Source organism: Poromitra crassiceps (assembly GCF_964638095.1).
Source record: "Poromitra crassiceps genome assembly, chromosome: 11".
In the NCBI taxonomy this organism is placed as follows: Eukaryota; Metazoa; Chordata; class Actinopteri; order Beryciformes; family Melamphaidae; genus Poromitra; species Poromitra crassiceps.
In genome coordinates this window covers 17,166,523-17,238,611 of record NC_139643.1, presented here as the reverse complement: position 1 = coordinate 17,238,611, position 72,089 = coordinate 17,166,523, and the positions used below count along the sequence as shown (strand labels likewise).

At 43.8% G+C, this 72,089-nt stretch overlaps 4 protein-coding genes across 18 annotated transcripts in view; all 4 read right to left on the bottom strand.

The window, feature by feature from the left end:
* The window catches only part of LOC310785519 (class I histocompatibility antigen, F10 alpha chain-like), a 370,829-nt gene extending 362,488 nt beyond the window's left edge, over positions 1-8,341 (bottom strand). For 14 of the 15 annotated variants that reach the window (XM_083646627.1, XM_083646622.1, XM_083646625.1 and 11 more), the window contains exons 1-3: positions 8,160-8,341; positions 1,499-1,771; positions 1-138 (exon numbers count right to left, since the gene is read on the bottom strand). The exon at positions 1-138 is cut by the window's left edge and continues 153 nt beyond it. In XM_083646627.1, coding sequence (XP_083502753.1) covers positions 1-138; positions 1,499-1,771; positions 8,160-8,238 — 490 coding nt within the window. In that variant the 5' untranslated portion in view covers positions 8,239-8,341. Of the gene's footprint in view, positions 139-1,498; positions 1,772-6,237; positions 6,393-8,159 lie in introns of those variants that run through there. The other variant, XM_083646626.1, reaches the window with a different exon arrangement.
* A 14,873-nt stretch (positions 8,342-23,214) lies between these two features.
* LOC310784864 (LIM/homeobox protein Awh-like) lies at positions 23,215-33,703 on the bottom strand (the record flags this gene model as incomplete). The annotated part of the gene is made up of 6 exons (XM_083645899.1): positions 23,215-24,508; positions 26,535-26,752; positions 28,519-28,654; positions 28,842-28,950; positions 30,588-30,790; positions 33,560-33,703. The coding sequence occupies 6 exons, from the start codon at positions 33,701-33,703 to the stop codon at positions 24,131-24,133; spliced, it is 1,188 nt and encodes a 395-aa protein (XP_083502025.1). The 3' UTR covers positions 23,215-24,130.
* Positions 33,704-36,839: 3,136 nt separating this feature from the next.
* Positions 36,840-63,452, bottom strand: psmb10 (proteasome 20S subunit beta 10). Its single transcript, XM_083645746.1, has 8 exons — positions 63,238-63,452; positions 61,814-61,907; positions 58,523-58,620; positions 54,926-55,066; positions 52,497-52,612; positions 52,278-52,336; positions 38,712-38,863; positions 36,840-37,170 (listed from the first exon to the last, which is right to left on the bottom strand). Exons 1-8 carry the CDS (start codon positions 63,309-63,311, stop codon positions 37,059-37,061), a joined length of 846 nt encoding a protein of 281 aa, XP_083501872.1. The 5' UTR covers positions 63,312-63,452; the 3' UTR covers positions 36,840-37,058.
* A 4,859-nt stretch (positions 63,453-68,311) lies between these two features.
* The window catches only part of tnxbb (tenascin XBb), a gene marked incomplete at both ends in the record, with an annotated part of 99,301 nt that continues 95,523 nt past the window's right edge, over positions 68,312-72,089 (bottom strand). Inside the window, 5 exons of the mRNA XM_083645898.1 lie at positions 68,312-68,410; positions 69,302-70,123; positions 70,207-70,370; positions 70,972-71,127; positions 71,219-71,315. Of these exons, the coding sequence (XP_083502024.1) occupies positions 68,312-68,410; positions 69,302-70,123; positions 70,207-70,370; positions 70,972-71,127; positions 71,219-71,315 (1,338 nt within the window). The remainder of the gene's footprint in view (positions 68,411-69,301; positions 70,124-70,206; positions 70,371-70,971; positions 71,128-71,218; positions 71,316-72,089) is intronic.

The window sequence follows — 72,089 nt, the reverse complement described above, 5'->3', positions numbered from 1 at the left end:
AGCGTGAGTTGGTGTCATCAAAGGACAGGAAGTCATTTCCGTCGTAATTGTACATGTCCATGCCGCGGGTGAACTTGCTGGAGCCGTCAGGCTGGGTGTCGACCACACAGCCGTGCCTCCACTGAAGAACATGGGTGTCTGAAATCAGACAGATTGGTAATTTCAGAGGTAAACAAACACTGACCAATCAAACTAATCAACAGCTGATAATGAGGGGTTGGATGAATGGATAGCTGTAGATGGATAGATACTGTAGTTACACAGTGGGAGTGGTCAGAAAACCTGAATATTTAAATCTTTGTTTACCAGAAAGTCATTGTGGACTTAGGGGCAGAATAAAAGCCCCTTTAACAGAGTAGAACCATGTACAGCTCAAGCTGAGTATGAGCTATGGTGTAGATCGGCCACTAGAGGGCTTCTGGTGGCATTTACAGCTACATTATGCAACCTTTTTAACCTTTTTATGGCATGGCCACAGGCTGTAGCTGAGCTGTCTAGAACAGGGTTTATCTGTATGTCTGTCTGTCTGTGTGCCTGTCTGTCCCTCCCCACAAAAGTAGACCAATCACAGCTCACACTGCTACTGCATGACATCACGAAACAGAAACATGACACCATCGGGCATCAAAGAGCACTGAAGTTAAAGGAGTCACACACATTTCTCAGCCCACAAGAAATGTGAATATCTGTGCAAATAAGCATGAGGCAAAAAAACAAACAAACAATATCTTCATTTAATATAGATGCAAAAGAACACACAATTGGCCTGCCACAAGAAAAGAAAGACAAATCGCCACCCACGTGTTCCTTATCAATAATGTTTTGGATGTTTTAGAGGTGCACATACAGTATAACCATTCAGTATCCCAGAGAGCATACGGTGTGGACCAGTGATGTCATTTGCGCATGATGTCATTTGTGCATGACATCACAGGTCCAAATCATCTCTCAATAACTGTCAAACTAAATTAATGTCTGCAAAACTGTTTAGAGTTTTCGGATCTGTGTGAGATCATGTGCAGAAAGAGAGAAAAGGAAATCAACAAAAGCATGTGCAGGTAGACAGGCAGGAAACCCTATGTGGTCTTATTCTGGGTCTGTACCTCAGCATGTTCTCCTTCAACAGACAGACAGACAGGCAGACAGACAGACAGACAGACAGGCAGACAGACAGACAGACAGACAGACAGACAGACAGACAGACAGGCAGACAGACAGACAGACAGACAGGCAGACAGACAGACGGACAGAGAGGCAGACATACAGACAGGCAGACAGGCAGACAGACAGACAGACAGACAGACAGACAGAGAGACAGACAGACAGAGAGGCAGACAGACAGACAGACAGACAGACAGACAGACAGAGAGACAGACAGACAGAGAGACAGACAGACAGAGAGACAGACAGACAGACAGACAGACAGACAGACAGAGAGACAGACAGACAGACAGACAGACAGAGAGACAGACAGACAGACAGACTTCACATATCATACCCGTGTCATTCTGCATCATGCGTGCCTTCAGGATGTCGATGTTGACTTTAAACCACTGCTCTTTGCTCTGGCGGGACCGTGTGCCTTTATCCCAGTAGTCTGCACCCAGCCTCTCCTTCATCCAGTCCTGTTTGGGAACCTTCTTCTGGCTCGTGCTGTCATAGTAGTCAATCATCCGGTCGTCCAGCATACCCATGGCCGTGAACTGGTGGATGCCAGGGAGCTGGACGTCCTTGGAGAAGGCCGTGTAGATGTAGGTGAGGGAGTGTTTCTCTGAGAGTCACAGAGACAGACAGACAGACAGAGACAGACAGACAGACAGAGACAGACAGACAGAAAGGACAGACAGACAGACAGAATCATTAATATCTATGGAAAAACACTGGGAATGAATGAAGCATTTATTTGAAGGATAGAACTTAGTTTTGACTCTTGCCAACAATTTATGCCAAGAAGATGACAAAGAAAAGTAGTTTCTTCTATGTTTACATGTCATTACTTTTACTTCCTGGAAAACAGAGTATTGTTATTGATGACATCATGCTGTACCAAGAAGCGCAAATACAAATTCCAGAAATAAATCCGCCCGTTCCACCAAATAACGACCTCTCTCTCCCTGACTGATCTCCCATTGGTTGACACTTTTGATTGATCCCTCATCATCACCATGTTATGTCCCGCCCCAATATCCTGTTTCTACAGTAAATACACTTGACATGAATCACATTAATTGAATGAATCAACAGCAGTTGTGTCGTTAAAAGATAATATCACAGTAAAAAATATTATATCTCCATTAATGCCCATGAAAACACCACACCCAGTGATGCATTTGCCAAAAGTCAGATGCCACCGTTGTTTTATAAAATAGCCTACATTATCCATCATTTTAACTTTGTGTGTCATATTTCCCCCCCACAAGTCTTTACAAGACCACAATCATTACTTCTAATCCAGTCAGAAGTTGTTCCATTCTGCCAGAACTGAAAGTGAAGATGATCACAGACTTTTAGTTTCAATGGTTTAGTTTTGCGTCTTCACTGCCACCAATTATTATGTAAGAGTGCACAGTAACAGTGAAAATAGTTTCCATTAAATGCAACAATTAGCTGTGCGGTAAAGTGCACGTTTCAAATGCTTTAGCTGCTTTAACAGGAAAAAGCCATGTAAACACACAACACAAGTGTGTTTTGATGTTTTGATTGCCAGTTGTGAACACAGACAGCAGGGGGCGGTAGATACACAGAGGTAAACTCAAGAGGCCTTCAAGTCCCTTCTTAAAACCCACTGTTTAGCCTGGATCCTATACCTGATCCACTGCTTTGACCTTCTTTTGTTTTGACATGTGTTTGCCTCTGCTTTTAACACATTGACTGCCAGCCGTTTTTTTTTGCTGTAGATAGCTTCTGCCAGTTTTTTTTTTGAGGATTCTAGGCTCATTTTACAAGAGCCGAGGTTTCTCTTCTGTTACGACTTCGTGAACACCAATCATCTAAAAAGAACTAATAGAATGTGTGCTTTCTCTGTCTAAAAGAGTTAGTTTGTAGAGTTAGTAGTTATGTAAGCATTAGCAGTTGAATACAGCATGGTTTCAGCATCAGAAAAAATATTTAGAGATAAACGGCTTTTTGTGAAATTCGATAGAACAGTCACTTTAACCATTCATTTTTGGCATCAGTAAGACCTAAACAATAGTTTTGAACAGTAATTTCCTCCATAACAGCAGTAAACTTCCCTCTGCTCAACTCCTCCCTCCGTGGGCGTTCTTCTTGGCTGCAGCGCCATGTCACAAGCACTTTCCTACCTTTGCAAATGCACTTTCTCATACTCTCGACCTCTCAAATAAATTTCTGAATAGAAATTAAATTACTCTAAATTATAGCGAAAAAGAAACAAAAAAGAATGGGTTGAAAATCCCATTCTAAAAGCCTTTTAGAATGGGATTTGTTTCCAATTTGGTGTCGGACTAGGGGGCAGTCCCCGCTTGTCACCAGTCTCATTGCTTTGCTGCTGCTGTGCGGGTGTGAGCCTGTCTGTGCGGCCGCTCTTTGAGGAAGTCTGGTTGGACTCGCTCGCTTCTTGGAGTTTTGGTTGAGGGCTTTGATGAAGCTTTTGCGATTCTGGTCATATTTATGCTGCGTGTTTCAAAGTGTGTCCCACCCGCAATCCACTATGCAAATCTGCAATCCCGCACCACCAGCAATCAGCGCGAAAACGAAAGCGCCTTCGCCAATCCACCTTCATGAGAATGGCTTCAGTCACACTGCTTTTTGCTTGCCTTCCTCTAGTCAGGAAAGCACTGTCACCACTTAGTGGGTCGGTGGAATGGGTTGTACACGTTGTACACGTCCAATACCTATATAAGAGATGTAAAAGGCTTAGATGCACATCCCACCGTCAAAAAAAAAAATCGATTTTTTTTGACGAGTCAACTCGTCGCTGGCAGTGAACAGCTGGATTGTGTTTGACGACTACACTCGTCGTTGGCAGTCAAGGTGTTAATTCCATTCTTATTTATTTATTTATTTTGTTATCCTGATTGTTACTGTTCTTATTTATTTATTTTGTTATCCTGATTGTTACTGTTCTTATTTATTTCAGTGTGAAATTATAGTTTAGTCAGTCAGCAACAACCTAACCTACAATCTACCCTTAAATATGTTTATTATCTGTCAAATCTTGTTCTTATGTTGTTGTACAACAGTGGAAGGTGATATTAGTCCTCACACCCCCCCCCCCCCCGCCCCCTGATTTTTTTTATCCCATTTCTATCCCCCATTAGTGCTAATTTAATTTATTTATCCTGGTTGCTGCTCCACTCTCTGTCGAAACTGGCTCCATGCTTCCTCCGAGACATGGGCAGTTAGCCAGCCGCTTCTTTTCACCTGACGGGAAGCTTCAGGTGAGTTCCCCTCCCTCCGAACAGGCGCCCCTAACGACCAGAGGAGGCACCACATCAGCAACCAGGATATTGCATGTTTTGGTGAAGGGGGTTCCTATATGAAGGAAACCCCCAGGGGGCACGGGGAGAACATGCACACTCCACACAGAAAGGCCCTTTTGACGAGCCCACCCGGGCGGTGGGCACTCGAGGACATGCGGACGGGCACGCATTCCTTCAGCGCTCACAGCGTCCCAGGTGAGAATCGAACCCAGGACCTTCTAGCTGTGAGGCGACAGCTCTAACACTGAGCCACCATGCCCCCATTAGCTCTCACATTAATGGCAGATTGGTTTTAGGCTGATTTCGGTGACAGTTGCTTGTGAATGGTGCGAGCTACAGTGACGGACCAAAAGTAGTGAACAAGGTAAACACATGTACAGGTAAACACATGTACAGCTATTTTGGTTACTTTGATGTCGTCATTCATGGTGTTTTTCTTCAATTGCACAAATGTTAATGTAATATTGCAGCTAAAGAAACAAAGTGTGAGAGAGTTCTAATTGTGTTTTATTTCATCTAGACTGAACTGCGAATTATTAAATACACTCATCCAGTACCCCAACCTGGGAGCTCTGTAAAGAAACTGAGATGTGAGTTGTCTTACACTGTAGTTGTCATGTTATTGTAAATATGTGTAGTGAGTTTGTGACAGATGTACTAATTGTAACTTATACATGTGTTTGTGCATTCTGTTTTGTCTTGTAGACTCACTTTTTTTTAAATGTTTTTGAGACTTTTGTTTTTTATTTTTTTGATTGGTTTGTGATGTGTTGTGTTCTGACGCCTTTATCACTCCACAGTCACATGACAGCTTCACAGGCCGGCCCAAAGCTGTCAACAGCTAAATCCAACCACAACCCCACCCCCCATCTCTCTCTCTCCCTCGTCCCTCCCTCCCTCTCTCTCTCCCTCTCTGTCTCTCTCTCTCTCTCTCTCCCTCCCTCCCCCTCCCTCTCTCTCTGTCCCTCCCTCTCTCTCTGTCCCTCCCTCTCTGTCTCTCTCTCTCTCTCTCTCTGTACAGGAGAGGAGATCATGTTATTATGCCAATCATCACATAACATCTGGCAGTATAGTCTTATCTTGCTTACTGGCACAGAACATGCTGACTTTTCTGAAAGTGTCCACCTGACTGTCATTACACTTACAGCCTAATTACACCAAAATACACCGCAGGATGCAGAATTGTTTTATAAGTACCTTTTCTTACTCTTCATGTGATTTCTTAAGGTGTTTTAAGACATATAATTTATGAAAAACATGAACAGATAGATAGATAGATAGATAGATAGATAGATAGATAGATAGATAGATAGATAGATACGTAAATATATGAATAAATAAATAAATAAATAAATAAATAAATAAATAAATATCCCCTTATTTTGATAGGGTCTCTTCTGGTACCACAGCTAAGCTGTGTGTGTGTGTGTGTGTGTGTGTGTGTGTGTGTGTGTGTGTGTGTGTGTGTGTGTGTGTGTGTGTGTGTGTGTGTGTGTGTGTGTGTGTACACGCAAATGCGCGCACACACACGCACTTGTTCCTTTTGCGCCCCCCCCCCCCACCACCATTTGTAATCATATTTGTCATATCATATTTCTAAGGATGTGTGAACCGGAATTGTGTTTTTCCTCTCTCTCGGTATGGGATACATTTTTTAAACGGATAAAAACATGTTTTAAATTTCCCATTTGACAATTTGAACTCAAAATATCAAACGAAATACAAATTTCAAAAGACGCCACAGCTGTCCATTTTTACTTTCACTTACGTGAAACGCATGAAACTCTTAACTTACCGCTGTTTACAGTCAGCATTGTCCCAAACAGGACCAAATATGAGATGAAATCCATGTTGAGCACAGATCAGACTACATTCATGTTGTGAAAGTCGGTATTTTAGCGCAGATCAGGTCCGTCTCTCTCCGCTCCGCTTCTCTCTGCTGCCTCGACTTCGCCCCGCAGCAAGTAATTACGACGCATTCAGGTGCTGCTCGTAAATCCGAGCACATCGACTCACATAGGCTACCATAATATGTTTTTAGAAAAGCTGAATTACAGACTTCTAGGACCGTTTTGGTGCTGCTTGGAATTCCATGTAGCCTATTAGCAATTTAACCAACACATTAGAGACATGAAAATGTCTCTATTTTGATTTAACACAGCTACTGAAACTATACAAATGGATAGAAATAACATGGATACAATGACCAACTGTGCTTATTATTAAAGCCTATTGTTAAAATGGGTGGGTGTTGGGTGTGAGTGTGATTAGTTATGTTGTTATTGTATGTTTTTAATTCCATATTATATGTTTATTTTGTAGCCTACTTATAACTGGACAGACCTTCACCAAGAAAAGAGGCACTAGTGAAGTGAGTGAGATAAAAGACTACACATGGGTGATGTGTAGTCTTTTATGCTTTGTAATCATTTTAGAACAACCAAGAGAAACTGATTAGCTCGTCCATTTGTGATTGAAGTAGGACTATTTGTAAAATCTGTTGTTGAACTGTTTGATCTCTGGGCTTTCATGGCCCACAAGTTTACAAACAGAAAAGGATCACTTGAACGCACCACTAGCGCGACTTCCTGATAGAAGGGGATTTTTTTTTATGGCCAACACCAAGTTCAATGTAAAGCAGGATCATAATAGATATAGCCTACCAGCAGCAACTGAACTCACACCAATAAAATAATTCATGCCAGCTAGTTAAGAAAACAAAAACTCAAGATTACTGACAGTGACAATTATAAACCTGATTTTCAATAATTAACGTAAATTTGGATTATTCAAAACATTAAACTACGTTCATGATGTCAGTCCTCTGACTGCCAGTGGAAACCAGACGAGACGTTTATAAAGTGCGTTACCACTACACACCCTGGCTGCATTTTATCGTCAGATAGTTGGATAACTAGACAGTTATATTCAATTTGTGACAAAAACAGACTATAGGCTACTCTCATACTGAGAAAATAAACTAAATTAAGTATCCTGTCAACAGTCTGAAAAAGTTGAAGACGAAATATACCAAATGCACGCCCACTTCCAGTTTACACACCGAGACATTTCTTCGGCCATTTATTTTCCCATAGACATCTTGTAGTAAAAATAAAAATAGTATAAACTACTTAGTCAACCCACACGATTCAGCTATATTTACAAACAGGAGAGACCATGGAACATTTCACTCTTGGACCAAAACGTAAATAAACCGTGGATTAGGTCTATTTTAAAAAAAAAACGTTTTTTTTCCATTAGCCTATTATTATTTTTGATTGTTTTTTGTCTGAGGGGAAATGTTCTATGGTCTCTCTTGATTCTAAATATAGCTGAATCGCTTGGTTTCACAAAGTAAAACTATTTTATAAGCATTTTACGAAATGTCATATTAGGCTATGGGAAAATAAATGGCCGATGAAATCTCTTGGTGCGTAAACCTAAACCGGAGGTGGGTGTGACTTTGTCTCCCTAAACTGACAGGCCTAAAAAAACAAAGCCCCCCTCAGACAGGGAGGCAACTTTAGCTTCTGTAAACAGCCTCCGTCCTCCACACCTCCACCTGGCCAAAGTTTCCATTATAACGTTCCATTATAAGTTACTCCAAAACGCCATTTCACTGGCACATAACACATTAATACAAGGAAACAAACGAATAAACTGCTGCGCCACGTTTTTCACTTCCTCTTAATGTCTGACTAAACACTGTCAACTCACCTCCTCCCGCCGGGTCGGAACCGAGCCACAGCTGCATCAGACACAAACAGAACCAGGCCCGGGGTGTCCGCGGGTCCATGGCCACACAGCGCTGTGATGTTGGTTTACAAGTCACAAGATGGTCCGTTCAAAACACGACACTTTAGCAGAGTCCAGTCAGGTCGTGTTTGTTGCGTCTTCGCGTCCTAGCCTACTGTAGCCTACTTCCCTACTTCTCTACTGACGGAACATCCAATAAAATAATTCAGGGCAGGTTGCTAGGCAGAATACATCGAAGTAGTTTGTCGTTTTATCAGACAGAGCAGTAGCTGGGACTGCCTGGCTGGCTGGGAGTAACATCACATTAGGCTACATTACATTACATTGCATCAGATTACAGATTACATTAGCCTACATCAGATTACATTACATTATTAAATTACACAGTGGTTCTCAAACTTTTTCAGATCAAGGACCTCTGATTCTGAACTGACACAAATTAGACCAGGGGACCCATCTGATAAGATTTTTGCTTTTATTAGGCCTACAGAAAGTGTAAGACCAATAGCAGAGATGGGCAGTATTTTAAATACATGTAGGCCTATTTCAAATACGTATTTCAAATACATTTGTGTATTTTGTAATTTGTATTTGGCTGGACCGAGAAAAATAAGATGTAATTTGTATCAAGATACTTTCAGACCTTGTATTTTGTGTATTTTAAATACATAAAATACTTTTTTCTTTAATTTTATGTCATTTTATTCTCAAATTGACACATTCTTACCATTGACACAGGTTTAAACTGTGGAGGAAAGAAATGTGACATGTCACTTCTACTCTACCTCTGATTGGCTTACCCTCAGAACAAACTCAACCACAAATCAGAGGCAGAGTAGGGTGGGTCTTGAGTCAGACTTCACATTACTTCTTCGTCTAGTAGGGTGAATGGAGGTATTATGGGACATAGCGTATTATGGGACACTTAAGCTATAGAGGCTATATTTTTTTGCCAGATGAGTGAAAATAAAAACTTTTTTTTCTGAGCCCTACATGTGAAACTACACAATCAAAATCGCATGCCCTCATTGGTGTGACATCACATATGTGGGCGGGGCAAGCTTCAAACAGGAGGTTGACCCTCCAGGGAATGAGGTGAGGAAAATGACATAAGCTTTAGCTAGTTTTCATCATAAGGTCATAAAATTCTCATAGCTAATATATTGCACAAACTTTTGATGGAACATGAATATGATGCATGTTTGCAACCAAAAACAAAACAAAAACAAAACAAAACAAAGTTTTATTTTTGGAATTAGGTTGTTTTCATTTTGTCCCATAATACGAAACACGGTTTCGTATTATGGGACAGTATGTTTTGGTATTATGGGACAGTGCTAAAAGGCTTTGCCAATGAACAAAATTATCAACCTTGCAAAAGACAACCATTGTTTATTCTCTAGAATAGATTAGTGGTTACCAACAAATAGGCAGGCAAAATTCAATTCAATTCGTTAATATTAATAGACACCAACTGAATCATCCTAGCCCTAACCCCAACCCTAAACATAATCATCCCAGCCTGACCTTCAACTTAATCATCCTAACCTTAACCCCAACCCTCAACTTAATCATCCTAACCCTAACCCCAACCCTCAATTTAATCATCCTAACCCCAACCCTCAACTTAATCATCCTAACCCTAACCCCAACCCTCAATTTAATCATCCTAACCCCAACCCTCAACTTAATCATCCTAGCCCTAACCCCACCCCTCAACTTAATCATCCTAAACCTAACCTACTGTTAACTCAACAACTAAGGGGATTGTTGTGACAGAGGGCAGGCCGATTGTTGTTTGAATTGTTTACAGAGTTTTAAACATTAAATAAAACAGTTTAAATGAACATGGAGTCTTAATTTATAAAGATGAATAGGAAAAGTAAGATGTGCATGTCAGATTATATCAAAGTATGAATTAAATTGTGTAGTAAATGCTTACACTAGCCTAAATTCATCATAAGGCATCTGTCCCATAATACGAAACATTTTGTCCCATAATACGAAACGTTACAGAAAAAAGGGATTTTGGGTCAGTTCACACAAAAGAGGATGCCATGCCTCCTTGGAATATAATGTAACCTTCATTCCACCTCAGAAGGTTAGGTAACATCTTGACTATTACAGAAATGTATCATGTGTTGGGCTATTTTTTTTAATTGATGGCAAAAAAGCTTCCACAAGGCGAAAAGTCAAAAAGTGTCCCATAATACCTCCATTCACCCTATATGAAGTCTGTCTGTCTGTCAGTCATGATTTTGGGAGCTGGTGGAGCCGGCGATTTCCATAACTGCAGCCATGGCACATCATCTCCAGAGATACTGTTATGTCAGATATCTAGGGTTAACATGGTCAAAGTTCCAAAACTTGAGGTTAACATGTAGAAATGCTGCCTGTAAGTCAAAAGCCCTCACAGAAGGTGATTAACTGCTGAAGTGAGGGAGAAATTAGCTGTGCTGAGAAACAGCTAAAACTGAAATGAAAGAACTGTAATGTGTTAGAGGGTACACAAAGGAGAATACTGTCACAGAGGACTATTAGATGATTTACCATCTAAGGAAACCAGAAAATTTCACATTTGAGAAGCTGGAATCAGAGAATTAGGACATTTTCCTTACAGAAATGGCTCAAAATGATGAATAGATGATCAAAATAGGCAATGAATGTAATATTTGGCAATTAATTGATGGATTGACTAATTGTTGCATCTCTTTATCAGTTTTTATAAAATGAATTTTTATGTATTTTCAAAATACAAAATACGTATTTGTATCTCAAATACATTTTTCAGACCAGTATTTTGTATTTGTATTGTGATACATTTTTTGAGCAAGTATTTGTAATTTGTATCAAAATACTTTATGATGAATTTTCGCCCATCTCTGACCAATAGTCATACAGTAATAGGCTAGCAGAGTCCAGTCAGGTCGTGTTGTTGCGTCTTCGCGTCCTACTTCCCTACTGACAGAACATCCAATAAAATAATTCAGGGCAGGTTGCTAGGCAGAATACATCAAAGTAGTTTGTCGTCTCAGACAGAGCAGTAGTAGCTGGCACTGCCTGGGAGTAGGAAACATTACATTATATTGCATCAGATTACAGATTACATTAGGATACATCAGATTACATTACATTATTAAATTACAAAGTGGTTCTCAAACTTTTTCACCTCAAGGACCTCTGGTTCTGAACTGACCACAGGCTCCATTTGATATGATTTTTCCCATGCCAGGGTCCCCCATCTGATAAGATTTTTGCTTTTATTACTTGCAGAAAGTGTATGAAACCCATAATAATCATACATTCTGTCATGGATGGAATTATAGTGAGAATAAATTATTGCCCTTTTTGCTGGGTGTGGACCCCCTGGAAATTGAAACCCCTTCAAGAACCCCTGGTGGTCCCCAGACCCCGTCTTGAGAACCACTACATTAGATGACTGCATTGGCTTACAAAGTGCCACACAAAATATATTTATCTCAGTGGGACTTCCTGCTAAAATAAAGGTTAAATGGCAGCTACAGAAATTATTTGATAAAAGCACACACATAAGGATAAAAACCAAGCACTGTTAGTAGCCTACATTTCTTATGCATATAGCAGACAGTGATGCTGAGACCTGCCTACATTCTTCCTCAGTGGCCCGCCTCGTCCCCCTAGTGGCCCGGACACGCAGCTGAAATCAGGACCTAAATATCTCCCTGATGTCAATTCAAATCAGCTTCCAAATCTGCTTTAACAAACAACCTTATAGACCCACAAACCCACAGATTTTGTCTCTCAAACCCAAATCAGATATTATTATTTTTATAGTCAGATATAATTTTGACTGGACTTGCACAAAGTCAAATTCCGTTTGTAATCTAATAGCCTACTGAGGCTATTCAAGTGAATCTTGAATCCCATGACTGTATTGTAGGAAGAGAGATAACAGATAAACTATTACAGAAATGCTTCTACATTGTTGTGTTAACTTATTGTAAATTAAATAATGGTGATGCTTAACAATTCATAGATTTTCTGTGGGCCCCCTGGAACCTCCCCGAGGCCCTTTTGTGGTCCCCAGACCCCACACTGAGAACCACTGGTCTAAACCTCCCAACTCTTTTTGCTGGACCCGGAATGGGCACACACAAAAAAAACAGGGGCTGACTGACTTCCATGTTAAAACACACAAACACACATGCGCGAGTGTTGAGCAGCAGCAGCAGTCCCAATCAGGCTTAACTAGGCTTGCCTAGTCTTGTTTTTTCCCCTTCATGATTCATCATAGTCACAGTTCATAACCACAGATAACCACACAAGGCCCTCCTTCTAATATACTATCCTTTATTACCTGTTGGTAGACTTTGGATTTGACAGAGATGCTTTAACATTTATTAATCACATTTGCAGAGAAGCGTTCACATCTCACATGCTGATGCTCTGGCCGCTGTGTGGACCTGGTCTTCTGGCCAGCCGTCTGGTTGGTCCAACTAAGTCTCTTACAAGTCTCTGGGTTCCTCTGGACTCATGTTATTCTGTCTGCTGTGGCATCAGGTGGAGAAACACTGCAGGACTTTTAACATTTGTCCAACGGAAACTGAAATGATTGGGACAAAATTCTACTTTGTTGTTTCTTGTCATCTTGAGAGGGGGTTAGGAATTTATAGAGCTGCATTTTTTCTTCTTTCTGACATATTAAATATTGTATAGGCTCTTGTGAACTTCTATGCAATCTGCAGAAAATCTTGTAGTGTTTCTTGTATTGATCCACCAGGCAACTTTTTCGCCAATGATCCCAAAGGAGTTGCCCTTAGCTTGGTTTTGCTGATTCAATCCCATGACAACATCGTGTTGCGGGGGATCTTAAAGCCCCCCTCCAGTGTATGTAGTCATTTTTAAGATATTTCAGGTTTTTCTGAGCCATTTCCTGGCTGACAATGTTGATTAGCCACACTGTTTGCCAAATATTTTTGACGAAATAACTTAATTTTGTGCTCAAGTTGCAAGTTGCTAAAATTGGACGATTATTGTCGTAATGTCAATTCGATTTGGACTCAGGATGAACTCCTAGCATGTTAACTAGCTAGCTGTTAGCTATGTTAGGTAAGCTCACTGCCTGCTGCAGTATACGTTGGGCTCAAAAACGCCACTGACGTGACTGAAACACGTCAGTGAGTCACGTCGAGTACGAGTCGAATGATTTCAATAGTGCAATCCGTTTTGAAATCCCTAGCCCAGCTGTTGAGAAGTCTCTGTAATGCGGCTATCCCTTGAGGCTAAGCTGCGGAGGGATATCTGTGTACATTATGTTTCCAGCGTAGCTTACACCGTTTTTCCAGATGTAACTTACGCAAATAGCCTAGCACAGAATCAGATGACGTACAATTATATAGCAGGTGCTCTTAGAATGTTTGAAAAAGAACATTAACCGTTAAACAGGTAGAAACACTGAGTGGAGGGGTCGTAGCCAGGGATTTCGGGCCCCATGAAAGGATATCACATTGGGCCCACGGAATGGAAAATTTTGGCCATTTGAAGCCCAATTTAGAGGAATATCTCATTTTAAATCAGAGAGTTCCCCAAACTTTTGAGTAGCCAGTCAGATTGAAAAAGTAGCCGGATCATGTTCGCGGCGTTTGTTCCAGTGGTCCTTTTCCCAATTAATAAACAAACCTCAAATATGTATCGATGAGTGTGACAATCTCCCTGCAGGGCTTGATATTTGCTTTTTTGGCCACCTGCCAATTATGGCTGCTAGAAGTTACCAGCCAATTAGAATTTCCACTAGCCAAAATGTTTTTCTTGAAATAAACCAGAATATGAGTGTGTTAATTTAAGCAGAAGTATCAGTAAGTGGCCCGGGATTCTCAAAGCCTGTGTTCAGGGTCACATGAACAAAAATGCACTCTTGAAGCTAAATAAATCCAAAACCAACAAGTTAATTATTTACATTTTTTACTTCAATGTACTGTAGAACAGTCATTTCTTACACATGAGATTACTTTTAGCCTTTTAGTCATAAAGATTATTGAAAGATATTCCATATTCCAGACTGAAATGTTATAACAGAAGTAGAGTATTGGCCAGAATGACATGAACATTTGGACACTTATTCAGCGGGTATCTTGTTCAGGTGCACTGTAATTTTTTTTTTTTTTTTTTTTGGGGGGGGGGGGGGGGGGGGGGGCTATCAGTCAAGGGCCCTTGGAATCGTCCACACTTTCCCCCACCTGGCTACGGCCCTGGGAGGGGAGCTTTAAGAGTAGATTTGGACCCTGCACTGGAGTGTGATTGCCTGTTGCTGGGAACGTCGCCCATCTACATTGCCTCCAATTTTGCCAAGTGAATCGCCCTCTGTGAACCCCGCCCCTCTCCCGTCAGTCCCGCCCCTCCTTCCCTCCACCCCTCCTCGGTCCGTCTCTTGCCGAAGCGGAAGCCGAAGCCTCCTTTCTCGCGGCTGAAGGCCTGCAGCCCTCCGGCGATGGAGGTGAGGGCCTCGTTCCTCTTGCCTCCGTCGCCCTCTTCTCCTGCGTTCTGATAGGCCGGGCCGTCCGCATTCCGACCCGCGGCGAAGGGCGGCAGCAGGCGGGCCGTGAGCTCGCCCCTCTGGGCCCTCAGCAGTCCCTCCCGGCCCCGGCCCCGGCCCCCCTCCTCCTCCGGCCGGGGGTCCCGCGGCCCCAGAGCGGCCCTCAGCCGCAGCAGACCCGCCTCCCACTCGGGGGCGGGGGGGGAGTGGGGGTACGATGTGATGGTCCACTCGGGGGCGGGGGAGAGGGCAGCGGGGCGGTGGGGGTACGACGTGACACTCCAGGGAACGGTGCTGAGGAGGGCGAGGGAGAGGAGGGTGAGCCGGGGCAGTGCGGCGCTGGGGGGGAGACACAGTCTCATCTGGAGAGAGAAACAGACCAAGGAACTGACTACTAGGTAGAGGCTATTTAGATTTTTTTACAGTGTCACTTCAGTGTTTTATCGATATGCAAATTAAAGCAATATTCCTCTTTAACCCCGTGAAAACCAGAATATAAACTAATGACCGAAATCAGACACGTTGTTGAACAGACAACATCCTGTAAGAAGACAAAACATCCTGGGTCCGTCGTCATTTTGCATTTCTTGTCTTGCTTTACACTAAAATTTGCATAAAAGTAGATCTGGTCTCCCAAACAGGAACTATCTTTGCTAAATGGTATCCCTCCGCCGTGTTATTTTCAGTCAATACAATTATGTTTGGTGAAATTGTGTTCTGAAGCGTGGGACCAACAGGCAGCAGGAAATCACTGCAGCAGGATCTGTTGTTGCATCTGTTTGTTCACCCACATGTTCAATGCATGTTTCTATTCAAATGAATGGGAAGAACACATTTGAACTCTACACACTGCTCTGATCTTGGTGAAGAGTTTATATTCTGGTTTTTATGGCAGTCAAGAGCCAAATAACCCCCATGTTCAAACTAAGTGGAATAATGCTTTAAATCAAGTAGACTGAGCCAGTAAGAGAAACATGATGAGAAACCATAAAAGTAAGGCAAATCTGTAAAGAAAGAAATCTTCTCATGAACAATATTCAGACAGATCACCTGACCTGATTATACGCCAGAGGAATTCACTCCAATCAAAAATGAATATAGCAACTCCCCAAAGACAGACTGCAATATTATTTATCTTCAAATATTGTTCAAAGCTGACACGTCTCAGTGTCGAAACACGTCTCAGTGTCGAAACACATCAGTTTTTAACAATAAAGATAAATAATTTGGAAGAAATGAAGATAAATAATGTTGCCGACCGTCTGTTTTGGGAGTTGCTGAGAATCTCCTTCATGAGACTTTTTGACAAACACACCTATCACAAAAACAGGGAACATTCAATACGTTTACATGCACTTACATCTACAATACTTTAAACATGTCACAGACATAGTATTCCATCTGTGCATAGTTTTGAGTCTTTACTTATTCTAAAGTGTGCAGAATAGTAAATACTTAAAGGGATAGTTCACATTTTTAAAGTCTATAGCTCTATTTGCTACTTACCACTGAAATGTCATCCACAGTCACACAAAGAACATTTCAGTGAGCTTCAGTCATCTTGTACTTACAGGAGCGTGACCCCGTTGACCCTGCCTTCATTATTGCCCAACTGTCCAGAGCTACTATGAGGAACATCCTGTGTTGTGCTGAGAAAGATCTCTACCAATCAACATCATCATTATAGCAAATAGGGCTAGACTTTAACAAACGTGAACTATCCCTTTAAGAGAAAGGTGGTGTGTCCAAACGTTTGACTGCTAGTGCATAAGAACAACAACAACAAAATAAAATGAAAAACAAAGCAGGAAAATATCACTAAAAAAGAAAGAAAGAAAAATAAGATCAAAATGCAGTCACATCCCATTGCTTACCTTTGCGCTGTTGGGTAAACTGCCTCGTCTCCTTTAGCGTCCCTCACCTCTGACTTTTTAAATGCCCCCCCCCCCCACGCCCTCGCCCCCCCGGGTCACCTAGTCACCCTCTCGTCTGCTCTCACCCCATTGGCTCCTCAGCCTCGTGACGCACGGCGATGCTCGACCGTCATGAAGCGCTCTCCTCCTGCATTCTTGCATCTGAGAGACCCAAGCGCCGCAATTATCACCGCTTGATTGTGGAGACAATTCACCCAGGAAGCAGCCAACTCATTAGGACTTTTTTACACTGTAATGAGAGAGAGAGAGAGACAGAGAGAGTGAGAGAGAGAGAGACAGAGAGAGAGAGAGAGAGTGAGAGAGAGAGACAGAGAGAGAGAGAGACAAAGAGAGAGAGAGAGAGACAGAGAGTGAGAGAGAGAGAGACAGAGAGAGAGAGTGTGAGAGAGAGAGAGAGAGAGAGAGATGGGTTGTGTTTATCATTAAGGTCATCTCACCAGGAAAACACAGACACACCTGAAAGAATGTCTGGGTCTGGGCTCTCTGTGACACAATGCACACAGAACAGTATAATTGTATATCGTCATTCAGCCTCAAATCCACAAAACACTTACCTAAACCTCACAGTGCGGCACGCCGTAGTTTATTTAAAAAAGAAATGCTGTGAGGGCGGGGTTTGTTTGTGAAGCAATTGGTACTTGAAAATCAGGCTTAGGGTGTCCGGGGTAGTGCAGCGGTAGATTCCATGCCTAGCAGCACGAGGGTCACAGGTTCGAGCCCCCGTGTTGCCTCCGGCTTGGTCGGCCGTCCATACAGGCACGATTGGCCGTGTCTGTGGGTGGGAAGCCGGATTAGGGGTATGTGTCCTGGTCGCTGCACTAGCGCCTCCTCTGGTTAGACAGGGAACTAGGGGGAGAATTGCGTGATCCTCCCACCACGCGCTACGTCCTGCCGGTGAAACTCGTCGCTGTCAGGTGAAAAGAAGCGGCTGGCGACTGCACATGTATCAGAGGAAGCATGTGCTGCTAGTCTACAACTGTCTCCAGATCGGCAGAGGGGGTGGAGCAACGCCCGGGACAGCAAGGGGAATTGGCCAATTACAATTAATTGGGGAGAAAAACTTGATGCATTTTTTTTTTAAATCTCTGTGTAGCTCTGGTAGTGTTTGGGCCGTGTCTCTTCATCCATAATCAGTGATTCTGTGATCTGTTGCTCCGGTAGAGCAGACTGGAGATCTGTTGCTCTGGTAGAGCAGAATGGAGATCTGTTGCTCTGGTAGAGCAGACTGGAGATCTGTTGCTCTGGTAGAGCAGAATGGAGATCTGTTGCTCTGGTAGAGCAGAATGGAGATCTGTTTCTCCGGTAGAGCAGACTGGAGATCTGTTTCTCCGGTGGAGCAGACTGGAGATCTGTTTCTCCGGTAGAGCAGACTGGAGATATGTTTCTCAAGCAGAGCAGACTGGAGATCTGTTGCTCTGGTAGAGCAGACTGGAGATCTGTTTCTCCGGTAGAGCAGACTGGAGATCTGTTTCTCCGGTAGAGCAGACTGGAGATATGTTTCTCAAGCAGAGCAGACTGGAGATCTGTTGCTCTGGTAGAGCAGACTGGAGATCTGTTGTTCCGGTAGAGCAGACTGGAGATCTGTTTCTCAAGCAGAGCAGACTGGAGATCTGTTGCCCCGGTAGAGCAGACTGCAGATATGTTGCTCTGGTAGAGCAGACTGGAGTTCTGTTACTCCGGTAGAGCAGACTGGAGATATGTTGCTCTGGTAGAGCAGACTGGAGATCTGTTGCCCTAGTAGAGCAGACTGGAGATCTGTTGCTCCGGTAGAGCAGACTGGAGATCTGTTGCTCTGGTAGAGCAGACTGGAGATCTGTTGCTCCGGTAGAGCAGACTGGAGATCTGTTGCTCCGGTAGAGCAGACTGGAGATCTGTTGCTCCGGTAGAGCAGACTGGAGATCTGTTGCTCCGGTAGGGTAGACTGGAGATATGTTGCTCCGGTAGAGCAGACTGGAGATATGTTGCTCCGGTAGAGCAGACTGGAGATCTGTTGCTCTGGTAGAGCAGACTGGAGATATGTTGCTCTGGTAGAGCAGACTGGAGATCTGTTGCTCTGGTAGAGCAGACGGGAGATATGTTGCTCCGGTAGAGAAGAATGGAGATCTGTTGCTCCGGTAGAGCAGACAGGAGATCTGTTGCTCCGGTAGAGCAGACTGGAGATCTGTTGCTCCGGTAGAGCAGACTGGAGATCTGTTGCTCCGGTAGAGCAGAATGGAGATCTGTTGCTCCGGTAGAGCAGAATGGAGATCTGTTGCTCTGGTAGAGCAGACTGGAGATCTGTTGCTCTGGTAGAGCAGAATGGAGATCTGTTGCTCTGGTAGAGCAGAATGGAGATCTGTTGCTCTGGTAGAGCAGACTGGAGATCTGTTTCTCCGGTAGAGCAGACTGGAGATCTGTTTCTCCGGTAGAGCAGACTGGAGATCTGTTTCTCCGGTAGAGCAGACTGGAGATCTGTTTCTCTGGTAGAGCAGACTGGAGATCAGTTGCTCTGGTAGAGCAGACTGGAGATATGTTTCTCAAGCAGAGCAGACTGGAGATCTGTTGCTCTGGTAGAGCAGACCGGAGATCTGTTGTTCCGGTAGAGCAGACTGGAGATCTGTTTCTCAAGCAGAGCAGACTGGAGATCTGTTGCCCTGGTAGAGCAGACTGGAGATCTGTTGCTCCGGTAGAGCAGACTGGAGATCTGTTGCTCTGGTAGAGCAGACTGGAGATATGTTGCTCTGGTAGAGCAGACTGGAGATCTGTTGCTCCGGTAGAGCAGACTGGAGATCTGTTGCTCTGGTAGAGCAGACTGGAGATATGTTGCTCCGGTAGAGCAGACTGGAGATCTGTTGCTCTGGTAGAGCAGACTGGAGATATGTTGCTCTGGTAGAGCAGACTGGAGATATGTTGCTCTGGTAGAGCAGACTGGAGATCTGTTGCTCTGGTAGAGCAGACTGGAGATATGTTGCTCCGGTAGAGCAGACTGGAGATCTGTTGCTCTGGTAGAGCAGACTGGAGATCTGTTGCTCTGGTAGAGCAGACTGGAGATATGTTGCTCTGGTAGAGCAGACTGGAGATCTGTTGCTCCGGTAGAGCAGACTGGAGATATGTTGCTCTGGTAGAGCAGACTGGAGATCTGTTGCTCTGGCAGAGCAGACTGGAGATATGTTGCTCTGGTAGAGCAGACTGGAGATCTGTTGCTCCGGTAGAGCAGACTGGAGATATGTTGCTCTGGTAGAGCAGACTGGAGATCTGTTGCTCTGGCAGAGCAGACTGGAGATCTGTTGCTCCGGTAGAGCAGACTGGAGATATGTTGCTCTGGTAGAGCAGACTGGAGATATGTTGCTCTGGTAGAGCAGACTGGAGATATGTTGCTCTGGTAGAGCAGACTGGAGATCTGTTGCTCCGGTAGAGCAGACTGGAGATATGTTGCTCTGGTAGAGCAGACTGGAGATCTGTTGCTCTGGCAGAGCAGACTGGAGATATGTTGCTCTGGTAGAGCAGACTGGAGATCTGTTGCTCCGGTAGAGCAGACTGGAGATATGTTGCTCTGGTAGAGCAGACTGGAGATCTGTTGCTCTGGCAGAGCAGACTGGAGATCTGTTGCTCCGGTAGAGCAGACTGGAGATATGTTGCTCTGGTAGAGCAGACTGGAGATATGTTGCTCTGGTAGAGCAGACTGGAGATATGTTGCTCTGGTAGAGCAGACTGGAGATCTGTTGCTCCGGTAGAGCAGACTGGAGATCTGTTGCTCCGGTAGATCTGTTGCTCCGGTAGAGCAGACTGGAGATCTGTTGCTCCGGTAGAGCAGACTGGAGATGTGTTGCTCTGGTAGAGCAGACTGGAGATCTGTTGCTCCGGTAGAGCAGACTGGAGATCTGTTGCTCCGGTAGAGCAGAATGGAGATCTGTTGCTCCGGTAGAGCAGAATGGAGATCTGTTGCTCTGGTAGAGCAGACTGGAGATCTGTTGCTCTGGTAGAGCAGAATGGAGATCTGTTGCTCTGGTAGAGCAGAATGGAGATCTGTTGCTCTGGTAGAGCAGACTGGAGATCTGTTTCTCCGGTAGAGCAGACTGGAGATCTGTTTCTCCGGTAGAGCAGACTGGAGATCTGTTTCTCCGGTAGAGCAGACTGGAGATCTGTTTCTCTGGTAGAGCAGACTAAAGATCAGTTGCTCTGGTAGAGCAGACTGGAGATATGTTTCTCAAGCAGAGCAGACTGGAGATCTGTTGCTCTGGTAGAGCAGACCGGAGATCTGTTGTTCCGGTAGAGCAGACTGGAGATCTGTTTCTCAAGCAGAGCAGACTGGAGATCTGTTGCCCTGGTAGAGCAGACTGGAGATCTGTTGCTCCGGTAGAGCAGACTGGAGATCTGTTGCTCTGGTAGAGCAGACTGGAGATATGTTGCTCTGGTAGAGCAGACTGGAGATCTGTTGCTCCGGTAGAGCAGACTGGAGATCTGTTGCTCTGGTAGAGCAGACTGGAGATATGTTGCTCCGGTAGAGCAGACTGGAGATCTGTTGCTCTGGTAGAGCAGACTGGAGATATGTTGCTCTGGTAGAGCAGACTGGAGATATGTTGCTCTGGTAGAGCAGACTGGAGATCTGTTGCTCTGGTAGAGCAGACTGGAGATATGTTGCTCCGGTAGAGCAGACTGGAGATCTGTTGCTCTGGTAGAGCAGACTGGAGATCTGTTGCTCTGGTAGAGCAGACTGGAGATATGTTGCTCTGGTAGAGCAGACTGGAGATCTGTTGCTCCGGTAGAGCAGACTGGAGATATGTTGCTCTGGTAGAGCAGACTGGAGATCTGTTGCTCTGGCAGAGCAGACTGGAGATATGTTGCTCTGGTAGAGCAGACTGGAGATCTGTTGCTCCGGTAGAGCAGACTGGAGATATGTTGCTCTGGTAGAGCAGACTGGAGATCTGTTGCTCTGGCAGAGCAGACTGGAGATCTGTTGCTCCGGTAGAGCAGACTGGAGATATGTTGCTCTGGTAGAGCAGACTGGAGATATGTTGCTCTGGTAGAGCAGACTGGAGATATGTTGCTCTGGTAGAGCAGACTGGAGATCTGTTGCTCCGGTAGAGCAGACTGGAGATATGTTGCTCTGGTAGAGCAGACTGGAGATCTGTTGCTCTGGCAGAGCAGACTGGAGATATGTTGCTCTGGTAGAGCAGACTGGAGATCTGTTGCTCCGGTAGAGCAGACTGGAGATATGTTGCTCTGGTAGAGCAGACTGGAGATCTGTTGCTCTGGCAGAGCAGACTGGAGATCTGTTGCTCCGGTAGAGCAGACTGGAGATATGTTGCTCTGGTAGAGCAGACTGGAGATATGTTGCTCTGGTAGAGCAGACTGGAGATATGTTGCTCTGGTAGAGCAGACTGGAGATCTGTTGCTCCGGTAGAGCAGACTGGAGATCTGTTGCTCCGGTAGATCTGTTGCTCCGGTAGAGCAGACTGGAGATCTGTTGCTCCGGTAGAGCAGACTGGAGATGTGTTGCTCTGGTAGAGCAGACTGGAGATGTGTTGCTCTGGTAGAGCAGACTGGAGATGTGTTGCTCTGGTAGAGCAGACTGGAGATATGTTGCTCTGGTAGAGCAGACTGGAGATCTGTTGCTCTGGTAGAGCAGACTAGAGATATGTTGCTCTGGTAGAGCAGACTGGAGATCTGTTGCTCTGGTAGAGCAGACTGGAGATATGTTGCTCTGGTAGAGCAGACTGGAGATATGTTGCTCTGGTAGAGCAGACTGGAGATATGTTGCTCTGGTAGAGCAGACTGGAGATATGTTGCTCTGGTAGAGCAGACTTGAGATATGTTGCTCTGGTAGAGCAGACTGGATATCTGTTGCTCTGGTAGAGCGGACTGGAGATCTGTTGCTCTGGTAGAGCAGACTGGAGATCTGTTGCTCCGGTAGAGCAGACTGGAGATATGTTGCTCTGGTAGAGCAGACTGGAGAATAGTGTTTCTCTCTCTCCATTCACTGCCATTTTCTGGAGGAAGTCTGAAAATCACTTCTAGGATAGCCTAGCACATAAAGCAATGCCGACACAGCAGATTCTGACTTTATATAAAACAAAATAGTCTGCTGCTGAACTGTTTGGAAGTGAATGGCTTATTTATGTTATTATTAAGCCTTTCAGTTTGAACACCAAAATTAGCACACGTTCAAACTGAAAGGCTAGAAGTGATTCTCAGACTGTTCCTCCAGACAACGGCTTTTAAAAAAGCTCTACAACTAAAGTTTTATTTTTAGCAATTTTTCTTTCAGATCATCTGAAGACGGTTTGATGGTTTCTAGACTTCAGGGCACTATAATAAATAATTACACAGCAAGTCATAACAAAGTACAGTCATTTCAAAATAAGCCCCAACGGTCAATCAAAATCCCAACAAACTGCAACTGACAGCTGACACTGGAGACAATTATTGTCTGTGGAAAATATTGTTTATTTTCCCATTGACACCCATGTGTTTTTGAAATATACAGAGGAATGTTAACAGGTTTAATGGCCCTAAAATGGCCTAAAAAAACAACATTGTCAACCAACACAGATACAGCCCACAGCAGTCAGTTAGGATACAGCCTACAGCAGTCAGTTAGAACCTTTTGCCCTGAGGCGGCTTTCAGTTCTATTCGACATTTCAAAATGTTTTTTTCTTGTAACACAACACAGATTTTCTGTAAACTGAGCTCACAACATGAGGCTGGTTTCTGGCTTTGGGCTGATAAACTCTCAACCATATTCATTCATTCAGAGATCCTGGAAATATCTGAGGTCCTAAAAGACGCCAGATTTGATCTGTCTTTGTACTGAATGACATGCCGTCCCATTTCAGTCTTTCCACCACCAACATGTGGGTCCCAGCTCAGTGATAGGAAGACAGTTACTCTACACACAGAATGCACACTAAACCCTTATCTGTCTAGAGAATAACTCGTGTAACTGTTTAGTTAACGTGTATCGCACAAATATTTGCCAAGTGCTTAGTCAAAAACACACAAACAAGTTCTAGTTAGTTTACAATCAAACCATGTTGGTTGGTTTCAAGAATATTATAAATTAGTTTGTTGAAGTGAATTGGAATGAATGGAAGTCTATGAGAATGATACCTTTGACTTCAAATCACTATTCTGACCCTCTGACTAAAAGAGCTTTAAAGGTGCTATGTAGCATTTGAACATAAATCAATCATTACCATGTTCATTTTGAGATATATTAGTATATTAGTAGACCTGCTATAAACAAAACAAAACATGACAAGTGTCGAGTTGGATTTGCCAGGAAATCTGCTGGATTGCTTAGGGCACAAAACAGGAGCAACATCCTGTTTCCGACAATAAACAGCAGGATTATGGGTAATGTAGTGTTTGTGGCTTTGACTTACAACTGAAGATTTAGCCCACTTCATAGAAAATACAGACATGTACAGTATATTGTGTATCGTCATTCAGCCTAAAAATACAAAGATATGATTTTTGGTCCATATCGCCCAGCCCTACACCCGGCCTAGCAGTAAAACTGTCTGAAAGAGACGTCAGACTCATCTTCTCTCTCCGCTCCCTCCCCTGTCTCCCCAAAGTCCCCGTAGACGTCTGGAGGAGAGACGCAGCCAGGTGCACCCTGGGAGTCGTAATCCAGGAAGAAGGAATAGTTTCTGGGCCCCTGTGATTGGCCCGGGGCCGGGCTGAGGGGCGGGTCGCCGAGCGGGGCGGTGAGCAGGGAGAGCTCTAGTTGGTCGATGGTGCTAGCGAGGAAGGGCTGCGATTGGCCGGGGGAGCAGGCGGGGGGCGTGCTTTCGCCTCTGGAGGGAGCAGGCGAGTTGATCTGAGAGTCGTCAGTGGAGAGGGAACGCCTCAGCTTGGCCCGCGCATTCTGGAACCACACCTGAGCGAGAGAGAGAGAGAGAGAGAGAGAAAGAAAGAGAGGCAGAGAGAGAGAGAGAGAGAGAGAGATAGAGAGAGAGCGAGGCAGGAGAGAGAGAGAGATAGAGAGAGAGAGAGAGAGAGAGAGAGCTCATATGAATGTGTTGAGAGAGAGAAAGTGCATAAGATAAAGTGTGTGTGTAGTGTGTGTTTATGTGTGTATGTCAGGGTTCCTACACGCTTTCAATTAAATAACACCATACATTTTCCAGACATTGATTTGTTTTGAAGAGGTTGTCTGGTGTTCAATATGATTTAAACAGATAGTTTAATGAGGTCATATCACTGGATAGATGAAGACTGTTCGTCACAGCCACAAATATCAGAACATTCCATATTCTCCAAGGGAGAATCTATGTTCTATGTTGTTGACTGGATGTGATTTTGGTGCAGGGTATTATAATGCATGCTGACAGCGGCTGGGTCATAACAGCATCCCTCTATCTGAACATTATTCTTCACTGAATGTTATAATTATGAGTGTATGAACCACAACATTTTACATACTTTACCAGATTTTATTTTTCAAATTCCCAAACTGTTCAAGACCTGGAAATTATCAAATACATTTTTCATATTTTTTCATACTTTACAGACCTGCGTAGGAACCACATATGGGGACTTGAGCCGCACTTATGCCTACCCCACACTACAGGATAATTTTCAAGATTATGGCCAAGATTCCCCCCTCCCGATTTTCTCGGGGGTGCTCCCGATTTGAGCCGCGTCGGGCAGATAATCTTCCCAAATGATCCTGTAGTGTGTGGGGTTCAAAGATTCACAATCGGGAAGACTGCCTCTTCCCGATTGTGAATCGGGCATATCTAACATGTTAGATATTTACAACCCGACAGGCGATTGCATCTTGAGCAGAGAGCCAGTAGTAGCTGCGTTTCCATTACAGTTTTTCGCAAAATAATCTGGTCCGCGTCCGCCCGCAGCCCCGCACAGAAACAAAGAACGAGGAAATTGTCATCGAGGTGAAATACCCGTGCGTCTTTGAACGGGACGGAAAACTAATGCTATACTGCAAAGCATGTAGCCTACAACAAGCGCTTAGGTCTCATATGCTTCCCGCATCGGCGAGTGTCCGCACGGAAAAGTGAGTCAAATCAGCAGACGCGCCCCTCCACAACACAAGGCACCTGTGCAGACGGTTTTCGCCTGGCCGTGCACAGTAGGCCTACACCCCGAATGGACGCGGCTGTCCGCGCAAATATTAGTTAAACAAATCTTTTCAGTGCAAATGCATTATAAAAACAAAAAATAAGATTTGTTTAGAAAACGAAATGACACAAATGTATTATTATTATTATTATTATTATCATTATTACTACTACTACACCCGGTGCGCACACTGAATAGGCATTTTAAAAGTTAAGTCGAGCCCTGCTTCCAAGGTGAATCTTCGGCATAATCTTCTAGTGTGTGGGGTTGCGTTTGAACAGACGCGATTGTGTGTGTGTCCCAAGATTGAAATGTTAAAAAATCGGCTCTCTCTGTCCTGTAGTGTGTGGGCTCTCAAGATTTTTATAATCTTCAAGGATTTGAAAATCCTGTAGTGTGGGGTAGGCATTAGTCGCACACACAGTCACTTGAGATTTGACTTGAGACTCACCCGGAAAATACTTGTTGAGACTCGATTCAGACTCAAGTTTATTTATGTACGTTAACATTAAGGAAAGGTCTACTACTAACAATGTCAACTAATTAATGCCGGTACTGCTAATAGATAATAATACAGTACATGCTTTGAATTCCTTAGTTTTAGCTATGCAGTGTTCTATGCAGGCCGGCTGGCATGCAGCAGATGATAGAATACTCATCAAAGACTAGAACTGACCAAAGACTTGAGACTTGACTTTGACTTGTGACCAAAGACTTGAGACTTGACTTGGACTTACAAAAATTGACTTGTGAGCATCTCTGGTTGGAACCCTGTATTTATGACCTTCAAATGTGTAACAAAAGCAGCAGGCTCCCCTCACCTGCAGCACCCTCTTTGGCAGGCCGGTCTTGTGGGCGAGGCAGGTCCAGTCTTTGCCGTCTGGGTTGTGTTTCAAGGTGAAATAGTCCTCCAGTGCTTGGAGCTGCTCGCTGCGGAAACACGTCCGGATCCGTTTGGTCCGCCTGCGGCTCCGCAGACCATCCGCTGCCTGGTCGTCCGCCCGCCCGTCTGCACTGCTCACAGACTCCTCCCCCTCTCCTGTGGTATTCATAGTATCCCCATGATGTCACATGCATTTCCTACCAATATGGCGCATTATTACAATAGACACAGCTCTGTTTTGTCATTTGATTGTAATTGTCTGTTAATTGATTGAATCACGTGTTATTGTCCTACCAAGATGGCCGGGTGATGATGTAACAGAAAGTACCGAGGCGACGGAGAAGGTCGGGATGAAGCTGACAAGTTAAAAATGCAACTTCTTCACTGTTTTACCAAGAACCAACCTCTGCTCCCAAAAAATTAAACCAATGCAGAAGTGCCTTAAAGCTGCAAATGGCCAGCAGGGGGCGAATCCGCTGGCTGCAAAAATAAGTTTGATTGTATAGAAGGCAATGGGAAAACGACCCTACTTCTCACTAGGGTTGGATACCGAAACCCGGTACCAATATGTACCAGTACTTTTACTACCGGTACCGAATTGCAATGCAGATTTAGGCACCTCATTTAGGTGCCATGCCCGAGCTGCTGAGTGAAATATCCGCCCTCCGGTGCTCCAAAAGCGGCGCTGCACGCACCTTCACTAACATTCTAGTGCTTAACACATAACATTATTGTTTGAAATCAAGTCAATTAAAAAAAAGTACCGTTTCAGGCACCGTTAAACACCGGTACCGTTTTAGAAGTATCGTTTTAGCACCAGTATCGAAAAATATGAAACGATACCCATCCCTACTTCTCACTTGATTTATGACCTCAGTAAACACTTTCCTAATGAGTTGATGGTCTCAATCACTGCACAGGTCGCCTCTCCAGTGATCATGCAGCTCGCTGATCACGAACCAATAGCAGACGGAGCTGCTGATCACGAACCAATAGCAGACGAGCTGCTGATCATGAACCAATAGCAGGCGAGCTGCAGTGCTAAAAGACAAAAAAAAGAAAAGAAAAGAAAAGAAAAGAAAAGAAAAGAAAAGAAAGAAAAAAAAAAGAAAAAAAAGAAAAGAAAAGATGGTGACGGTCAAAATGCCAAAGTCGAGGCTTCAAAACGGGAGTCCATAAACCAATGGATGATGTCACGGTGGCTACGTTCATATTTTGTATACAGTCTATGGTATTTTCCTATAGGTATATATATATTATTACTATAGGTATATACTTTTCCTATACTTTTCCTATTATTACTATAGGTATACAGTCTATGGTATTTTCCCACAGGTATATATATTATTACTATAGGTATATACAGTCTATGGTATTTTCCCATAGGTATATATATTATTACTAGTCAAGTCAAGTCAAGTCAAATTTATTTGTATAGCACATTTCATACACAGATGCAGTTAAAAGTGCTTCACATAAAATGGATGACATAAGAACACATAGGTACTCCTTCCTGAACTACGACTCCCAGGGTGCACCTGGCTGCGTCTCGCCTCCAGAGGTCTACGGGGACTTTGGAGAGACAGGAGAGGGAGCGGAGAGAGAGGATGATTCTGACATCTCTTTCAGACCGTTTTACTGCTAGGCCGGGTGTAGGGCTGGGCGATATGGACCAAAAATAATATCTTTGTATTTTTAGGCTGAATGACGATACACAATATAGCCTACTGTACATCTCTGTATTTTCTATGAAGTGGGCTAAATGTTCAGTTGCAAGTCGAAGCCACAAAAACTACATTACCCATAATCCTGCTGTTTATTGTCGGATGTTGTTCCTGTTTTGTGCCCTAAGCAGCAATGCAGCTATATAGGTATATATAGTCTATGGTATTTTCCTATAGGTATATAAGACACACTCTCACCCTCTTTCACATCTGGTTTGGGCTGGACATCATTGGATGGCGGGACACTGGCGTTGTCATGGTAATGAGACTGACAGTAGAGGTTGGGGCCCTGCATGCAGTACAGGTTCCCAGGCATCAACGTGACGTCACACTCCTGCAAACAAACATTACAACCAGCGACCGGTGGCAGCAGGGGGGAATTGGCCAAGTACAATTGGGGAGAAAATGGGGGGTTAATCTGAAATAATAAGAATGAGAATAAGAATAAGAATAAAAATAAAATAAGAATAATGAAATTGAATGAATGAACTATGAACTCTTGAGCTTAAAAAAAGGCCAACCTGGCAGGAGAAGCAGTGGGGGTGAAAGGTCAGATCCCCAGACCTCATGACCATATCAGAGGACGGGATTGGCTGGGAGCAGCGAGCGCACTGACCGCCTCCGAACATCCTGACAGGCAGAGAATCAGAATCAGAATCACTTTTATTGCCACAGTATGCAAGTTACATACGAGGAATTTGTCTTAGTGTCTGTATGCAGCGTAGCGGTCACATCAATATACAGAGATAAGAAGTAGGTATATAGAGACATGCAGAGAAGAGTGAGAGAGAGAGAGAGAGAGAGAGAGAGAGAGAGTGAAAGAGAGAGAGAGAGACACGCAGAGAGAGAGAAACAGGCAGAGAGAGAGAGAGAGAGAGAGAGAGAGAGACAGGATGGTGTTCAGGACTGGGAACGTTGTTTTGGTCTACTCAGGCTCGAAAATGTGATCCCCGTCCAGCTGAGAACTCAAAGAGTTGTCCAAATTAGAATCAAACCTGAGGAGTAGAAACTTTTAGCCATATTTAACTCCCAACAAGACTAGGTAAAACTTAGAATATACCGTCCGTAAGCTGCCCACAGTGTTACCAACAAGACTAGGTCAAACTTAGAATATACCGTAAGCTGGCCCACCCACAGTGTTACCAACAAGACTAGGTATAACTTAGAATATAGCGTAAGCTGTGTTACCATCTCTTTTCCTAGGAAAGTTTTGGCTCAGAAAGTTGCTAGAAGTTGCCAGATGGTGTCACATGATAATCATGGCTGTAGCAGTAAAAAAGGTGGGTCAACTATAAATGTCTGTGGGACGGCACAGACATTATATACACATACATACTAAATAAATAAATGAATAAATAAATTAGTAAGTCAATCAATCAATAAATAAATAAATGAATAAATAAATAAATAAATAAATAAATAAATAAATAAATAAATAAATAAATAAATAAATAAATAAATACAAACATGCATAAATACAAACATGCATACATACAAACAAGCATACATACATACATATATATATGTATATGTATATATATACATTATCTATATCTATATATACACACACACTGTACATACTGTACACTATATATATACATGTGTACATATATATATATTTAAGCAATATCACACGAGAGGGAGTGCGGTTGTTGGCTAATATCGGCACTGCTGTGATTCGGTCGTAGGCACGAGGCCGCAGGCCGAGTGCCGAAGATAATCACAGCAGTGCCAAAATTAGACAACAACAGCACGACCTCGAGTGTGATATTGCTTTTATACAACAGTTCTATTAAACAAAGCTGATTAAAAAAATGACAAAAAGCTGAGAAAATATATAATTTCTCTATTTATTCCTCCGCCAACAAAAATAGTCCCTCTTTCTGCTTTGCTGAAAATGTAGCCTAATCAGCCTAATTAACTGCAGGCTGTCTACTTTACTACTGTCTACTCTACAGCTGTGAAGCATTTTGTTGATTAGGGCAGCTGTGAAGCGGAGTGATCTACACACAGTGAAGCGCCAGTGCATTATCATGAAATATTGGCACTGGTAGGATCCTCGATCTTGTCCAATCAAATTGCCCGGCCGGAACTAACTGTTGTATATATATATATATATATACATACACACACACTGTATATGTGTGTTTTTATATGTATATATCCATATCCTAAAAGTGAAGAGAAATTGTATTTTTTGTATTTTTTTAATAAAATTTATTTTCATATGGCCCTACAAATGCATGGCTGGGTCAGAGCATCCTGACCTGTGGTAGTCGTGCTGGCAGTAGATGAGTCCGTCCCTGCAGTAGAGTGAAGGCTGTGTCTGCAGCTCACACAGACACTGGCTGCAGCGGAGGCAGCGGCCGTGCCACACGCGCCCCGCCGCCAGCAGGAAGAATCGCTCGCACACCTGCTCGTCGCAGCCGCCGCACATCATTGGCTCCTGGACGGACGGAGCTGTCGCAGTCTGCAGCAAAGACAGAGGAGAAGAAGACGCTGTCGCAGTCTGCAGCAAAGACAGAGGAGAAGAAGAAGCTGTCGCAGTCTGCAGAAAAGACAGAGGAGAAGAAGAAAAGGTCAAGATGAGAGGGCACTTTGTCGATCCACGTGATGAAATTCAGCCACAGCAGCAATCTCACAACTTTAGAGTTCTTCTAAAACGAAAGTAGATTTCAAAAATCGGAAAAGCCAACTTGTAAAGCTTGGTCCAACGATGGTACAGACCAGTGAAACGGTCAAAACATCTGAGACTCAGGTCCCTGAGAACCAACTTGCTTGGGAGGTTCTCAACTATCTGGGAACCGTTTCTGGCCTACTTTGACGAGGTTAAGAATGACAGGTGACTGAGGTTGGGGGTGATGGTTGGCTTGCCTAGCTGGTGTCTTGTGGAACCCTTGCAAGAGATCCCAAGCACTTTATCTATTACATACATAAGCGCCTTGAGCAGCTGGTAGCATCACATTGCAATGTATGATGTATGTATGTTTTTTTCTTTTTCCCTGTGTCTGTCTTGTATTGTCTTGTCTATTGTTTCATTAAAAAATATATATATATATATTGGGGAAAACAAACTTTCTAGTCGGACTTTGAGGGTCCTTGAGGCAAAGTTGTAGATTAAGATAATCTACCAGTCAGAAACCTGCTGATATTTACCACTCATATTATTATGCTGCAGGAAAGCAGAAATATGACATATATGACCTTTAAAGGGATAGTTCACTTATTTTTTTAAAGTCTAGCCCTATTTGCTACTTTCCAATGATGATATGATGTCAGACCTGCCAGCCTTGAGACAATATTTTGAGTACCACACACTGGTGCCGCAGCATCGCAACTTGCGTGTGACGTTTTGTGTCTCCCGGTGTGTTTTGAGCACACACAAGTCAAAAGTTTGAGGACACCTGCTGCTTTTAGCATGCAGACAAGTTTATTAGCACACTTCACACAACATAGAACGAATCTCAGTGCTAAAAAGTAATCTCAGGGGGACTTCAGTTTAGGGCACTTAAAAAATAAAAACAGAGAGAGAGAGAGAGACCATTACACAGCTAACGCTAGCCTCTAAACAGCCGTTAGCATGGACTCTGGCGCGGCCTGCCCACATTGTAGTATTGGTTATTAACACATTGAGTGCCAGCCCTTTTTTCAATGCTCTAGGTAGCTTGTGCCAGGCCGTTTTTTGAGGATTCTGGCTCATTTTAGAAGAGCCGAGGATTCTTTTCTGCTTGGAGTTTGTGAACACGAAGTTCACAAAAGTACTAATAGAATGTGTGCTTTCTCTGTCTAAAAGAGTTAGTTTGTAGAGTTAGTAGTTATGTAGATATTAGCCGTTGAGTACAGCATGGTTTCAGCTGTCTGAGAGTGAAAGTTGAGATAATCGCAGTTTTGTGAAATTCAATCAAACAGGCAGAACAGTCACTTTAACCATTTCTTTTTGGCATCAGTGAGAGATCAGACATCCAAACAATGTTCCGAACGCCCTCTCCTTCAACTCCTCCCTCCGTGGGCGTGTCTAGTGGCTTTCAGCCTGCGTTTGTCAGAAGCGAGTGCTCGCTGCAGCCTCGCTCCCTGGCAGGCAGCGAGTATGAGCAGCCTCCCTCCCTGGCAGCGAGTGTATGAGAATGAGGCTCGTTCGTTTCTGGGTTTTCGGAATGCGTGCGATTCTGGCCTTTCTGCGGGCGTTTCAAAGTGTGTTTTACCTATAATATATTATGCAAATTTGCAATCCCCCGTGTGCTGCTGCTGGCGCGGGCCGAGAGCGGCGAGTCTGGTGACTGATGACTGTAAAATCGGCAAGCCATTTCCTTGTGAATGGAGGAAGCACCCGCCTGAGGCTGCTGCTTTTGGTTGACTTTCTCTCTGTCGGGAGGTACCGTCCCCACCTAGCTGGTCGGTAAAATAGATTATACACATTCTCTTCCTCCAATTCTGCTATAGGAGGCGTAAAAGGGGTTGATCGATGTCCCACCGTCAAAAAAAAAAAATGTTTATGTAAGCCGAGATATCTCGTCCATGGCACTCAACGCTTGGATTATGTAAGCCGAGATATCTCGTCCATGGCACTCAACGTGTTAAGAGTGGCTAATTAAATATATGAATCTTAGAAAGCTGCAGCAGCAGCAGCGGAGATCAGCTGACAGGACGTAGCTCCCTTGGACGACGCACATTAATATGATGCATGGTAAAGTCATGACCCGCCCTAATCTGCCTCTGATTGGCTAGACTCGTTGCTTTTGTCGGTTGGATTGGTCAGGTTATCTCTATAGTCTTTCAGTAGCAGTAGTGACCACGTGAGAAGTAGATTCACAACACATGATACGCATACTGGACACACACAATTCAATTCAAAGGCCTCAACACCTTTTTGCGTAGTTTTAACCGACAAATCGTACAAGCATATTTTGATGCCAAAATCTGTGCATGCTACGAAAAAAGCATGCGGGGTGGCAGGCCTGTGATGTTGATTGGTAGACTTATTTATCAGCACAATTCATGCTGACTTACTTTGTGTGCACTGTGGATGACATTTTACTGAGCCTCAGTCAGCTTGTACATACAGGGAGCGCGTGACCCCGTTGACCTCACCTTCCAGAGCTACGATGAGGAACAGCATGGATTGTGCTGAGAAAGAACTCGACCAATCGACATCATCATTGGTAAGTAGCAAATAGAGCTAGACTTTAAAAAAATTTGAACTATCCCTTTAACCATAACATTGTTTTTAGGCAGACTTGACCTGGCTTGTTGTGAGCGTGCTGACATCATGTGTGACATCCTCCTCCTCCTCCTCCTCGGGGGCAGGCTCCGCCCCCTGGACCTCATCGTTAGCAAGGTGACCGCTGTACAGCAGCTCCTCCAGGCTGGGCTCCACAGACGACATCATCATTAACCTGAGGAGAAGATAATTAGCTGTCCACTTCATCATCACAGACACAAATAGAGACAGTAGATGAGTTGGTCCGTTTATAGCAACAGGTCAAGCGTTTCACCAAGACAACTTCACATACTTGGTGTCGAAATTATCAATGTTTTTCGACCTGCTCACCTCTGATTATAGGCCTACAGGGAGGATGGATGAGACACCTAGAATTTAACTTTTTTTCAGACAGTTTTCTCCACGCTACATTCATTTCTACATGGTGTCTTCATCGCTGGTTGTATATAAATAGTGGATTTATAACTAGGGATCGGTAACTTTAAACCAATATCAAAAAGCAATGTCAGTATTGGTCTGACTTTTACTGCTGATATTTGACTACCTTCATTATGATTTCTTTTTCTAGTTATGTGTAATTAAAACATCTGTCAAATTAACACGAGAATAAAACACGTCCGCTGCCAAGACTGACACTCACTTCACTGGCACGAGACAAATAAAAGTTGGAACTGCTGTTATGTTAGTGGCAGCATGGGGCTTTTATTTTGAAAAGAAAATGCACAATGCATGCAACCCAATGGGAGGAGTAAAGAAACTACAGGAAGTGAACAACAGCATATCAACCTGTCAGTCTAGGCTTGGGCCGATTTTCGATAATACCGAGATATATGCAGCCATAAGCAATATTTAGTATCAAATACTCGTCCAGCATAGGAATGACCCTCTATGCAAGTGGTTCTCAAAGTGGAGTCCAGTGACCCCTAGGGGTCCTTGGGGGGAAGGGGGGGTGGCTGATGGTGGTGATTGCATCCCCATCCAAAAGGTCAATAAATTATTTTCACTATAATTCCATCCACAAGTAACACAATGACAGAATGTATGACTATTTTGGTTATGGGTTTCATACACTTTCTGTAAGAAAACATCAGCAAAAATCTGATCAGATGGGCGACCCTGGGACAAAGTCTTATCAAATGGGGGTCTGTGGTCTCTGAACTAAGTTTAGGGGTCCTTCACCAGAATTCAGTCTCTTTCATGGAAAGAACAGGTCCTGATGTCTCTACCCGTATGTAGCTGCTCATTGTACTGTGGAGTAAGTCCAGGGAGTGGTGGTGGTCACACACCTGATGTGATGCTTGTTGAGATGCTCCTGGCTGGTTCTCCTTGAGCGTGCTCTGTTGAATCCTCAAAACGCTGCATCCCTCAGACAGAAGATCTCAGCATCAGACCTGTCCTCCTCACAACAAGATTATTAATTCACATTATTCTCTGATTCTATGCTGAAATGATTTACTTTAATTTAGAGACAAGGGCACAATGTTAACTTCCCCCACTCATACAGAGGAAGAGGAAAGCCAAGGAAGCAGGCAAAACGTCCAGTGTGGAAGAATTACACCTAAAAACAACAGAATTCATTGTATATTGTAATACAATTTTGAAATAGAGCACGTCTACAAGCACAATGGCAGCTAATGCAGGAAGTTTGGTTGGTTGATTCACCTGTTGAGTAGGCCTAAAAACTCACATCTTATATTTTCAAAAGCTGTTTTTATATGATTAATCGATGAATTGATCGTTAACATGGCCTATTAATCGCTTAAGGAAATTTATTAGAATGTGCATCCCTACCATGCAGAAATCAACTCCTCTCTCTCTTAGACGGTTCCTCTTCCTCTGCAGATGAAACGACTCTCTCTCCGCTCAAACTCCAAACACTCTTTCTTCCTTCGCATTAGGCAGTTTGTCTTGTACAGGTGTTCCTGCAGCCCTGGGATGTGTCTCTGCAGTAAGCACTGACCTGAGATCTGTTGCTCCGTGTTCAGCCGCAGCAGCTCAAACGGCTGAGCTGGCCACAGAGCAGCAGCCGTGAGCGGCTCCCAGGTGACGCCGCTCCCACCTGTAAACAAGAAGCACCGGGCGCCCCCTGAGGACAGCCAGGAGAGGATCCCATTGGCCGCCCGGTGAGAGGAGGGGCGGGAGGCCAGCCCCCGGGGACCAATTAAAAATCAGAGGTGTTTAAAAAAAGACATCTGGGATCGCGACTGCAGGCTGAAAATACACGGGATGGGACTTGCTTTGAATCCTCGGCTGAGTTTCAAAGAACTAAAATCTTCCATTTAACACTTTTTTACGTGTCCAAAAACCTTGAAACTATGGTGCACAATTTCATCAACTGTAATACACTGCCATTTGACTTCCCATGAATTTGGCGATAAATAGTTGAAATGATGATATAAGATGCAAAAAGTGAGTGTCAGAGCCTACTTGTCAGAGGCTACTTGTCAGAGGCTACTTGTCAGAGGCTACTTGTCAGAGGCTACTTGTCATAGACTACTTGTCAGAGGCTACTTGTCAGAGACTACTTGTCAGAGGCTACTTGTCATAGACTACTTGTCAGAGACTTGTCATAGACTACTTGTCAGAGGCTACTTGTCATAGACTACTTGTCAGAGGCTACTTGTCAGAGACTACTTGTCATAGACTACTTGTCATAGACTACTTGTCAGAGACTACTTGTCATAGACTACTTGTCAGAGGCTACTTGTCATAGACTACTTGTCATAGACTACTTGTCAGAGACTACTTGTCATAGACTACTTGTCATAGACTACTTGTCAGAGCCTACTTGTCAGAGGCTACTTGTCAGAGACTACTTGTCAGAGGCTACTTGTCAGAGGCTACTTGTCAGAGGCTACTTGTCATAGACTACTTGTCAGAGTACTTGTCAGAGGCTACTTGTCAGAGACTACTTGTCAGAGGCTACTTGTCAGAGGCTACTTGTCAGAGGCTACTTGTCAGAGGCCACTTGTCAGAGACCACTTGTCAGAGACCACTTGTCAGAGGCCACTTGTCAGAGGCCACTTGTCAGAGACCACTTGTCAGAGGCCACTTGTCAGAGACTACTTGTCAGAGGCTACTTGTCAGAGGCTACTTGTCAGAGGCTACTTGTCAGAGACTACTTGTCAGAGCCTACTTGTCAGAGACTACTTGTCAGAGACTACTTGTCAGAGGCTGAAGCGCACAGTGAAGATAGAAGCTAGAAGTTGATTGGAAATATCGGACATCCGTTTAAAAAGAGAGCTCGATTAAATTTCCCTGCTTTACCAGAGAAGCATGAAACCAGCACACATGTGCAGATCATTTAACCAACAGCTTTTATTGCATAAAAACATGTTATCAGGCACTATTATCTTCTATACAGAGAAAGACTGCTTTTGACTTGCCAGAGACAATGTTGTACAGGATCATTTATTTTTATCTCAGCATGTTGTCGATGTTTCTGCTGCAGCGGCCATTGCAACTCTCTCAAAACAGAAGGGAAACCCTGCCTACTGTATCTAGAGCGTTTCACTGTATTTTACTGAGTGTCCATGATCTGAACGGACTCGTCGACCACATCCAGAGTGATGGGAGTGACTGTTTTGGTCAGGACGGCCGTGGTGCCGGGCTTGTACCTGTACTGTCCCTCTCTGGAGGAGAAACATAAGGAGACAAGAAAGATTCATTTGTTATTATTGCAAAGATGAGTGGACTTTAATCACCGAGTTTAGTGCATCTCATTTGTCTTTCTTTTAAAACACATGCTGACACAAGAGCAGTGTTTTACATTCATTTTGTATGTATTTAGCCGGTTATCCTCTCCTTATCTTAATCTTAGGCTTTTAAATTTTAATTCCTACACATTACAGGCAACAGGGAATCATCTTGGAAGCAGAGCCATAGTGCTTTGATCCCAGAATGCCAATTTAAAGGAAACATCCACCCAAAACACGTTAAAAAATATCTGATGTATTTGACTTCTTAATGGATAACTGGCCAATCACAAACAAGCTGATGTCACCTCCAGATGTTTCCAGCAGCTGGAGTTTGACATGAGAAAATGTTTCAGGAAGTAAAACATTGTTGTTAAACGTCAAGTTTTGTGTGTCGTCTTTCTAGAGCTGCCGTTTTGCACCAAGAGACGTTCAACAACACACAGGTGCAACCAAAATATTAGTGAGGGTTTCCAACTTCCACTCCATGTAACTAGGTGTTCCAGTGCTACCCTCATTCATGTTTTGCTTGCACCTATTTTTATCCTGCCTTTGAGACACAAAATGGCTGCTGTCAAAAAAAGGCCCATTGTAATGTGACGTAGGGCATTCACGACTAGTGAATTTTACTAGTCGACTAGTCGTCCCTAAAGTACTAGTCTTTTTTTTTTTTTTTATCTTTAAGAAAGAACATGAGGTATTTACACGACATACATGGACTATCATATCCCATATCCCCCACAAAGAACATCAAAACACAACACAACAAAACAAGAAAACTGCATAAGATACACAATAATCCAAGAACAAACAAGACTATTGGACAAACAACCAAACAAAAACAATGCATTCAGCTCCTATCCTGATAAGCCTAATGACACTGGGGTAAAAAGTTCTTAAAGTCAAACTCTGTATGTGGTTGCCATATTTTGGGGATGTCTAAGAATCTGCCTTTGCTCTTGTAGTAAATGTTATCCAACGTATGGTAGCTTGAGAGTTCATTCCACCAGTGAACTACAGCTGGGAGATTGGATGCTTTCCAATTTAAAGCTATGCATTTCCTAGCTGCCAACAGGGCAAGATCTATGTATTTACTTTGAATGCATTGTTTTTGTTTGGTTGTTTGTCCAATAGTCTTGTTTGTTCTTGGATTATTGTGTATGTTATGCAGTTTTCTTGTTTTGTTTTGTTGTGTTTTGATGTTCTTTGTGGGGGATATAGGATATGGGATATGATAGTCCATGTATGTCGTGTAAATACCTCATGTTCTTTCTTAAAGATAAAACAAAACAAAACAACGACTAGTCGACTACTAAGCACAGTGTCGACTAGTGGTTTTACTAGTCGACTACTAAGCACAGTGTCGACTAGTGGTTTTACTAGTCGACTAGTCTGTGAATGCCCTAATGTGAGGATCTCACCTCCTGCCCTTCTCTGTGGACTTGTGGTACATGTAGCCTCGTAGGTAGTCCACTCACCTCCTGCCCTTCTCTGTGGGCTTGTGGTAGCCTCGTAGGTAGTCCACCCCGGCCGCAGTGATGACACACAGGTCCACGTTGCTGCCGGAGCCCAGGTCGCAGAAGATCCCCGCAGAGATGGCGTCTCGTACGAGCCGCTTCGCCTCCTCCAACTGAGGAAGAGAGGAGAGAAAAGAGAGGAGAGGAGGAGAAGAGAGGACAGGAGGAGAGGAGGGGGTCAGAGGAGAGGGGAGGAGAGGAGAGGGGAGGGGAGGGGAGGAGAGGAGAGGAGAGGAGAGGAGAGGAGAGGAGAGGAGAGGAGAGGAGAGGAGAGGAGAGGAGAGGAGAGGAGAGGAGAGGAGAGGAGAGGAGGAACATTAAATGTACCACCAGTAGTCTAGTAGGAACGGGGGGTCCCCGTGCACCCGAAATAAATATTTTTCTAACATAGATTTTTATACTCCTCAAGGTGTCTAATAAACAAATTTTGTTGTTACCCCGTTGAAATAGTCATAACTTTTGAACTAGACATCATACAGAGACAAATGACACCACTTTTCTGTATAATCGTTGCATGAGGAATTGATTGAGAGGGTTGTTTTCATGATTATAACAGGTTTGGTATAGTAAAACTAAAAAAAATGTGGAAAAAGTGTATAATTTACACTCAAAATCTTGCAAAAGAAATCTATCTACATATTAGTCCATGAGTCAGAAGGGTTGAGAATAATGCTCATATTGATTTTTGGCAAGGTATACATCTCTAGAGTTAGAAAATAATATTTTCTATTATGTGATAGCATTGCACCAATGGTAGCTAAATGTGTGTTATCACTCGATTTATAACACCATGCAAAACACACTTTTCAAACCTAATAGTTGAGGGATTAGGCAAATTTGAGGGTAAGTTCATGCAAATCAAGTCTAAAAGCACTAGATTTAGCCCAGAATTAGCCCAGGGCATGCTCTAACAATTGAGCCAGAGTCCCCGAGCCGATGACCCCCGGGGTCACCATGGCGGCCGAATCCAATATGACCACTGTCCGAAAAAGCTTTTGGCTATAACCTTTGAAAGACATGAGCTAGAAATACAGACTTGGTGTCTATCTTATGTTTTTTGACCATTAGAAAGGTGTTGGAATGCTTATCTTTACTAGCTCAATTGCTAGAGCATGCCCTGGGCTAATTCTGGGCAAAATCTGGTGCTTTTAGACTTGATTTGCATGAACTTAGCCTCAAATGTCCCTAAGTCCCGCAACAATTATGTTTTGCATGGTGTTATAAATCGAGTGATAACACACATTTAGCTACCATTGGTGCAATGCTATCACATATTTTCTGACTCTAGAGATGTATACCTTGCCAAAAATCAATATGAGCATTATTCCCAACCCTTCTGGCTCATGGACTAATATGTAGATAGATTTGTTTTGCAAGATTTTGAGTGTAAATTATACACTTTTTCCACATTTTTTGAGTTTTACTATACCAAACCTGTTACAATCATGAAAACAACCCTCTCAATTCAGATTCAGATTCATTTATTTAAAGAATGGGACTTTACACATTAATGAACAGTACAGCCGTACAGTAAATATGCCAGGTTGTAGCCCAAGGGCTAGTTTCCACCTGTAGTCCCATGGCAGGTTGGTGTAATCATGAAAGCGAAAGAAAAATTAATAATACAACAAAGATTAAAAGTACAGAAAGTTAGTAAAACCAAAAATGATTAAAACACACAATTAATAGTACCAAAAAAAAATTAATAGTATAAAAGGTTAGTGAAACCTAAAATAAATAAAATAAATAAAACACACAGAGCATGCTGCAAAACATGGCAAATGATCTGTTAAGTATGTTAATTGTGATCACATTGTTGGTTTGATCTGAGCCATATTTTCAACTGGCCTTTGAAGGTGGCGAGACTCGGGCATTCTCTGATCGAGGGAGGTAGATTATTCCAGAGAGTGCTTCCCATGAAGGATAGGGTCTTCTGACTAAAGGAAGTTTTTCTAAAGGGGACCTCACAGACCTTGTTCGTAATGGCCCGGGTGACACGGGTCGAGTTGGCGGTCGCACGATATTTGATAAAGTCAGCAAGAGGAGGCGGCGCCAGTCCATGTAGAACTTTGTATATTAGACAGGCAGAGGTGAAATTTCTAAAGTTCTCAAAACTTAGCATGCCATATTTACGTATGATATGGCAGTGGTGATGAGAAAAGGGTTTTTTATCTAGTATTTTCAGGGCTTTTTTATAGAGTAGTTCGGCTGGTTTGAGGATGGTTACTCCTGTCAGCGACCAGCTAGTTATACAATAGTTCAGATGCGAAAGGATCATTGAGTGTAAAAATAAAAACGCAGCGTCTGTGGACAGACAGCTCCTTATTTGTCTGAAATTATACAGGTGGAATTTAATTTTTTTGGAGATCATTTTAATGTGATTGCTGAACGTTAAATTGGAGTCCAGCATCACGCCTAAGTATTTAAACTCGTTAACTACTGATAATTCCTCTGACCCCAGGAAAACATTGGAGCGCGAAGGTGCAATGTTTTTTTTAGAAAAGAACATACAAACAGTTTTTTTTTGCATTCAGCACGAGACAAGATTTAGTTAGCCATGCCTGAATATGAGAGAGAGCTGAAGATAGGACACGTGCCGCCTCCACTGGGTTTTTAGCCCTTGTGAAAATAACTGTGTCGTCAGCATAAAGCTGGACATCTACATTAAAACAGTAATCTGGAAGATCATTAATGTACAGGGAAAAGAAAATTGGGCCCAAAATTGACCCTTGGGGGACCCCTACTGGACAGCTCAGGTAAGGGGAGCTGACACCGCCAACCACAGTGCACTGCTCCCGGTGAGACAAATATGATTCAACCCATTTAATGGCCTCAGCAGAAAAATTGAAGCTGGACAATTTAGAGAGGAGCACACTGTGGTTGACGGTGTCGAATGCCCTCTTAAGATCGAGGAACACAGCTCCCACACAACCATCCCTGTCCAAGGAGCCTTTTATTTTCTCCAAGAGCAGGACCAAAGCAGAGTCAGTTGAGTGGTGTGGACGAAAACCAAACTGCATGGGGTGCAAGGGGGTCTGGCTCGTCTCAAGAAATTCTATAAGTTGTTTAGCGACCCATTTTTCAATGATTTTAGAGATTATCGGTAAAATACTGATGGGTCTGAAGTTGTTCATGTCAGATTTATCACCAGCTTTGTAGATTGGGGTAACTGAGGCCAGTTTCCATGCCTTTGGGACGGTTGAGTACTTAATGGATAAATTAACTAGATGCATAATAGGTGGCGCTAATGTCTCTTTATTTAATTTCAAGAAGCTGGTGTTAAGACCATAAACATCTTTAGCCTTAGAGCTGTTCAAAGCACTAATTATGTCAATGACCTCAGGTACTTATTATTATAACCTTTATTTAACCAGGTAAAACAAATTGAGATACGAAATCTCTTTTACAATTGCGACCTGGCCAAGAAGGCAGCAAGTTACAGATCAGATCATACACACATTTACATACAAGATACAAAAACTAATTAAAACAGAGCACAGACTACACCAACACTGCATCAGAAGTAATAGTAAAAAGCATACAAAATAAAATCGTATATTACGATTTACATCCTAAAATCATAGTCATAAAATGATGATAAAAGAAGCATAAAGTGCAGAGGCATATTGTGCACAGAGGAGTCCAAATATTGCTACGAGAGGCATAAAGTGCATAAAGAGACAAAGTGCACAGTGGAAGTTTAAATGTTGCCACAGGAGCAGCTCGAGACAAGAACCTCTGACAGCTTGTGTTTAAAACTGGACAACGAAATCAAAGAAACCAACTTAAAACGTGTCTGCAGGTCATTCCAGGACCAGGGACCAAAATAAGACAAGCTTCTTTTGCCAGCCTCAGTCCGTACAGGAGGCACTTTAAAGCGCAACCAGTTGGATCTGAGATTATACGAGGTAGTTATGGACACAAATTTAGAGCATAAGTAAGAGGGTAACTTACCCAGAATGGTCTTATACATGAGAATATACCAATGATGCATCCTTCGCATAGTCAGGGAGGACCATCCGACTAGATTGTACAAGATACAGTGATGGGTCCTGTAGCCTGAGGTGGAAATATATCTCAAAGCAGCATGAAAAAGTGGATCAAGTTTGGCCAGAGTAGTAGGACTCGCGAATCTATAGATAGTGTCGCCATAGTCTAACTGAGACATGAACAGGCTTGCCACCAGGCGTTTACGAGAAGGCATAGAAAAACACGATTTCAATCTATACAAGGAGCCCAAGGTGAATTTGAGCTTCCTGGACAGAGTTGCAATATGGTGTTTAAAATTTAGGTCCTTATCCAGCCAAAAGCCTAAATATTTATAAGTATCCACATACTCAATGGCTGTCCCTTCAAGTGTGTGGATAGCAAGCGGAGGAGCCACAGTGCTGCTATGTGCAAATAACATTGTCTTAGTTTTGCTGGCATTTAAGAGCAGCTTAGCTTCGTTAAGCTCGTGCTGCAAAGAGGTGAAATCAGATTGAAGATTGGAAATAGCAGCTTCACAGGAAGGAGCAGTGGAGTACAGAACAGTATCGTCCGCGTACATGTGGTACTGTGAGTATTTCAGACGGTCACAAATTTTGTTTACATATAGGAGGAAGAGAAGAGGCCCCAAGACGGAACCTTGGGGAACCCCTTTCTCCAAGACAACAGGATCTGAAACAACATTACCAAACCTTACAAATTGTGTGCGGTCGGACAAATAACTCTGAAACCAATCAGCCGCATTCTGACAGAAGCCCGCCTTCAAAAGAATGTCAATTAAAATAGCATGATCAACTGTATCAAATGCCTTGGTTAAATCAACAAATAACGCAACACAAACAGATTTCTTGTCAATGGCAGCCTTAATATCATCTAATACTTTAAGACTAGCAGAAACGGTGCTATGCCCAGGTCTGAATCCCGATTGCATAGGATTTAGTATATTGTTGGAGTCAAGAAACATTTTAATCTGGTCTGATACTAGAGACTCCAAAATCTTTGCTAAGGGACTGTTCGTTATTTATGAGAGGGGGGGTATGGTGCAGAAAGGGGGAGGGATATCAAATATTTTTTTGAGTACTGGGGAGGGACTTGTGTTTTTTATTTTGGCTTTAGGGAGGGCTATACAACATTCATTTTTTGTATTTTGTATATATTTTAAATGCGTTTTTTCGTTCCAAAATTCGTGTTTACTCCCCTATTTATATCTATGGTTTACCTGTATGGTGACTGGACTTGGTATCTCCCATTCCTTCCTTTCACATAAACCGCTGCTCCTATGCACTGTGTACAGGCCCTCACTCGGTCCTGCTGTTTGCTTGGTGCATTGACTGGAAACGTTTATCATCGCTTTATATTGTTTCAGAGCTGGAATTGTTGACACATATGCAGTTGGCTAGGCTCAGGGCCGGTTCGAACATATAGGCGACATAGGCGACCGCCTAGGGTGGCACTTGTGCGCCTTCACTTGCAGCTCTCCAAATATTCTCCAGCGCTCTGCCTCTCATGCTCTTCCCCGCTAGATCCATTCTCTCGCCGCTGTCCGCGGCACGAACCGCCCGCCCTACTATGCCTCTGATTGGCCTACCCTGATATTCTTACCCTAACCCAACCAATCATCACTCCTCATGCCTAAACAAGCACTACTACTAGCCAATCAAAGGCAGAGGAGGGCGGGTCATCATGTCTTCTCCATCCCGCTTGAATGAGGAAAAGGGACACGGAGTAAATGAAATGACATAGCCTACAAGTAGACTAATTTACATCATTAACTTTGGGTTAAGGTAGCATAGGCCATGTGCTCATATGTGTGTACCAGTATTAGTGTAATCAGTAAATAAGCGCGATATTTCTAACATTGTTTCTGGGTTCCAAAACAATCTGTTTCCCTGTGCAGCGCGCAGTGCGCACTTTGCCTGCCCATTCATTGGAGAGACCAAAATTGCAAGATACAATATCTGAAGTTTCTCAAAGTTGAAACTACCTCTGCAGTAGTAGCCTACAATGAAACAAGACAGACTTAATGGACTGGCAACAATCTCCATATAAAATGAACTGGCAGAGAGAATCCTAATAGAGGATGATTGGATTTATTTAAAGACCTTTGCTGACGCAGCCCCCGCTGGTGTCCACTTCTGAAAGGTAAACAAGATTTATTTGCCAACAGCTCGTAACAACAACTCGCCTTTGTTAAGTTGTGAATCTGCTGATGATATAGGCTATAGGCTAAATACATTGTGAGTCTTATATTACTGTGGTTGCGCCGCCGTGCGCACATTCCGTGTTTTATGCACATGAGAAAGTGGTAGATAGCGTTGTACAGTGGGTGGTACCAAATACAAGATAGCGGGAAAAAACAACACAGAAACTGAAAGTGAGGATTTATCCTTCAAGATGAAAAACGTACACCAGGATTTGGTACAGAAAACCTATACTTTCCCCCCAACTCCAGGGATTTCGTTGTCATGCGACCATCAAATGGTAAGTGTTATATGGCCGCCGTGCCAATATTGTGGACGCTGCTCCTACAGTATGCACTGTGTACAGGCCTATTCAGTAGGCCTACATTTGGGAGAACGGTCATTAATATGCACGTGTCGGTATGTTTTGTGTGTGTGTGTGTGTGTGTGTGTGTGTGCAGAATAGGTTGTTTTGGTCCTGCAGTTTGCTTGGTGCATTGACTGGAAACGTTTATCATCGCTTTAGCCTATATTGTTTCAGAGCTGGAATTGTTGACACATATGCAGTTGGCTAGGCTACTGTAGGCTTTATAACTAGGAGATGAGGCCATATTGGGCTGGGTACTATTAACGTTATATGCCCCCCGCCCCCTCTCCCCCCCGATGTCGGGCGCTATCAAAGGTAGCGTTCTTCAGTAGGCTACTACCTTTGGTGTGAATATGATAAAGTGTGGTTATTTATGGTGGAGGGAGGGTGATGCATTTATCTCCAGTCACTCAGGGAGGGACATGGGAAAATATTTATAGATCTGGGGAGGGTGAAGGAACAAAACGAAAACAAAGTCGCCCCTGCACCATACCCCCCCCTCTCATAAATAACGAACAGTCCCTAAAGCAGAAAGATTAGAAATAGGTCTATAATTATTCATTTCAGCTGAGTCACCAGACTTTAACAGAGGTGTGACAAAGGCTTGTTTCCATAAGACAGGCAGTTTCTGAGAAGCAATAGAGAGATTGAAAATGTCTGTGATTGGTTGAGCTACAATCACAGCTGCCAGTTTCAGAAGAAAAGGATCAAGGCCGTCAGGCCCAGCAGTCTTCTTGGGGTCAAGTGTCTGCAGAGCATGCAGAACATCAGACACCAAGAAGGGCACAAAGTCAAACACAACATCGGAAGCGGACTGTGTAGAGTCAGCCGGTACATGACTAGAGGTGTTACCAGTACCTTGCGATGTGTTTTGGCTTTGTTCAAAGATGTGACCAGACTTCTTAAAGTGGGCATTAAACATGTCAGACATGACTTTTTTATCAGAAACAAAAGAAATAGAGTCACTGGCTTTCAGTTTTTGCGGAAGGCTGGCAGCTTTGCCACCCCGTAGTGCCTTAATGGTTTTCCAGAATTTAGTGTGATCGTTAAAGCTGCTCGTGGTTAGAGTCAGATAATAATCTGCCTTAGATTTTCTAATCAGAGCAGTGCATTTATTTCTAAGTGTGCGGAAAAGCTGCCAGTCTTTAACAGTATTAGACTTTCTGGCCAGGGCCCATAGTTTATTACGATCATGAAGTAAATCAGCGAGTTCCTTCGAAAACCAAGGATTATCCCTGTTTTTGATCCTGTGTTTTCTGAAGGGTGCATGTCTATTTACAATCAGTAAGAAGTGATGTTGAAAAAAGGCAACAGCATCATCAACTAACGGGATTAAAGTTATTTGCTGCCAATTCACTCCAGCTAAATCATGGAGGAAGGCCTGTTCGCAAAACTGTTTAAAAGAACGTCTTATTACTATTAAGCCAGCAGACTTTGGCAGCTTGGTGCTCCTGATACAAGCAATGGTACAATGATCACTTATATCGTCCGGGAACACACCAGCTGCCACATACTTATGGGCTGAATTAGTTAAGATTATATCTATCAAGGTGTCCTTACCAGGTTTAGCAGAATTGATTCTGGTAGGACTGCCTATAAGTTGAGTTAGGTTCATATCATCACATATGAGCTTTAGGCTAGCAGATTTATCGCTCATCCAATCCAAATTCAAATCTCCAAGCAGGATCAATTCAGATGGAATTATATTGGCTAACAAGTCAGACAAGCTTGTGATGGACTCACTAACGGCTGATGGTGGCCTATAACAACCAATGACTGTAAGAGGGGTACCAGCTAGCATTATCTGAACAGCTAAAAATTCAAACTGCTTCGGAATTGTTATCGAATGGATTACAGTACCTTGAAATCTCTCAGCAACGTACACAGCAACACCACCAGCTCTGGCCTTACGATCAGTTCTAAAAACATTATAACCAGCAATATGAATGACACTGTCTGGGATAGTAGGTTTTAACCATGTTTCAGAAACAACCACAATGTCGGGCTTAGTAGTCAAAAACCAAGTTTTAAAGATGTCCAACTTTGGTACAAGGCTCCTAGCATTAATATGTAGGAATCCCAGACCATGCCTATTACTAAAATCGTTGGGAGTTGTAAGCTGATGAAGGTTTCCAGTGTAGGGCTCAGGGCCAGGATTACTATTCACATTACCAGAGGCTAAGAGCAGCAATACAATAAGCAATCTAGACATTGATTTTCTGGTATTCATTTTAGAATGTTCTTTTTCCTGAAGAGCAGCAGGGCCATGAAAGTTCCTAGAAAAGAGTGAGTCCAGGATTAAAAGGGCATAGGGCAGAGGACTTTTCATGGCATCAATTGGCACCATACTGAAGGAACAGTGTATGGGCTCCAAATGTGTAGTGGCGCGGTCCGAGTGGTGGAAATGATCAATAGGACCACATGATGGCAGTCCGGTGGAATCACTAATATTTGATCTAACCAGAAAGCCAAAAAGGAGGACCAGCGACAACATGACTTTCAACATAATTGAGCTAGCTCAGACTAGCTGTCTGGTAGCTAGGAGTTACAGGCTTTGAAAGTCAATGAGTTCCTGGCCTAAATTACTGGAATTGCATTCATCACAATACACACAAATTACAAAAAGAAAAAGAAAAGAAAAGAAAAGTGCAATCATCACAAGCAGATACTGAGGAGCTCTGAATCAGAGGGTTCCCCTCAGCCCAGTTAGATTGGAGCTCTGAGTAACAGAGAGTTCTCCGCACTAACTGGCTTGATCTTCCCTTAATTAATTAATAATTTATAAATTAATTAGGGCCACCTAACATTGCTAGCCTAGCACGGGCTAGCTGTCCGGTAGCTAGGGATAACAGGCTTTGAGAAACAAAGAGTTCCTGGCTCAATTGGGAGCTGAAAAAGTGAATACTAGCTTGTGCTATAGTCCCGCGATCATTTAGTTTGCTCAAGTTGAGTGATATTACCGAACATTGAGGAAGAAGAAGCCTGCAGCAGTAAGCAGACACAGCGACAGGGGAGTCCCAGGGCAGAAGGGCAGGAGAAGGCCCGCTCCGGGGTCCGGGAAGCAGCAAGCCCCGTCAACAGCCCGACGACAGCAGGGTCTACCGGCGTGGAGAGGCACCTGGCCAGCAGTCAGCACGCCCGAGGTGACGGGCAGGAGGAAGGCGGCCCCGCACAGCAGCAGCCAGCACGCCCGAAGATGATGATGGAGAGGGCCGGAGGAAGGCCCCGCACAGTAGCAGCAGCCAGCACGCCCGAAGATGATGATGGAGAGGGCCGGAGGAAGGCCCCGCACAGCAGCAGCCAGCACACCCGGAGATGATGATGGAAGGGGCCCAGGGCAGAAGGAAGGCAGCTCCGCACAGCAGCAGCCAGCACACCCGACGACGATGATGTAAGGGGCCCCGTTCGGCTCCAAGGAGCAGCCGCCAGCAGTTAACCCGAGAGCTAACGTTAGCATCAAAGCGCCGCCAACGCTGGGTTGCGATGGAGGGCCGCCGCAGGCCACAGCAGCAGACGCCGTCTACCGCCCCGGCAACAAGAACAGACACCACCGGAGATCCAGAGGTGCAGCAGCTGCCGATAGTCGATGATATGGGCTCGAGATGAACACTTCCGAGAGCCAGTGTTAGCACCACAGCTCCGCCAACGACAAGAGCAAGGCAGCCCCGCTACAACAGGCTATCGTTAGCAACGAAGCATCACCAACGCTCAATGGTGACGAGGGACCCTGGACCGCAGCAGCAGTCACCGTCTACAGCCCAGGAAACAGGCCAGCCACAGCGGTGGATCCGGAGATGCAGCAGCAGTAGCAGCCAACAAGCAAATCGGCAAACCGGGCTCAAAGTCAAAGAGCTGACGCTGGAACAGAACACCGCTCCGCCAACAGAGTTAGCAGCTCAGGCTACAGCCCGGCCGACAGCAGCAGAGCCACACTGGTGAGACTTAAAGTTCGAATAGTGGTTGTTTAAAGTTAAAATTAACAGGCCAATAGGCTAGTTAAAAGCAGTAGACTTAATGAGACAAAACTAAAAACTTCCAGCAAGCAGTGGGGGTAGTCAGAGCGTAAAACAAACATTTAAAACAGAGCGACAAACTAGCGTGCAATCTGACGTGCCGCCATCTTGGATGGCCAGACAGAGATACAGAGATTTCCTGGATGGTAAAAATTGGTACTCCATTGACTGTAGGGTTATTCACCATATTTACAGAGCATGTGGATACGCCAAACTGTTTCGAGATGTCATCAATAGATTTTATGAAGAAGGTGTTGAGTTTTTCAGCCAAGGTGACAGGGTTGCTCACCAGCCGGTTGTCGACATTTAATTCCATAGCTTTAGTGTCCTGTTTCATTTGTTTACCTGTCAGTTTGCTAATATTTTGCCAGATCTTTTTGCTGTTCCCCCTTGCACTTTCCATAACAGTAACAAAAAAGTTGGCTTTAGCCTTCCTTAATTCAGCAATCACCTTATTTCTAGCTGAAACAAACAATTGTCGGTCAGTGCCTAGCCCAGTTGTAATTGACTTTTTAAGCAGTAGGTCCCTGACTTTCATCAGTTTCAAACACGACGAGTTGAGCCAGGGGAGGGAGGTTGAGTTCCTCCTCCTATGGCTCCCTCGTCTGGAGAAACCGAGGATTACATCCTTCAACCTAGAATGAAACATATCGCTGCTGATGTCTGCATCATCACACGTGGTGAGATTATCCCACTCAATATCTTTTAGAGCTCTTGCCAGATTTTGTTCTTCGTTTTTAGGGACAATCATGTTTGTACGGTTATCAGAGGTACTAGAAGTACTAGAGAATGGGTTTTGGAAGCGAGATTTATTAAGTTTTCTGGAGAAGAAAATCGCATTATGGTCCGAGATTCCTGTTAACAGGTTGTGTATTTTAGTAACATTTCTAGGTTTGTTCGAGAAAATTAAGTCAATTTTTGATTGAGATCGATGAGTAATTCTAGTCGGTTGGTCAATTAACTGAGTAAAATTAAAATAATCCATAATTGATTTCAGGCTTTTTCTATCTTTTTTCGCGTCCCAATTTATATTCCAATCTCCAATCAAAATAATTTCTTTTTTGTGGTCACATGATTTAAGGAGCGTCTTGAGATGATCATAAAAATCAATTTTAGCCGAAGGCTTGCGATAGATGCAGACAATCACCAGCGACATTTCATCGGACAGAGAGATATTTACACCAACACATTCTAGACTAAAATCATTGGGCCATATAATCTGGTTGCATTTCAGATGTTCCCTAACATACAAAATTACCCCCCCACCCCTCCCCTGACCCCCCCTATCCCTTCTAAAACTAGTATATCCCGGTAATGAGATAGCAGCTTCTGGTGAGGAGCTAGTTAGCCAAGTTTCAGATATCCCCAGAAAATCAATGTTAGAGTTACATAGCAGGTGTTCTAATTGCTCCCGTTTAGGTAGCATGCTACGGGCATTTAGATGCCCCCCGAACAACCCCCCCTTTTTACATACAGGGTCCCAAATTGTCCTTGCTTGATTTAGTGTCCGAAATATTTTTAAGGATCGATGTCTTTTGATTACAGGGTTTCTATACTTAGCTAGCTTAGAGGAAAAAGGCAGCCCAGTTCGATGGGCCGCTGCTATGGACCTCAATCAATTCCTCATGCAACAATTATACAGAAAAGTGGTGTAATTTGTCTCTGTATGATGTCTAGTTCAAAAGTTATGACCCTTATCCATTTTCATCAGACATCGCAATCTGCCCGCAAAGATGGGCGCCAAATGGACCCATGGGACACTATTTCAACGGGGTAACAACAAAATGTGTTTATTAGACACCTTGAGGAGTACAAAAATCTATGTTAGAAAAATATATCTTTTTCTAACATAGATTTATGTTAGAAAAACATAAATCCCCCCTTCCGTTCCTACTAGACTACTGGTGGTCATATTGGAGGTCAACAGCTCTTTGCAGAAGTAGCTGTGAGTGATGACTTTCTGCTGTTTGGGAGTGAACTGATCCACCTGCTTGATTTCTCTTCTCTTATTCCCTGTAGACGCCTAAGTGGAGCATAGGCCCGTTTCTGCAGTTTCTGTAGTAAGTGGGCTTTTATGGACTGGGGTAGGTACAGTAGCCCCACAGACACGGTCCATCTGAGTGCCAGGTTGTTAGCTTAGCTAACCACTGTATCAGCTAACTTCCACTGTCTTGTGATGGTTCACTGTAAATTTTTTTTACTGTGAAATACAGTAACTTACTGGCAGCAAGTAGCCATTAATTCACTGTAATTATATTCACAGTAGTGGTTTCTCTATTGTAAAATGTATTTACAGTACCATTTTCTTTACTGTGTTTCTTTTCACAGTGTTATTTTATTACTGTATATTTGTTTACAGTAGTGTTTTACTGTGTTTCTTTTCACAGTGTCAATTTCTTTACCATATATTTGTTTATAGTAGTGTTTTATTACTGTACAATCTGTTTACAATATATTTTCTTTACTGTGTTTCTTTTCACAGTGCCACTTTCTCTACTCTACATTTGTTCACAGTAGTGTTTCATTACTGTACAATCTGTTTACAATATGTTTTCTAGTCCTTTACTACTGTGATTTTCTACAGTAAAATATTTTTTTACTGTGGAATATAATGTACTACTGTAAAAACGATGTACAGTAATAAACTGTTCATAACACAGTCAATTACTGTGGATTTTACAGCGTTTTGTGTGTGTGTGTGTACAGTGTTTGTCTTGTGGTGGTTAGTCTTGTGACGTGATTGTCCACCAAACGCAAAGTGAATCTTCACCTCGAAACCCACTCAATTTGAAGCATTTAAACGTGCGTAAATCGCCGGGCATTCGCGTCGCGTCCTTCATCATAGTTTGCCAAGGGCGAAATCGCATCTGTTCGTGTCTTTGCATTGACTTTGTATGTAATCGCAGAGCGCAAAAAATGTGCTTGGCGTTTTGGTGTGAACACACAGTTAGTTCATCAGATGACAGCTGGCCTCACTCACCTCCATGTTTGGTTTGAATCTGTCTTCAAACACAGCGACAGCAGCCGCAGCTCCAGAACCTGCAACCACAACCAAAACAGCAGCAGAGAACTCGGTTTAGCTCACTCAAGCTTCGCTTTGTTATTATAGTTGCTCACTCAAGCTTCAAAATCTCAAAACATGCATCCGCAACTCTCACCACGCACGCACGCACACGCACACGCACACACACACACCTACCCATGGTGAGGAAGGGCAGCTTGTCGTAGGAGCCGTGTGGGTACACGCTGTAGAGCTGAGGTCCGGTCACGTCGACCCCTCCGATGATCAGAGACGCACCGATGTGCCCCTGGTACCTGAGAGACGAGGGAGAGAGACATCACATCAGTACAACATCTTCAGGGTCTCTCTCTCTCTCTCTCTCTCTCTCTCAGATGACAGGGCTAGTGAGGTTGTATGAGGTACTTATTGACAGACAGTGTATTACATACAGTAGATCAGTGGTTACTGAAGCTGATGAGTCACACTATGAAGCTTTGGGAAAGAGTAGTGGAGGCTAGATTAAGAGGAGAGGTGAGGATTAGTGAGGAGCAGTATGGGTTCATGCCAGGAAGAAGCACAACAGACGCATTGTTTGCCCTGAGAATGCTGATGGAAAAGTATAGAGAAGGCCAGAAGGAGTTACATTGCGTCTTTGTAGACCTAGAGAAGGCATACGACAGGGTACCAAGAGAGGAGGTGTGGTATTGTATGAGGAAGTCAGGAGTGGCTGAAAAGTATGTGAGAGTAGTGCAGGACATGTATGAGGGCAGTGCGATGGTAGTGAGGTGTGCATTGGGAGTGACTGAGGGGTTCAAGGTTGGGGTGGGATTGCACCAAGGGTCGGCCCTCAGCCCATTCTTGTTCGCAATGGTGATGGACAGGATCACAGACGAGGTCAGGCAGGAGTCCCCGTGGACTATGATGTTTGCAGACGACATAGCAATCAGTAGTGAGAGCAGGGAGCAGGTGGAAGAAAATCTAGAGAAGTGGAGACATGCGCTGGAGAGAAGAGGGATGAAAGTAAGCAGAAGTAAGACAGAGTATATGTGTGTGAACGGGAGGGAAGATGGAGGGGGGGTGAAGATGCAGCGAGTAGAGGTACCAAAAGTGGAGGAGTTTAGATACTTGGGGTCAACCGTGCAGAGTAGTGGGGACTGTGGCAAGGAGGTAAAGAAGAGAGTGCAGGCGGGGTGGTGCGGGTGGAGAAGGATGACTGGGGTGATCTGTGACAGAAGGGTACCAGCGAGAGTGAAGGGAAAGGTCTACAGCAGGGTAGTGAGACCAGCCATGCTGTACGGTCTAGAGACGGTGGCACTGACAAACAGACAGGTGGCAGAGCTGGAGGTGGCAGAGATGAAGATGTTACGCTTCTCTCTGGGAGTGACGAGGCTGGACAAGATAAAGAACGATTACATCCGAGGAACCGCCCATGTCGCGCAGTTTGGACAGAAAGTGAGAGAGGCTAGACTGAGATGGTATGGACATGTGCGGAGGAGGGAGGTGGGGTACATCGGGAGGAGGATGCTGGAGATGGAGCTGCCAGGAAAGAGGAGGAGGGGAAGGCCCAAGAGGAGGTTCATGGACGCAGTGAAAGAGGACATGCAGGCAGCGGGCGTGACGGAGGACGATGCAGAGGACAGAAACCGATGGAAACAGATGATCCGCTTTGGCGACCCCTGACGGGAATAGCCGAAAGAAGAAGAAGAAGATCAGTGGTTACCAAAGTGGGGGTCGCAGGACACCACTGGGCGGGTCACAAGATGATTTCCAGAATGTGTGAAATTGGCCTAAAGAATGTGTGAACTACAGAATGTGTGAAATACAATTTAAATACTATTAAGGTTTCAAACATAATTGTTTTGTTTACGAAAACCTGGGCGTAAACCTGGCCCATATATCTTCTCAATCGTAGCACTTCACAATCGCTGTCTGTCTTGGAGAAACGTGCTGTTGCACATGAACACAGGAGTGCTACAGCACACAGTATGGAATCTACTGACTCTCCATATGTACCTCATTCAACCTGTCAATTCCATAGAGCAAGTTTCCCCCACAAATCAGGACTTTTGTCGCTCCCTCCCTCCCTCATGCCCCCTGAGCACAACGGGCTGGGGTCCCCCCACGGATACTATGCCACGGACACTATGCCACGGACACTATGCCACGGACACTATGCCACGGACACTATCCCACGGACACTACCCCACGGACACTATGCCACAGACACTATGCCACGGACACTATGCCACGGACACTATGCCACGGACACTATGCCACGGACACTATCCCACGGACACTACCCCACGGACACTATGCCACAGACACTATGCCACGGACACTATGCCACGGACACTATGCCACGGACACTATGCCCCCACCCCCATTATACGTCACTTTAAAGAACTTTTTTACTTTGCACTTTATAATTTCAGATTGTTTCTGTTCTGCTCCGTCTGCTACTGTTGCTGTGGCTGCTGCGCGGCAGACTTGCACCAAGTCAAATTCCTCGTTTGTAATCTGAATCTTCCTCACTGACTCACCAAACAAATGACTGTCAGCGATCTGATATGCAGCCTAAACTTCTGTTTCAGCTGTCTGGTCACCATGGCGACCAGCGTGTCTCTCACCTGAACAGCATCTGTTTCAGTTGTCTGGTCACCATGGCGACCAGCGGAGGCCGCCCGGTGTTGAGCGTGTGCAGCTCCACGTTGGATGACATCATCTGGGTGGTGATCTCCGCGTCCGCCGCCACGCCGGCGCCACAGCAGCTGCAACACACACCAACCACTAGTGCCATCGCTTCAGACCTGACTTGATGCATGTAGAGAAGACCTGAGACTTGACTTGATGCATGAAGAGAAGACCTGAGACTTGACTTGATGCATGAAGAGAAGACCTGAGACTTGACTTGATGCATGAAGAGAAGACCTGAGACTTGACTTGATGCATGTAGAGAAGACCTGAGACTTGACTTGATGCATGAAGAGAAGACCTGAGACTTGACTTGACTTGATGCATGTAGAGAAGACCTGAGACTTGACTTGATGCATGAAGAGAAGACCTGAGACTTGACTTGATGCATGTAGAGAAGACCTGAGACTTGACTTGATGCATGAAGAGAAGACCTGAGACTTGACTTGACTTGATGCATGAAGAGAAGACCTGAGACTTGACTTGATGCATGTAGAGAAGACCTGAGACTTGACTTGATGCATGTAGAGAAGACCTGAGACTTGACTTGATGCATGTAGAGAAGACCTGAGACTTGACTTGATGCATGAAGAGAAGACCTGAGACTTGACTTGATGCATGAAGAGAAGACCTGAGACTTGACTTGATGCATGAAGAGAAGACCTGAGACTTGACTTGATGCATGAAGAGAAGACCTGAGACTTGACTTGATGCATGAAGAGAAGACCTGAGACTTGACTTGACTTGATGCATGTAGAGAAGACCTGAGACTTGACTTGACTTGATGCATGAAGAGAAGACCTGAGACTTGACTTGATGCATGTAGAGAAGACCTGAGACTTGACTTGATGCATGTAGAGAAGACCTGAGACTTGACTTGATGCATGTAGAGAAGACCTGAGACTTGACTTGATGCATGTAGAGAAGACCTGAGACTTGACTTGATGCATGTAGAGAAGACCTGAGACTTGACTTGATGCATGTAGAGAAGACCTGAGACTTGACTTGATGCATGAAGAGAAGACCTGAGACTTGACTTGATGCATGTAGAGAAGACCTGAGACTTGACTTAATGCATGTAGAGAAGACCTGAGACTTGACTTGATGCATGAAGAGAAGACCTGAGACTTGACTTGATGCATGTAGAGAAGACCTGAGACTTGACTTGATGCATGTAGAGAAGACCTGAGACTTGACTTGATGCATGTAGAGAAGACCTGAGACTTGACTTGATGCATGTAGAGAAGACCTGAGACTTGACTTGATGCATGTAGAGAAGACCTGAGACTTGACTTGATGCATGAAGAGAAGACCTGAGACTTGACTTGATGCATGAAGAGAAGACCTGAGACTTGACTTGATGCATGTAGAGAAGACCTGAGACTTGACTTGATGCATGTAGAGAAGACCTGAGACTTGACTTGATGCATGTAGAGAAGACCTGAGACTTGACTTGATGCATGTAGAGAAGACCTGAGACTTGACTTGATGCATGTAGAGAAGACCTGAGACTTGACTTGACTTGATGCATGTAGAGAAGACCTGAGACTTGACTTGACTTGATGCATGAAGAGAAGACCTGAGACTTGACTTGATGCATGAAGAGAAGACCTGAGACTTGACTTGATGCATGTAGAGAAGACCTGAGACTTGACTTGATGCATGTAGAGAAGACCTGAGACTTGACTTGATGCATGTAGAGAAGACCTGAGACTTGACTTGATGCATGTAGAGAAGACCTGAGACTTGACTTGACTTGATGCATGAAGAGAAGACCTGAGACTTGACTTGACTTGATGCATGAAGAGAAGACCTGAGACTTGACTTGATGCATGAAGAGAAGACCTGAGACTTGACTTGATGCATGAAGAGAAGACTTGAGACTTGACTTGATGCATGAAGAGAAGACCTGAGACTTGACTTAACTTGATGCATGAAGAGAAGACCTGAGACTTGACTTAACTTGATGCATGAAGAGAAGACCTGAGACTTGACTTGACTTGATGCATGAAGAGAAGACCTGACACTTGACTTGACTTGATGCATGAAGAGAAGACCTGACACTTGACTTGATGCATGAAGAGAAGACCTGAGACATGACTTGATGCATGAAGAGAAGACCTGAGACTTGACTTGACTTGATGCATGAAGAGAAGACCTGTGGCTTGACTTGATGCATGAAGAGAAGACCTGATACTTGACTTGATGCATGAAGAGAAGACCTGAGACTTGACTTGATGCATGTAGAGAAGACCTGAGACTTGACTTGATGCATGAAGAGAAGACCTGAGACTTGACTTGACTTGATGCATGAAGAGAAGACCTGAGACTTGACTTGATGCATGTAGAGAAGACCTGAGACTTGACTTGATGCATGTAGAGAAGACCTGAGACTTGACTTGATGCATGTAGAGAAGACCTGAGACTTGACTTGATGCATGAAGAGAAGACCTGAGACTTGACTTGATGCATGAAGAGAAGACCTGAGACTTGACTTGATGCATGAAGAGAATACCTGAGACTTGACTTGATGCATGAAGAGAAGACCTGAGCCTTGACTTGATGCATGAAGAGAAGACCTGAGACTTGACTTGATGCATGTAGAGAAGACCTGAGACTTGACTTAACTTGATGCATGTAGAGAAGACCTGAGACTTGACTTGATGCATGTAGAGAAGACCTGAGACTTGACTTAACTTGATGCATGTAGAGAAGACCTGAGACTTGACTTGATGCATGAAGAGAAGACCTGAGACTTGACTTGATGCATGTAGAGAAGACCTGAGACTTGACTTAACTTGATGCATGTAGAGAAGACCTGAGACTTGACTTGATGCATGTAGAGAAGACCTGAGACTTGACTTGATGCATGTAGAGAAGACCTGAGACTTGACTTGATGCATGAAGACAAGATCTGAGACTTGACTTGATGCATGAAGAGAAGATCTGAGACTTGACTTGATGCATGAAGAGAAGACCTGAGACTTGACTTGATGCATGAAGAGAATACCTGAGACTTGACTTGATGCATGAAGAGAAGACCTGATACTTGACTTGATGCATGAAGAGAAGACCTGAGACTTGACTTGATGCATGAAGACAAGATCTGAGACTTGACTTGATGCACGAAGAGAATACCTGAGACTTGACTTGATGCATGAAGAGAAGACCTGAGACTTGACTTGATGCATGAAGACAAGATCTGAGACTTGACTTGATGCATGAAGAGAAGACCTGAGACTTGACTTGATGCATGAAGAGAAGACCTGAGACTTGACTTGATGCATGAAGAGAAGCCCTAAGACTTGACTTGATGCATGAAGAGAAGACCTGAGACTTGACTTGATGCATGAAGAGAAGACCTGACACTTGACTTGGGGTCTAGTGACTTGGGACTTGTCTTTGACTTGTACTTTAATGACTTGATAATAATATAAAATATGATAATAATCGTGATCTAAATATCAGTCAAAAATAATCGTAATTATGATTTCTGCTATAATCAAGCAGCCCTAGTCTAGAGGCAGACTCACTATATCTTAGGAGCGATGTAGTGTATCTTCATGCAGTTCTTGTCGGCCACCACCATGTCGTCTGTGGCTCTGGTGTCTGCTCCCAGGATCACTCCGTCCTGACACACAGACACAACCATCGATGTATTAAAAGAACAGGATAGGGGACGAGCCACGCCCACCCATGCATTCGGACGGAGGCTGCTCACTGCCCCATGAAGCCATCATGGGGGGGTTTTCTTCCTGGTTTTACTTCCTGACCGTGCAGCCCAAGGCGAAGTGCGCATGTGTGCCATGACGTGTTCCATGATGTCTCCCACCCCTCCCACCCATGGATGTATTAAAAGAAGAAAATACATCCGTATACGGCTCTTAGTGGCTTCTGAAGAAAAAATGACCCCATCATTTTTTTTTAATAATTAAAAGAGTCGTTTTATACTTTGAGTGACACCCGGAAAAAATTCCCCTCGGTTTAACAGCTGCCGCCCGGGATCCCCATGCAAGTGGATGGGAATTTTCCTTTCTGGGCTGCATGGCGTCACGTGACTTGCAATACAGAGCTTCGCCACCATTTTCAAATGGCTTCACAGCCCAGCGCTATTCCTGGGGGCTTGGACACAACATGCACTCAAAGGCTTCTTCTTCTTCTTGGTGTTTTATGGCAGTTGGCATCCTTAATGCTGCTCCCCTTTCAGTCTGAAACGCTAGTGCCCCCTAGCTATGCTTTACTGATTCACACATATACTCAACTAATAACCTGATAACTAGGAATAATCAGGTTATTATGTCAATAATTTGATTGACGTGTTTACATACACTCTTAATGATTCAGTTATAGCCTACCTGGAATTCTCCTAAAGGGACAGTTCACCCAAAAATGAGGATTCTGTCCTCCTCTCCTCCCTCTCATGCCAGTTGAAACACAGGTGAACACATTGCCAGCACAACTGGGGAGAGAACCAATACCACTTTCTATATGCACTTTGAAATTAATGCACTTTAATATTCTGCACTTTAAATTCATATTATGCACTTTAACATTGTGAACTTTAATAATCTGCACTTTTAACTAGAGCTAAATAGGTGAATGTCCGCTCCGGACTATCCAATGTATTTGTTTCTTTTTATTCTGTCTCTCTTTTTTAACCTATTATGTCCTGTATGCTGTTGATGTGTTTTTGCAGTGTGTGTGTGTGTGTGTGTGTGTGTGTGTGTGTGTGTGTGTGTGTGTGTGTGTGTGTGTGTGTCTGACTCTCTGATTGACTTCAGTACAGTAGCCTACAGCTGAAGTCAATGTGTTGGTGACTGGTTCTCTCTCCAGCTATGCTGGCAACCTCCCTTTGTGTTACTGTATATGGACAAACTTCACCTGTGTATCAACTGGCATGAGGGGGAGGAGCTAACTTCACCTGTGTATCAACTGGCATGAGGGGGAGGAGCTAACTTCACCTGTGTTTCAACTGGCATGAGGGGGAGGAGCTAACTTCACCTGTGTATCAACTGGCATGAGGGGGAGGAGCTAACTTCACCTGTGTTTCAACTGGCATGAGGGGGAGGAGCTAACTTCACCTGTGTATCAACTGGCATGAGGGGGAGGAGCTAACTTCACCTGTGTTTCAACTGGCATGAGCGGGAGGAGACGATGGCGACACAATCGTCATTTTTGGAGGTATTCCTTTAAAGCAATATCCACTTATTGGTGGTTATTCATCACTTGACTAACAAGAAAACCAGAATATATATGTATCTTATATGTATAAGATCAGATGCAGCTGGGCCAGTTTGTAGAGTTCACATTTTTACTGAAGTAAATCTGTTGTTGGATTTGAATTCAACACCAGATTTAAGTATTGCTTTAAGCTGTTTTGGACCTTGAACACGACAATGATTAAAAATGCATCATACAGCACCTTTAAAAAGCCTCCTGATTGGTGCTAAATTATATTGTATACAGGAGAGGTTTCAAAGTGGGAGGTGGGCCTCCCCAGTGTGGCTCTAAGCAGTTTCAGGGGAGGCTCAGAGAATGGAAATAAAAAAATATTCCATTAATTAACTCATTGAGTGCCAGCCACTTTTGGAGAACGAACGCTCCCAGTGCCAGAGTTTTCAGAGCGTTTTCAGTGATTTCTCGAGGCCCACAGAATATTGTGTGATATTACTATGTAAACACCAAACACGCACAAAGAACGAGCTGGCTCTATTGTATCATCAGCAAAAAAAAGTTTATTGATACCATTTTCCGTTCTTTAGTTATGAGCCGGAGAAGATAGGTCGTTTTGAGCAAATACAGGCGTTTCAAATTATTAGCTGAGATATTCCGCCTTTTGTGAAATGAAGCATTTCAAGCACATTCACTGAGTCTGAAGATAATATTTTCTGATGTAGTGACGTGGTGTAGTTGTGTGATGCCCTGCGTGCCCCACCCCCCTCTCCCCCCCTCCCCCCCTCAGCTGCAAACTCCTCCCCACACTAACACACAGCCAACACGCACCCACTCTATTTTCGGAGCGCTCCGTTTTTGTTCCCAGCGCAACACGGAAATGCCAAACCGGACTGCAGGGAAAGGTTTGGCCCTTCGGCGTCGGGTGCTGCCTTTCTGGCGGCTAATCATGTGGATAAACTATGCAGACAGACAGACAGAGGCAGAGGGGGGGCTCAGTTGTGGGAGCGGATTGACTGCTGTTCGCAGCCGTCAGCTGCAGACAGAGCAATCTATATGGCTCTGGCTGCAGCAGGCATCGGTTTCCCTTTGATCACGGCTTTTTCCAGCTGTTTTCCGGACCTTTCTCTAATCTGGAGAGCACTGTCGCCACCTAATGAGTCCATAAAATAGGTTATACACCTTCAATAGCTCCCATATTTGTACAGGAGATGCCTGAGGCTTTGATCCACGTCCCACCGTCAAAAAACGCATTTGACGTCGATCGACGTCCTTGGCACTCTACGTCACTATTTACTTTGACGTCGATCGACGTCCTTGGCACTCAATGAGTTAAATAGCTAAAAGGAGATCACAAATGTGTGTCGGATTTGGTTAAAGAGATAGTTCAAATATACAGTAGTTTTGGGGAATTTGGCAGTTTTTCTTACTTTCCAGTCACAAACAAATAAATGCCTCCAGAGTAGACAGCTCCTTTTCCCAAGCTTTGTCTGGGGGAAGGCCCACATTTTCAGACTTTGAAACCCCCTGGTATACAGTACATGAGACAGAGGGAGACTGGTGGTTATGTATGTAACCCTGGTATACAGTACATGAGACAGAGGGAGACTGATGGTTATGTATGTAACCCCGGGTCAGAGGTGTTTCCTCACCTTGAACATGATTCCAGCGATGGTGGTTCCTGTCTTTCTGGCATTAGGAGCCTTGTAGCCGAGCTCCGACAGGTTAGACTCCAACACTGTGTTCCTGTCAGTGATGGATCGACAGACAGACAGATAGACAGATAGACAGACAGACAGACAGACAGACAGACAGACAGACAGACAGACAGACAGACAGACAGACAAGCAGACAGACAGACAGACAGACAGACAGACAGACAGGCAGGTAGACAGACAGACAGACAGACAGACAGACAGACAGACAGACAGACAGACAGACAGACAGACAGGTAGACAGACAGACAGACAGACAGGCAGACAGACAGGTAGACAGACAGACAGAGAGACAGGTAGACAGACAGGCAGACAGGCAGACAGACAGACAGACAGACAGACAAGAAGACAGACAGACAGACAGACAGACAGACAGACAGACAGACAGACAGACAGACAGACAGACAGACAGACAGACAGGTAGACAGACAGTCAGACAGGTAGACAGACAGGTAGACAGACAGACAGACAGACAGACAGACAGACAGACAGACAGACAGACAGACAGACAGACAGGCAGACAGACAGACAGGCAGGCAGACAGACAGACAAGCAGACAGACAGACAGACAGACAGGTAGACAGACAGGTAGACAGACAGACAGACAGACAGACAGACAGACAGACAGACAGACAGGCAGGCAGGCAGACAAGCAGACAGACAGACAGGCAGACAGACAGACAGGCAGACAGACAGACAGGCATGCAGACAGGCAGGCAGACAGGTAGACAGACAGACAAGCAGACAGACAGACAGACAGACAGACAGACAGACAGACAGACAGACAGACAGACAGACATTCATATCAATGTTGATTTCTTATTATAAAATGCATGACATCCTACATCTGTAGGATATCAAACACTGGGAACACTAGTCATCTTGAGATAGTAGTACATTTTAGAAGGACACTATGCATCTTTTATTGTAGGCCTATGCCCTGCCCTTAAAAAGTTTACTTCAGTAACAGTAACGTATATAGGAGTAATCAAATGAACTGAAGGCATCATTCTGTCAGAGTTAAATGATTGAAGCTGAACCTGTCAGAAGTATTTTAAATGTTGTCTAGCTGCTCCATAGAGGCTACTGTTGAACTATTTTATGAGCGTATGATCGTATGTTTTGTGTAACGTTACCTTATTCTGCAAAGTAGCAAACTTGGGGAAAGCTACCCATTTTGGTCCTATACGTTCCATCTCTTTATTATAGCAATAGCCTATATAGGCTGGTAGGCTACTAAGTAGGTCAGTATAAACTCATAGAGATACACGGGATTAATAGTAATATACTAGGCTAAATGAAGCCGTCAGTAGCTGCTTTCCTCCTGCATGGCAGCTCGTCAGTTAAAGCAGATATCTCACCTGCGACTGTTTTCAAAGGAGAATCCGCCTGCCGTCATCAGCGGCTCCCCGCCTGGCTGCACTGAGCTCAGCATGGCTCCACACAACAACACGCTCCAGGGAAATATAGGCGATATATCGATCTGTAGCTATAGATGATCTATAAACCAATATAAAGCTGTGTGCTGGCTCAGTGCGTCAGCGCGTTTCATTCACACGACTTTTACTTTCACTTATACTTCAACATCAAGATGGATGGCCTCGACCCGCACACTGCAAAACATGTCCGTCTGAACAAGTCGTTTAGAGTGTTATTCATTTTAAATAGGATTTATTTTGTCTTGAGAAAAACTGATAGATGCTTCAAAAGTGTAAGATTCCACTTCTCGCCCCCAGTAGAATTTCATTTGTTTCAGAAACGTCTAGAAAAAAACATCTATGGCTTAAAACAAAGCAGATCTCAGCCCTTGTTTGTGGAAAATTACATTTAATTCAGGAAAATTCATAGAGCAAGCTGATTTCTTTAGGGGAAACAAGTTACACCTCTACATCTCACCCAACTGTCTCTGTTCTCTCACTTGCGTAAAAGTTAAATTGTAAGGCTCACCAGAATTTGCTTGTAATAGGCTATGGCTATTTTTTGCAGTGTAGTCACATTTTGTCTCTGTCGCTTTCAACATGGATTCAGATGCTCTGCCTAAAATGTCGGCTCAGCTTTAGGTCAATGGTGATGTCATTAGGCTACATTTAACTTTAACAAAATCTAACTTTTGAAAACGGCCCTAAATGCGATATGACTACAACAAATCAACAGATCAGCTCCAACATTCACCAAACTTTATTTAGAATTTATTTTATGCCTCAGATGTTGTAAAATACACAATTCTCATCTCAGCAGGAGTGTGTAGTAGCCTATTTAGTGTGAATGAACTGTATATATATATATATATATATATATATATATATATATATATATATATATATATATATATATATATATATATATATATATATATATATATATATATATATATAGCCTATATATATATAGAGAGAGAGAGAGAGAGAGCCTATATATAGAGCCTATATATATATATATATAGAGAGAGAGAGAGCCTATAGGCCTACATATATATATATATATATATATATATATATATATATATATATATATATATATATATATATATATATATATATATATATATATATATATATATATATATATATATATATATATATAGGCTCTCTCTCTCTCTATATATATATATATATATATATAATGTTATTTTAGTTGTAGTAAGGAGTGGGAGACTAATGAAGTTAGTAGGAGATGTAGTAGGTTACTAAGTGAGGCTAGAGCTCGCTCTAGTGGCTAATTGAGATATTAAACTGAAGACCGCTTCACATAATTTCCCACAGACTTTACAGGCTATTTTAACTATTTAACCTACAATATAACTGTTGATTGGTTGTGAAACCGTTTGTTTCAGTGATAAAACCACCAAACCCTGCTTTCAAAATGTTTTATTCCCTATCTGTTTTGACTGGAAAAAGACATAGCCTAGTGACATATTATGTCATCTTAAGCTAGAGGTAGGCTACTGTCAGGGGTTCCCAAACTTTTCAATGTCAACGCCGCCCAAATACCATTAGCCTTTGGCTGCGGCCCCCCTATTGCAAGCTCTCTTTTAAAACCCATTGACAATACTACAATGTCAAAAATCACATCAACTTCAGAATATATGTCCTTACTTTTATTAATGTAATAACCTAATAATTACACTTGTATCTCGAATCTCTACTCATTACTTCTATTCAATATTTCTTCATATTCAATATTCTGTTATTATTTCCTTCCCCATTTCTTTTTTGCATTTTCATCAATTTGCTGAGGCCCCCCTAGTGCCCCCTGGCGGCCTCCCAGGGGCCCCGGCCCCCACTTTGAAAACCACTGCGTATATAAATCAGATATGTGTGATAGCAGTCATTTTGAGACACTTCAGCAGTAAAACACCTGTAGAAACCAAACAACAACAATGACAGTGTATTTTTTTGAAGGATTTAAACAACAAGCACCATTTTCAGTCATTTTATTACTGGAGCAACAAAAACAGAGAATAAAAAAATAAAATAAATGATGTACAAAAAGAGGACAAACGGACACAGGACAGACAGTAAGAGGATGTCGGTAGCTGAACCATGGTAGGCTACTGTACCGTCCTGGTAGGGGAAGAGCACAGGGTATATTTTACAGCTTATAATGAGGCGTTAGAGCACATTTTGTCCCCGCAGAATCTCGTGTGCCCCCAAAAGGTTCAAAATCACTCTGAGATCTTCTCTTCTGTCTGTTTTGTAACTCGCTCACAAAACATGAACATGTGGTGGTTTTTCTTAGCACCTGAAAAGCGATGATGGTCTTTATAATCTGATAGTGTTGTTATCATATAGTGGCCACTGGCTCTGCTCAGTCCTGCTTCATAAAAAGACATTTGATCAAACACAATGAATAGCAAAGACGCTGCTCAAGTTTTGGTCCGTCGACCCTCCGGAAGACAAAATTGGACTTAAAGGGACACGCCCACATTTTGGGAGATTCGCCCATGTACTCGATAATAAGATGAGAAGATAGATGTCCTTCTCTTCTCTGTGCGTGCAGTAGAAAATAAGTTACGCACCCCCCTGCTAGTTAGCTTAGCACAATGACTGGTAGTCTGCGCAACGGGCTAGCCTACCCCTGTTAAAAGAAGGCTTTATCGATTTTCAACCCACTTTGTATCATTACAATGTTGGTGACCTTGTCTTCATGTTTTCCTGCGGCGAGAGCTCTGCACTTTATTCCAGCACTTCTGTGTCAGAATGATGCAGAACACCTCATTCTGGACATTTGCGATGCGGAAGTGAACAGCTGTGTTCTGCTTGAGGGTGGCCTTAACGAGCGTTAACGAGTCATACCAGCTGGCGGGGGGGCGGAGTTTCTGCAGGTAGACAAATGTTTATTACTCGATGCTTATTCAGGAAAGTACTTTCTGTATGTATTTGCTTTGTAAATTATGTCTCGTAATTCTATGTTATTATTTCATAACGTGGTGAATGCACGAGTCACAACATATACATAAGAGTGCATGAGAGCGTTTTGGCGCTGTTGGAATGTGTATTTGGTGACTTAATGGGGTAGGCTACCCGATACCGCAGACTACCAGTCATTGTGCTAAGCTAACTAGCAGGAGGGGCGCGTAGCTTCTTTTCTACTGCACGCACAAAGAAGAGAGGGGCATCTATCGTGTCATATTACTATCAAGAATATGGCAAATAGGCAAATCTCCTCAAATTTGGGCGTGTCCCTTTAAGTGCCACAGACAAAGTCACACCTCCGCTCGTTTAGCGTGTTGACGACTCGGTGAAAAAGTCTATGGTGAGAAACGTCGACACAACGGACGAGACCGAGCGCTGAAATGTTTCACCTTTTGGATACAGAGGTCTGACCAAGTCCACTCTGCACAAGTACCAAGTCAGTCTCAAGTCAGTCTCGAGTCAAGTCTCAAGTCTAAATGTAGATGACCAAGTCAAGCCCATGTCATTAATGTCAAGTCAAACAGAACAAATCAAGTAAAGGGTCCAGTATCAATTTAACATATTTCAGAAAACTAAATATCTAGGGGCCAGTGGTTCCCAACCTTATAGGGTCACGACCCTAAGTGGGGTGGCCTGGAATTCAAATAGGGTCGCCTGTATTTTTTTTTAACACCACACACAATTTAATACTACTGATGATGATTAGGGTCACTTGTGATTATTTTTTTTAGTTCGGTGTTTAAAGCATAGATATGTTTAAAGTGATAATCTCTGATTTCAGTTGTATTCTCTTTGGTGACACCTATGGCGGTGAATGGTAATTGCAGGTGACATCCAAACAGTGTTGCATTATGTGACATTACTAATGTCACATACATGTCACTCTGTCACTCACTATATACTGCAAAGGCTTCAATGGACCATAGCCTCAATCAACATTGTTTTTTTTTATTAAAATCTTTGAGAGTATAACTTTAAATCAGGATTCTGAGAATAAAGTCAGAATTCCGAGTTACTGTCAGTATTTTGAGAAAAAAGTAAGGATTTTTAGATTAAAGTCAGAATTCTTAGATTAAAGTCAGACTTCTGCAGGAAAAAAGAAGCATACTATATACTGGCGATGTCACTGATGATATTATCGATGGTGTTGTACTGGAATTTGAAGGTCCCTAGATTTTTGTGATGTCAAAGTAGGGTCACAAGCCAAAAAAGGTTGGGAACCCCTGATCTAGGCCTTTTCAATGCAATATGGGTTTAAAAGGATAAAAAACCAGAAGAGCATCATGAATTTGATTTCTATAATCAGTTTTAACTTTATATTTATAATAAATTCAATCATTCCATAAAAATTCAGAAAACACAATTTAAATTCAGTCGTCGGCTGGAACAAATCTCATCACTCTTGATCCAAGTCATTTATGCAAACACAAGATCTCAAGTCGAGACTTAGGAAACTTTTTTTCAAGTCGTCAAAGTACAAGTCAGAGTCAAGTCTCAAGTCTTCTCTTCATGCACCAAGTCAGGTCTCAAGCATTTAAAACAGTGACTTGAGTCTGACTCGAGTCCAGCACCTGTTTGGATGATTTGAACTTTGCCAACATCTCTGTAGAGTGTGTTGATAAGCAGGTTGGCTCTGTGGAACATCAGAACACTTTGGCAGCGCTGCTACAGAGAGCTCATTATAAAAACAAGGGCATCTTACAAACTGTACAATCTACAGTAACATACTGATAACTGTCCACTATACATATGAAAATATGTCTTCTTGTGGGAGCAAGACTCCTGTTAAACACCTGGAACTTGTGTGTGTGTGTGTGTGTGTTCAGTGAGCTGTGTGCCTGTGTGTGTGTGTGTGTGTGTGTATGTGTGTGTGTGTGTGTGTGTGTGTTTGCACATGCATTCCCACACGGCTGTCCACACTCCCGTGCACGCGTGTGTTTGTAAGTTCATACATGTTCATAAGCCTTTGTGTTCAAGAAGAAAGTGTGTCTCTCTCTCTCTCTCTCCCTCCGTAGGTCTCTCATCCTCGGGCTGGTGGGGTGAAGGCTGCTGGCCTCATCTTCATCTCGACAAAGGGGATGGAGACCTGTACTCCCTTCCAGGAGGTCCAGATGATCCCCTGACAGACAGACAGACAGACAGACAGACAGACAGACAGACAGACAGACAGACAGACAGACAAACAGACAGGCAGACAGACAGACAGACAGAGAGACAGACAGGCAGACAGACAGACAGACAGACAGACAGACAGACAGACAGACAGACAGACAGACACATGACTCCTGAGTAGGGTTGATCTGTATAACATTTTCCACACTGTAACTTTAGAGCTTCCACAGGTTGTCCTGCAGGATACGGGGTTACCGTCTGATTACAAATCACATTGTAGGGCTGGGAGGCAGCCACCAATTCCAAATGATGAATATAGTCACTGCTATACTGTTTCCTGCCACAAGGTGGGTGCAGTGCACTTCAACTGAGTTGCTGAGTGAATGATGAACTTTGACAATTAAGCCAGAGGACCGGTCAGATTGGAAACAATGTTGCTTGTTACACATCACACAGTTCAGCCATATGAGTGACCCAGTGTTGTTCTTCTAATTCTCCCTTCTGAGGAGAAGCTATCACATGCTGTGAAATTATGATCACTCCTAAATAGTTAAGTCTTATTTTGACACATTATTTATTTCACATTGTTACAAAACGTTCTGTTGTCACTTTCATAGTATCTTCAGCCACACAGACGGTGGTGCTCGACAAACACTCTTAAGGCCTTTATTATATACGCACATTGCGCAGCAGACATTTATGACGTTCAAATGGACATGACACTATTTTCAAATAGGGATTATCCTTTATTTATCCCCATGGGGAAATTCATCCTCTGCATTTGACCCATCCTCTACTAGTAGGAACCTTCCTAGAACTAGGAGCAGTGGGCAGCCGCAGTGCAGCGCCCAGGGACCACCACTGAGCCACCAATTATTACTGAATTAGCCAATGCTACTTTGACCTGGCTCATCAGATGAGGCTGCACTGTGAGGTTACCTGGTGGTTTGAGCTGGCTCATCAGATGAGGCTGCACTGTGAGGTTACCTGGTTGTTTGAGCTGTCTCATCAGATGAGGTTTCACTGTGAGGTTACCTGGTGGTTTGAGCTGGCTCATCAGATGAAGCTGCACTGTGAGGTTACCTGGTGGTTTGACCTGGCTCATCAGATGAGGCTGTACTGTGAGGTTACCTGGAAGTTTGACCTGGCTCATCAGATGAAGCTGCACTGTAAGGTTACCTGGTGGTTTGAGCTGTCTCATCAGATGAGGCTGCACTGTAAGGTTACCTGGTGGTTTGAGCTGGATCATCAGATGAGGCTGCACTGTAAGGTTACCTGGTGGTTTGAGCTGGCTATTCAGATGAAGCTGCACTGTAAGGTTACCTGGTGGTTTGAGCTGGCTCATCAGATGAGGCTGCACTGTGAGGTTACCTGGTGGTTTGAGCTGTCTCATCAGATGAGGTTTCACTGTGAGGTTACCTGGTGGTTTGAGCTGGCTCATCAGATGAAGCTGCACTGTGAGGTTACCTGGTGGTTTGACCTGGCTCATCAGATGAGGCTGTACTGTGAGGTTACCTGGTGGTTTGAGCTGGCTCATCAGATGAGGCTGCACTGTGAGGTTACCTGGTGGTTTGAGCTGGCTCATCAGATGAGGCTGCACTGTGAGGTTACCTGGTGGTTTGAGCTGGCTCATCAGATGAGGCTGCACTGTGAGGTTACCTGGTGGTTTGAGCTGGCTCTTCAGATGAAGCTGCACTGTGAGGTTACCTGGTGGTTTGAGCTGGATCATCAGATGAAGCTGCACTGTGAGGTTACCTGGTGGTTTGAGCTGGCTCATCAGATGAAGCTGCACTGTGAGGTTACCTGGTGGTTGAAGTCGATGCCGTAGACACCGTTGAGGTTGGCCTCATGGCAGTTCTTGTACCACCAGCCGCCGCGGTACGACATGGCGCAGCGTGTGATGAACGGCTGCAGGTCCCGGTCCTTAGTGGAGAACAGCCGGTTGTTGTGGTATGACATGGAGTCACCTGAAACCCACAGAGAGGAGAGGAGACAGAGGGCAGAGAGGAGAGGGGAAGAGATTAGAGGAGAGGAGAGGAGAGAAGGAGACACACAGTGATTTCTCCAAAGAAATATAGGTTACAGGGCAGGGGTGTCAAATATACGGCCTGGGGGCCAGAACCAGCCCACCGGAGGGTCCAATCCGGCCCACAGGATGACTTTGCAAAGTGTAAAAGTTGCACCAATATGATGCACGTGTGAAGGCTAAGAGGTACCAGGTTGCAGGAGCAAGTTAAGTAGCCTATTCATGTTTTTTGTATTCATCACTAAATAGCAACTATTTTCTGTTAGCCTGGGTAAACCCAGCCTCCACTTGACCTGCTCTCAGACCTGCTCTAGTGACTGAGAGCAGGTCTGAGAGCAGGTCACGTGGAGGCTGGGTTTACCCAGGCTAATCTTCTGTACCTTGACTTTAGAGAATTAAGGGCCATAATTTCCCCTATTGATTTATCAAATTCTTTTCAAGACCCCGCAGATCCCCTGGGACCTTAAAGACTACATTTCCTGTTGCTTCCTGCAGAGAGTGCAGACATCAGGAGACCTTTGACACATTTAGTTTGCACTCACCTGCCGTCCCGCTGTAGCCAGCCACCGACAGCTTGTAGTTCTTCTTCCCCACCTGAAAAGTGGAGTATTTAGCGAACACCGACTCGTCTCCGGCTCGCATGTCGATGCGCAGAATCATCTTGGTCATAGTTGTGAGGTTGTGGAGGTTTTCATTGCCTGCAGGGGGCGAGACAAACATGTTATCTCTAATTCTGCCAAGTCCAAAGTCCTCTCTTTATTGGTTGCTTGTTAGCTGTGACTCTCTCACCCAGCCAAAACTCCCCGGTCAGATTGCCAAACCCTCGGCTGTACTCCTTCCAGCTTTTGAAGAAGTCCACCGCGCCGCTCTCCCTCCTCTGGAACACCTGCACACAGGAGACCCACATCACGCGCAACCTGCTGTGACGTCTGTGCAGCATACCGTCTGGTATGCTGCTGCCACTCTCAAAGACATCAACAGACTTCAGCGCATCATCCACTGCGCTGAGAGGATAATCGGATGCAACCTGCCATCCCTCCAGGACCTGCACGCAGCCAGGACACTGAAGCGGTCTCGCAAGATCATGGCTGACCCCTCCCACCCTGGCCACAAACTATTTAAGACACTCCCCCACGGCAAGAGACTGAGGTCTCCCAAGACCAGAACCACCCGCCACAAGACCAGCTTCTTCCCAACCGCCATCAGCCTCACCAACAAGGCCCGGAAACCCCTTCCGCCAAGGGCCTCACCAACAACCCCCCCGCCCCCCCCACACACACACAAACTCACTACCTCCTCCTAAACTCAACTGAACCCCCCCCCCCCCTGCCATAAAGCTGGAACTCATACTGTATCTAATTTAATGCCTGTCTAACTGGGACTGTAAATTCATGTAAATCCACTGCCTATTTAACATCTATTTAACTCAGTCTGTAAATCTCATGTAAATCCAACGTAAATTCATATTTATCATCCACAGAACACTTCACCACTCATGTACATATTGTATATATTTACTCGATTTGATTCGATTTGATTGCACTTGCAACTTTGCGATTGTCTTTAGTTATCTTCCTACTTCTTATCTCTGTACATTGATGTGACCGCTACGCTGCATACAGACACTAAGACAAATTCCTCGTATGTAACTTGCATACTG

Coding starts and splice junctions, on each gene's coding strand:
- psmb10 (XM_083645746.1), bottom strand. CDS start 63,311: ATGCTGAGCTCAGTGCAGCCAGGCGGGGAGCCGCTGATGACGGCAGGC. Junction 52,613..54,925: donor CTGAAACAGATGCTGTTCAG/GTGAGAGACACG, acceptor CTCGTCTCTCAG/GTACCAGGGGCACATCGGTG. Junction 37,171..38,711: donor CCCACAGAGAAGGGCAGGAG/GTGAGTGGACTA, acceptor TTTCTCCTCCAG/AGAGGGACAGTACAGGTACA.